This window comes from Eurypyga helias, unplaced genomic scaffold, assembly GCF_000690775.1.
Source record: "Eurypyga helias isolate BGI_N326 unplaced genomic scaffold, ASM69077v1 scaffold10450, whole genome shotgun sequence".
NCBI classification, from domain to species: Eukaryota; Metazoa; Chordata; class Aves; order Eurypygiformes; family Eurypygidae; genus Eurypyga; species Eurypyga helias.
In genome coordinates, this window is record NW_010223775.1 from 1 (window position 1) to 62,624 (window position 62,624).

At 41.7% G+C, this 62,624-nt stretch overlaps 1 protein-coding gene across 1 annotated transcript; it reads left to right on the forward strand.

Annotated features, from left to right (window-relative positions):
- The first annotated feature begins 19,181 nt into the window (after nt 1–19,181).
- Nucleotides 19,182–54,433, forward strand: FAM160A1 (family with sequence similarity 160, member A1). Its single transcript, XM_010152295.1, has 11 exons — nt 19,182–19,283; nt 20,689–21,315; nt 26,077–26,235; nt 28,486–28,572; nt 39,677–39,844; nt 43,331–43,410; nt 44,860–45,047; nt 45,479–46,489; nt 50,032–50,210; nt 50,500–50,638; nt 54,183–54,433. The coding sequence occupies exons 1-11, from the start codon at nt 19,182–19,184 to the stop codon at nt 54,431–54,433; spliced, it is 2,991 nt and encodes a 996-aa protein (XP_010150597.1).
- Nucleotides 54,434–62,624: the final 8,191 nt, after the last annotated feature.

A 62,624-nucleotide genomic window follows, 5' to 3' on the forward strand; every position in this document is an offset into this window, starting at 1 on the left:
CATTCTATGATTCTATGATTACCCAGAATACTGCACCTCTCTTCTAACTGTAAATGTGTTTTACTGTTGAAGAACTACAGTTTCTGGGAGTGTGTCATTGTTGCTCCTGAATATTTCATGTGCTCCAGCTCTTATAATCCCACAATGTGAAATACTATTTTGTGAACATAAGGTGTGTGTTAAATGACTTTAATGATTAACCCAAAAATGTAGTGTAGGAAACTAGTATCTCAGTTTGTTCTGGCCACAGGTTGGCTTTACATCCCATAAGTGGGATTATATTCTGTGCTGCTTTCCGCAGGGATGGGGATATGGACATGTTTTTTAAATGAAACTTCAAGGTGTGTTGTGCTGTAGACTGTAGCCGTCCTCTAGGCTTTTTTTTTTTTTTTTCAATACTGGTACTGTTGTTTTATTCATGGCAATAAATATAGCTGTCTAATGTTCAGTTTTTCAGCACATACTCTGTTCCTAATGAATGTGATCATTTACACAGTGTCACTGTAGTATTGGCATGCTAAATAATTTAGTGAGCTGTGGCAGGTAGATAGCTCTGTGGTGTCTATGTTACTATGGCAATACATTTGCTTAATGTAAATATTAGTCATTCTGACCGTATGAATCTCAGGGCTTCTGACATTATTAGCTGTGTTTGGGAGGTGGGATTCTGCGTATCTGAAAGAAAAGTTGTTCTGGAAATATTAATAGTTTAAAGATTACTTTCTTTTTTCATAATTCCTTCTGCTTTCTGAGTTACATAATCTATTGATTCTAATGAACCGAGCAGAACATTTCTCCCATTTCTTTATCATGGTTGCAATGCAGCTCTGTTATAAAGAAATATGTAACTGTATTCTGATCCTCTAAAAACTCAGCCAACTGAAATGAAAGGAAATAGGATCTTGAGGTCCATCAACTTTGCTCTCGGTCAGAGAGTCAAGGCAGCTCTAGAAGCACAAGAAATAAAATCAGGCTTCCTGGGGAATTACCTCTAGTTCCACGGCTTAAAAACAAAGCAAAATGTGAGAGGCTCTTCTGTCCCCTTTATGGGTACCACCAGATACAGAGTCACTTAAGCAAAGCCCTCATTTGTCGTAAAATGTATGTGTAAGCAATGTGTTAATGAAGCTTCTTTCTTAAATGTTTAAGCAGATGGTTTTCTTGTCCATTTTTGTGGACTATTTCCAGGGAAGAGAAACAACCTTCTACAAAGTCTTGCCTCAAAAGCCTACTTATTCCTGATTATATGAAATATTCTTTATCTGTTATGATCTGCCAGCATTTCTGAGGCAATAAATAAAAGTAATAAAAGAATTAGATCACTCACCTTTTCTAAGTGTGATACAACATCACAATTCATCGGTTGGTAGTCTATATAAAACTTTAGCCACTTCAAACGACAAACACTGGATGTACACCAGTATTATTCGCAACATTTGATGTACTGTTTTAAACCTTTACTTGTTAAACTGCTACTCAAGTTCAACACGGAAAAGACTTGGCTGGAATATGCCCCTCCCACCCCACCTCCCCGAGTTTAGAACTGACCCCAACCTTCCTGCCAAACATCTGTAATGCAAGAGAAAAATAGCCTAGTAAGCAATGAACAACTTCTTTACTTATTTGTAGGGTAGATGATACTGGAGGGTTCTGTGTGCTGCAGTCTGACATCAGTGCTCAGCACCTATCTGTGCTTGGCCCGTTAACTGTTGAAAAAGGAAATAATACAAAATATAGCAGTAGCCAAGCACAGACTTCTGACTTCTTTGTATTTCACCGAAGAGTCTTTGCTGGACTTGCATAAATGTTCTTTATTTTTCCTGTCTCTGAGATGATAAGCTTCTGCTGCCAGTGCTTGCATGTAACGTGAAGCTCCTTACTGGACAGGAATACAAACTAGAGTTGTTGCCTTTCCATGGCACCATTGCTCACAAATGCTAGTCTGGAATTCAAGTTAACCTAGGAAAACTAATTATTTACCGCTTATATCTTTTCCTGACAAGGCTGCCTATGGGAATACTGTGCTGCTGGCTGGCTGTCTTTTAAAAATATAATATGCTTTAGATGCATCTGTTGTTTATTGACGCAGCGAAGTATTGAAGCATTTAGATTCCGAATAGCTACCAAGTATTAGCATAGTTGAAAGAGTAATTGGAGCAGCTTCTCTGATTTTTCTTTTAGTAAACAAGCCATACACATAAAATGGCTTGGGAAAAGCCACATTTACTGCAGTGTATTGAAAGAAAAAGACTGCAGAGCCACTTTCTCCTCTGTGGGAAGAATCTGAGGAGAGAGAGGCACTCCTGTGGGATCAGGCTGGAAGGATTTTCCCTCAGGGAAAAAGGCTTGATGGTTCTGCTTTTCCAAAGTCACAAGTATCCATTTTCAAGACAGACGATTGGGGGATCCTCTGAGTACTCAACAAACACTCTTTTCCAGGTTTGGTTTCGGGACCCAATGCGCAGCATAGGAACCATGTGAAGAGCATAGGGAGTTCTTTTGACGTAACTTGCCTCACCAGTAGCTGAAAGGGTCTGTTGGAGCTCATCTGGCTCGGTGCTTTGGTGGCACTGGAACCTACCACTGGAGTGGACCGCTTTCTTTTTTGTGCCCAGCTACAGCATGGACTTGTGGATACCAGTGTATACCCACGGATTCCTACAACCAGCGATGCAGTGGAATGCTTCACAGCAAGCCATATACCTAAGCTTCTGTTTCTGAGCTCCACTGCATTTCTTTGCTTCTACTACTGAAATATGGCATGCTTGATTTTAAAGCTGGGCTGAAGAAAGTGGAATGGATTGTATTGCAAGCTGGATGTTTAAATTGGGTGATAAATTGAAAGGAACAAAAGTGCATTCCAAAAAGCAGTTGTATTTAATGCTTCACATATGATTTGCTCAGCTAGTTTCTTTTATTGTTGCACTGTAAGTGCCTTTTCACTTCTCCAGACAGAAGAAAAAATCTGCTAGTTCTGCAGTGCCTTTTTTACGTGCATAATGAATGTTTGCTTTTGAGTATTACCTTACAAGTAAGAAGTGCACTTGTTTTATCTATAGTGGTTTTATGCTTTTTGTTGTCATTTTTTGTGTATATTTTACTTTGAAAAGGTAACGATGGCTGCTGTGCAGTCCTGTACCTTCCATGGCTCTCATCATGGAAGGAAAACTGGTGTCACTCTTGTGTTGGGATGGGAAACTCTCAAAGAAACAGTGCATTTTAAGCTTGGGCTTGCCAGAAATTCTTCTTGGTCTGGCACATGTGAGTCTTGATACTGGTTATTGTTGATCCATGGAGAGCTGGCACTTGATTATCCCCTTTTTTGTTGTATTTCCATTTCTGTTGCAGGACAGCTACATCGCAGAGTTTAAAATGGAAAGAATGTTATGCACCTTGTCCTGTTAAGTTAACCTTAAAAATGGTCATTGTCCATTTAAGTACTTGCATTAGGTAGATGTGACATAAAAATATAGTCTAAGTGTATAGGATAGCATAAGGCCTAAATTGTATTTTCAGTATCCTTTTCAGTAAATGGTGTGTGTGTTTCATAGTAATATATGTAGTTTTGACAGAAGCTGATGAAAAGGTGCCTAAAACCCAATAAATACGCTCCCCAGGCTTTTGTAGTTAATTTTGTCAGTACCTCAGTGCTTTTTCTGTAAGGGATTAGAGAGTATATGCCAAGTGTAATGTAATATATTGTAGATACAAAAATATTTGTCATTCAGTTCTTACTGTTACTGCAATAAGACAGACAGGCACCGCTGAAATCATAGTAACGAGCAGTGTTTGCCTGCCTGTTGCATTGTTAGAACATGGCTTTGGGCTTTTGGAAGGGTCAGGAAAAAAGAGGAAAAAAGGGCAGGAGGAGAGTGTTTTCTCCCAGTATGAGCTCGACAGGTGTTTATTTCCAGATGTAGAGCACTTAACTTAAGAGCTACAGTAACACTAAAGGACGTGATTCTAACATGCTGTTTGGTTATTATAGTTTAATGCCACTCAGCATTATAATTAGCTTTACTAGACATTAATAAGTGGGTTTAATATTCAAACCATGGTGTTGGAGATAAGTGTGCCAATGAACCTTATCAGTGGAGCAAAATGTAAATTTTAACTCGTTTATCTCATTAGTCTTTAATAAGGCTGTGCTTTTGCAAATCATGGCTGCATCATCTGCTGCTGATATCCTCTGATCTGCTAAGCAAAATAGCACTCTAATAATAGCCATACATTGCGTGAAATCCTCCCACTGGTGTTCTGAAACAATGTAATTTTTTTTTCCTCATTTAGAGGGCCTTGATTGTGTCCTACTTTGTCTTTTCTGTGGAATGCCAAAATACAGAAATGAAGGTAAGATGAAAATTCATTACTTGTAGGCCCTGGGCTTAGAAACGTTTTGCCAAGCAGGAGTTTCTGATGGGGGCCGTAAGTCTAAGTGTGTTGTCTGAGTGTGGTGTGTATGAGAGTGTTTCTGGGCAGTTAAAACAGCCAGACTGTCAACTGAATAATGATGACTTGCTGCTTTAATAATAATCAGAGCTCTCCAAAAGGCTGTTGCTGTTGCCTGGTGGGAGAAACTGAGCTGCGTGTGAGCCTTAGGCTCACATAAATGACAGGAGAATCGGAGGAGAAAGTTAAGTTTCCTGGCTTGAACTCTTGCATGCAGGCAGTTAACCACTGTGGCTTGTGATGATCGTTGTGCCCCCAGCATACTATTCAGAGTGAGTAAGAGGGAATTTAACAGATTTGAGGGAATTCTAGCAAGTCCTGTTAATACTTTTTTCCACCAAATTGCTCATACAACCTTGTCTGAATCCGAAGCAACTTGTTCAGTCCATCTAGAAACTTTCAAGCTTTGACGTTTTCCTAATAAATGTTTGTAAGATTCAGTGACTGTGAGGGAACAAGGCCGGTTCTGGTGTCTGAGGCAACAGAACTCAGTCACTCCACTGCAAGCTGATTTAGTTCAGGTTTGCTTCCATGTGTTCTTTATTTTGAAAAATATGCACTAATCTTCTCAGCTTGAGTTCTTTAATGATTGCACCTCTTTCTAGAGCAACATTAAAATCATACTTCAGATACTTCTGAAACTATAATGAGATAATCTGTTGCTTAAATGGCTGCTAGAGGTGCAAGGTGAATCTCTTTTCTTACCATCCCATCTCAAATTGATACTTAAACCCCTTTGTAGTACTCTGAGGGATGTGAGATGGGACAGCTGCTGTAGCACTGTATTTTAATAGCAGTAGGTACAGCTCTCGTGGGTCCATAGAGCCCATTGACTGCTTCTGGTGGTAGGTTTACTATACTAGTAGTCATCCATCACTGTTCTGTGTTTTACTTTTTGCAATTATATTATTGATGTCTGAGTTGGCAGATAGATACACTGTCTCAGGAAAAACTCAGTTTTTCCCTTGTCAGAGAAAACTCTGGATCTTGGCTCCCAGTCCTGCTGAGTTAGAGGATGGAGAGGCACTGCCACAACCCCATCTGTACACGTTGAATCTAGTGGGTTTGAATTTTCAAGTGTTGGGAACTTCGGGGACTGGTTCTTTCCAATTAGGTTGATTGTTGTGGTGTGCATAATTGCCGGGCAGATGTGCTTTTGGTACTGGTACTCCTGAAAGAGGTTTTCTACCATCCTTCATTAATTTGTCATTAGCTGTATATGTTTGGTTTACTGCTGACTTACTAGTAACACCATTTATTTTCAGTTAGATTTTCAGCGCAGAAGCTTGATTATATGCAAATTCTCCCATAAAGTCAATGAAGGGTCTCCCGAGACATTCTGTGACTCTCGGCACTGGAGGTTAATGTCCTTCAGAGTACAAGTGTGCTTGAGAACAGCAGGGACATCTGAATGCTGACTAGCGGGGACACGACGTATTCTGAAACAGTGTGCAAGTGCTTTATTATTTGAGTGCCCATGGCATGAATTACGATGCAAGTAAAATGGTGTCTGTGGGGAGAGGTGGACTGGAAGATAGAACAGGGTGAAATGTGGAAAAACATAAAACATGTTACAGAGATGGCAATATATGTGGTGACAGTAGAAATACTGTGAGTTTTGTTGCAGCAGAGGGATGGCTGGTAAACGATGTAATAGTTTTGCATGTGCTGAAGTACTTTGATAACTGATACAACAAAACAGAAAGATTGATCTGACATGTTTTCTAAGTCTCATGGACTGTTTCCCCTTTTATATGTGCGGTTGGGGAAAAAAATCATAAATATAAAATTCCCTGTCAAGAACGATGTCCTCGGGAATAAAGTTGGAGGTCTTACTTCCAAACATACTGTGGTTACAATGAAGGATGTTCAAGGCCCGTGCACACAGACAGACTTTCTTGTGCCTCTTAAAAGTGCTCCCGCCTTCGGTTTGCGCTTCTCCTTTGGAGCTCTGTGAGGATTGGTGAATCGTATGGGACTTTGCTGAAGTTCAGTTTGGGTATCACATCTGTTACCAGTTTTATAAGACTGGAAAGGTGAATTGATTAATTTGGGAAGAGGGGGAAATGGGAGAGGAGAGGTGCTGGATTTCAGGCATAGGACATGAGAGTACACCCCACGTATCAGTTTACTGTAACTTCTGCAGCTCAGCCAGCCTCGGATGGGAACAAGAACAAGCTATTTATGGGTGGAACCTGTGCTTTCCCACGCCTGTGGAAGTCTCTGCAGGTGTTACAAAATCAGATGGGAGAGGTGTGGCTTGACTTTCGGTTATCTGTACTGAGAAGCAAAAATAGGGCTGAGGGCCAACTGTTGTCCCTAATAGGCTTTCAGTATTGATCATTCCGAGTATTAAAAAGTTTAAATAGTAATCGTGGGTTTAGTTTTTTTTTTTTTTAGTATCTTCTGATATTTACCCCACCTTTGAGTAGATACTGTTCTCCTGAAAAATGTTTTCCAGAGCACTCCCATTATAACATGTGTAGTCTTCATTTGCAATTCAGAAAGGGCTATTACGTACCTTCTGTTACCCTCTAGGGCGTAAAAGGTGCTAGTTTATCTTCATTCCTCCCTGGGCTAGAAAGACACCTGAATTTCTGTTCATGTTTTCCCAAAGGTTCAAAGGCAAGACTAAAAAAAAAAATTAGAGAAGTGTTGCGAAAGTGTCAGATTACCTGGATCTTTCTTTTTTAAATTGTTCCCTTGATTATTTAGCAGTTTCTTATTTGCATGCTGGTAACATGTCTGAGACACGTGTTGTGTAGACTATATATGTTCGTTTTTTGCCACTGCATTCATGTATCTTATTATCCAGGAAGTCACACTAATGCTGTAATGTCATTCGGTTTCCAGTTGCAGAAGACTAGTCAGTGTAAGAGTGTAAACATATCTTCATAGTAGAGCAGACTTGTGTTACAAGATCAGAGATGAAGAATTAATTTCTAATCTGCATAATAAACAACACTTTATATGACACAAATAATTTTTGTGTCATATAAAACATCTACCACCTGTATAAAATGCAATGAAACTAAATAGAAATGGAAATATAATTTCAATAGCATGGTGATTTTTCTTTGATTTGGTTTTTGATGCACTGAACATTATGAAAAATGCCAACAAGCCACTTTGCATTTTGCTGTTTACTACCCTGTGTATTGAATGCAAAAAATCTGCATACGTGTAGAAAGCCATGATCTGTCAAAGTCCACTCAACTTGCAGATCTGTGCTAGTATTTTTAAATAAGGCTGGGGCTGCAGGAGGAGAGGTTGGCTTGTCATGGATCTGTGCTCACAGATGGGGGAAGTGTTATTCTGTTGAGGTTCTTGACTTTGCAGTAGGAATTAATGTAAAATGACTCTTCAACTTCTGCTTCCCTGCTCTGTTTTGGAATAGAAAGAGAGAGGGAGAGCAATGTTCCTGTGCAGTTTTCTATGAGGGCAAATACATGGGGTTTTGGCTATTAGGGGAATGGGGAGCTGAAGCGATGGGATAGGATTTTTAAGGAATGCTTGTCTTGCCTTTTTCTCATGTTCTTCCTTATCCTTGTTCTTCAGGGAACAGTGTGCTATAGTGATTTGTGAGTATCATCTTAAACAGTAAAGTTTATTCAGTGGTTTTATGCAGATTTGGCAATTGATTGTCATAAAAAGGGAATGAAAAAGGATTTTGCAAGTGCTTTTCTCTTTGCTGAGCCTGGAATATAATTTGGGACAAAGGGAGTTCACTAGCTTCTGGAGCTTTATCCAAGCTAAATTGCATATGTCTGATGCAAACAGTGTTAGTTCACACTGTGTTCTGTTCTTTCTGTTCTTTTTATTTCTTAGAAGAAGGAAAAAAAAAAAAGAGCACATTTAGATTCAAAAGTGTCAATCCATTAAATATAGAATTTTATCACAACCCCCTAGTCATGCTCAGCAATACCTAGTACACAGGGTGAGATATGAAAATGACCTTTCAGTTTTTAGTAGCTCAGTAATTTTACTAGATTTGAGGAGTAATTTGTGATGGGCTGCTGCCATCCTACAGTGCAGTGGAGCAGTTGTCCTGAAGCTGTGTAACGATACGCTTTTGCGCGTTCCCTTCATTCATTAGTTCATCATGCCAGTAACAGGTTATCATTTCAGAGAATAGGAAATAATGTTGACTTGGTGGATAAGTATCTTGGGGTGGTAATTCTCTCTAAAATGAGTAGTTTCAGATAATCATGTACAGAAAGATAAGTGACATATTCAAGTTATTGAGTCAATTATTATAGTCCATGAAATATAATGAATATATTGAGATGTATGAGAGGGTTTTATGGTGTGATAGATACCTACCTAAATTTATATACAGTTAGGAAAACATTGGGTTTTTTCCAGGAAAACGCAAGTTTGTATTGTGAATGAAGCCCCGGGACGAGAAATAAATATGCTTCTAGGGTAAGTATTAGGTAACAACTACATGATATCCATTCTATACCCAACAATTTTGATTTTATAGAATATTCTGCCCTTTTCTGGAGCTTTTAATTTGAAAGAGACAGACAGAGAAATAACGTGCATGTGGACAAGAGAGAGGAGTTCCACCTGCAAAGCGGAAGTACTTTTCTCAGTGGCAACTTGGTGACAGTCCTCTGGGGAAGCTTGTTGTTTGGTTTGTTGGGTTTATTGATCAAGTAATCAGGATAAACTTGATGGTGTTTTACTACTGGTTCTTGTGCTTGAAGTAGGTTCAGAACCTGCAGAATCAACTGAGAGTTTGGAAATAAAAAAAGAAAAAGTTTATGGCTTCTTTATCATGAAACATGCAATGTTTAGAATATATGTATATTTGCATTTTATTGTGGATTAGTGCTGAAAGCGTACACGTTGTCTTTAATGTCACTTTGTAGACTTTAGAACATTATTCTTGGGCTTCTTACACTAATTATAACGAGTAGTTTGACATGTTATACAAATCACTTGAAAAATTGTCTTACATATTACTGCTGTAGCCATAAAACAAATAGCTTAATCTTGTTTTCTGTAATATACATATGATAATTACAGGTATATTGATAACATTTTTCTAGACCAACTTTCTCTTGGGAAGGTAGTATTTCCTATTCTGTATGCTAGCGCTCTGAAAACAGCATTAAATCTTCAGTCTATAGAGTCTTCTACTGCTTTGCTGGTCCCGTTCATCTTCCTGTCAGGAAGGTTTTCTAGATAGGCAACTTACTAATTTCCAATGAATCTATTTTATCCTTTTAGCTATAGATACTGTTTTACCTTTCTCAAAAAAACCCACAAAAATTTCAAAAAAGGGAAGAAGTTTCATTCACTTTAGCATCACAACTTCAAGCAGCATGTGGGTTTCCTAAATTATGAGCAAGTTTGTAGTTCACACAGTTGTCAGAATTATCTTGAAAACAAAATAGATGTTACAGATTGCATGGAGCATTTTTCTTTCTTTCTTGCATTAGTAAAACCAGAACATGAAGTAGGTTTTGTTAAATGTCTGCTTTCTGGTGTGTTGTTCCCTCCCACTCCTGGGTAGCGATAAATTTTGAAATAGACCCAGTACAAATTCTCAGTAGAGATGGGGGGGTTGGCAACAACTATTTTTTTCCCAATAATTCACTTCAATTATGACAAAACAAAATTACTAGTGTAGACACAGCAGCTGACATCTGCAATTCCCCTATAAATCAAGGAATGGAAGGTAGCTTTCATTCGGTGACGTGTGCTATGCCCTGTGGGGTTGTTCTTTCTCTTTGAAACTTACTATGAAAGCGTATGCACAGTCTAAAGTTTTAAACTGAATTTTGTTTTGTTGTAATGCAGGTCTTGCACAGTGCAACACTGAACACTTCATCTGTGAGCCTCGGTCACCAAACTGATGTGGTTTTCTATGGAAACATGCTGTTCTAGGTCAGCAATTTTGGTGATGATTTGGGAATGAACCAGCAAAGTTAAAGCCTTTGCATTGATTTCAGTTTGACATCTGCCTTCTTCAGTCTATACGTAGAAATGAACTTTTCTGAGCTGCTATTTTTTTTTTTTTTGTTTAGTTTAAGGTTTTAATACCCCTTGTGCAGCAGTTGTCTGCTAGTAGCAGACAAGATAGCACAGGCATACTGTGCCTGAGTGCTGCTACGAATAGAGACCTAACTTGTGTTTCAAGAACCCCAGCTGCTATTTTATTCTTAAATTTTTAACCACCATAATCTGTGTTTTAAAACACTGATCGTTACTGAATTGTTGCTTTTCTCTAGTAGGTCAAATGTGAGGAGATCAAATACAACAGAAGAACAGGTTTATTGTATTACTTATCTCTGTCTAAAAAGAACAAGTCGTACCACTAGAGGTGCAGCCTTATTTTTCCCCCCAAGTCAGACTTATGACCTAGGGATATGACTGTGTAGTTCATCCCTCCTGGGACTTTGCGAGAGTAACTTCAGTAATTGTGTGCTCTTGAGTTCCAGTGGAATTGCTGATGTGTGTGTGGTACATGAACACGCCCTGTGGCCTATCAGCTAAATAGAGCCCTCCTTGCAGAGGTCAAGGTCTCTGTCAAGTATTGTGCTTTGTTTAATTACTGTTTTCTTGAGCAGTCACTCCCACTTCTCTAGCTTTGGTAATGTGCCCTTTTAATGAACAGTCTTTACTGGCTAGCTGTATACCTTCCTAGCCCCACGGTGTATAACTTTAGCCCAACTTGTCAATCCATTTTGGACCATACTACCTAACTGGCCTCTCTGTTCTTTCATTTTGTCTGACCCGCACGGCAGAAGCCTCTGGAGGCTTGGGATTTGGCTTAGCCTGTGTCTCAGTGTATAGACAAGCCAGTGTGAGCCGATCCCATCGCTTGCCCTTAAAGCATGCACACTTACGCCATGGCAGCACTGCTGAACTGGGGCTGTCAGGTGGACCTCTTGCCTGTCACTGGGGTGGAATTGCCTGTGTGTATCATGAGAACCACGTATTTATTTATTGCTGTGACCTGGATCCACTAATGTATCATACTGTAGGTTTACTTAGATCACATGAAAAGGTAGCAGTACCCCAATAAGTTGAACTGATGAGAATCTACAGTGAATACGTGAGTAGCGTAGCACCCTGTCGTTTGAGAAAAGATGAATTGTGTTTAACGGCAGCAGCCTGCCTGTCGATGGGACAGTAAGATTTTTGTCTCATAAAACATACTGTGTGGAGTTTGTCTCATGAGATAGTGTTAGGCAGTGTCTGTGGGGACAAGTCACATGACATTCTTACTTTCACGTTAGCAGGTTGGATTAAATTGTGCTTGATGAGAACAGATTGATACTTTGATTAACTACATTGCTTTACAATTTGTGGTGACTTTTCTCTGTTAGGCTTTTAAGCAGATAGCTTTATCGGTGTAAAACATACCTTCTCCCACCCACACACAGAAGGCATAGAGTCTTTGCAGATACTGGGTAGAAAAGATAGATTGGAGAAAGCTAACAAAATGTGAAATGTCCTGACAAAGGACAGGACAATTGGTGGACTGCAGCATTGAAATGTGGAAGAACAAATGAAGGAAGAGGACGATTGTTCATGTAGTTTAAAATGTTCTTCCAGTCATGTATTGCGTCTTTCGTGTTAGCAGAGCTACTGAAGGTGAGTAGTACTTAACCAAAAAGAGGATCTTCTGATGGCTTTTAACCACTGACATTTTTAGTTGCCTACCACCGACCTACTGCTCTCCAGTGAGCAAGCTGTAATCCTTCTGCATTGTGGTGGTGAATGTACAGGATCATTAAGGGTGCTTCATAGGCTTTGCTTTTGTAGCAAAATTTACCACAAGGGGTATGATTTTTTTCCTTTGAAAGGGTTGATGCCTTCCTTTGAAACACTCTTGCTAATAAAATTTAAACCTTCTCCCTGATCACAGTCCCTAAAGAAAAGCCGACAAATTTATGCAGAAGACTTTCTTTTCAGTCAAAAATAAACAAACCCTGAACAAGGTCCCTTCTAAGCTGGAACTAAGTTGAGACATGCTAAAATTTGCCACTCATTTTTCTCTTACCCTCCCTCATCCACTTATTGGAGACTGCAGAGACATGATTGCATAGCTATGCATAAGACCATGTAATTTTCCTCTGCTTCTTTGAAGTTGTCTAATTTCAAGCCCCTTTATGCCACACTGATCCATGAAAATGTTTTGATACATGCTGTTTCCTTCACTGCCATTGAGGCTTCTTATCCATCTTTCTGTTGTCTCTTGCGTTAGCTGGACTGACAGGCTGAAAAGCTTTGGCCAGCAAACCAAAAGCATCCAGTATCTGGTAACAGAGGTACACTTGTGTTGGAGCATTGCTGGAGAACACAGCGTCTTAGTGTTGCAATAGAAGACAACCTTGATAATTACACTGCAGAGCCTTGCAGCGTATTTTGTGCCTACCTTACTGCATTAGGCAGTCTATCTTTTGTCTGTATGCTGTGCATTGCCTGGAAAGCCCCAATCCTGCAAACTTCTGTGCTACTTCTGTTACTACACTGTGCTACACTGTTAATTCAAAAGTGAAACTTTTCGGAAGAGACATTCCAGTGGGAGCAGACTTCACAAGGGATTCTCTGCTGGCTGTTCTTCCGGTGTAATTTGCAGTAAAATAAGTACTTCTGTTGACGGGGGAGCTCAGTCCTCTATAATCAGCTGTGGAAAACGGGTTGATGATTTACAGACTTCTGAAGGAAAACTGAAAGCAGATATCCTCTATGAGCTCAATGACTTGGTCTCAGTCTCATCATTAATCTAAAGCTACATGGTACAGTTGTAGACTACTGCTTTTTTTTTTTTTAAACTGGAAATGGGCTGATGTACTAGTTTTCTGCTCTCTTCCTCATGCACTTACCAGAGACTGCACAGACATGGTTATAGACCTGTGTACGTGACCATGTACCTGCTGCTTTGGGAGAGAGAGGTGCTTGTTAGCATATTTGTGTATGCAACAGTTGACCAGATTTGCAGGAAAAAAACCTAGCCAACTAACTGAGCCCACATTCATATTTAATATGAAACCAGCAAAGTTTATGTAGGTGCAAATTAGTTGCCTGATTTCCAAAGCAATTGTCCAGTTACACAGAGAATAGGAAAATCATAGGGGAGATAGTTTCTTCTCTTATCATAGTTAAGATAGTTACCTCGGTTCCTCATACGTGTGATGTGTAGTCTGGTGCTTCTTGTTCCACATAGGGATTGTTAAATGTATAAATCCTCGGTGGTAGGAGCAGGTACCTTGTGTAGGAGAGGGAGGGATTAGAGACAAAAGTGTTGTCAGTATAAGCATGTGAAATAGCTCTAGAAGGCATATGTAAGTGGAGTTGGCCTTAAAACCTAGAACCATTTAGGTTGGAAAAGATTTTGAAGATTGAGTCTAACTGCTAACCTAGCACTGCCAGGTCCACCACTAAACCATGTCCCTAAGCCCCTTGTAATAGGGTTAAATGACTGATAGGATACGGTTGAATTGCAGAAAGATTTACCTGCTGAGAAGGTTTTGTCATTGTGTGGCAGGGTCAAAGTATTAAACTGAGCAGTGGTTTTGGAAGTAGGATTTAGAATGGACTGTAAGAGAGGTTTATTTGTGCTCATCAGGACTGTCAAATGGTGGAATAATCAGGTTTTTGCTGAGAGAAAAGGCTAAATTATTGTAAAATTCCAACCATGGACTGATTAAAATAAACTTACTTTTGTTGTTAGTGGCCCCTAAATTTGCTCCTACCCCTTTCTCTTGGAATCTGTGTTTTATAAATTTATTTTCTCACCTTTGGACTCAATATAGTCTTGTCCTATTTGACTGGAGTTAACTTAAATTCACAAGGAATAATGTGATGCTGCAGTCGCTGTGGCACATCTGGCCTTGCAAAAATAATCAAGGAAACCTACTAATCTAGTAAGAAAATCTGCTTACACAAATATAACAAATATATTCTTTCTGCTACTGTTAGAACTGGAGCATACTAACTTTAGATTGCTACATATCTTAAAAGATAGGATCTCTTCTAATTCAATTACTTTCCTTTTTAAATAGTTATGCTGTTTGTAGGGCCTATTCTGTGACCACTTAGGTTGTCAAAAGCTTTGTATGCCTTTGGAAACCCTGTTACAATGTTTGAAGTCTTCGAAGCCTACACAATCTATTTGTGTTTTGTATTACTAAGGAAATCCCAGTATCCCAAGATGCTTTCCAAACTGGAAATATTTGCTTCCTTAAGCAAATTGATTTGATCCTAGAAACATTATTGCACACTGCACTCTGCTTGCTGCTGACTTGTTACTTTGGCTTTTTAATCATCTCTAATTTAAAAGTATTTGCCACTGTGAGGGTAATGTCTGTGTTCTCTCACTGCTCTTAGATTTCTGATCTGATAGCTGGGCTAGATGCAAGTGAACTTAGCCCTTGTCAACTTAATGTTTGTTGCAGGTATGTTGTTTTTCAGCTAATAATTTAAGTTTACTGTTTTTGTTCTTCATTTGATGCCTCATACACTCTGTTTATGATAACTTTGCGCAGTAGGAGTGAACGTGCAGAATGGATGAATTTTACTGAGATGTTATTGTTTGTCATTAGGGTTGGATGATCTTTTTTGTGACTCTGTTATTAAAGATGCAAATAGTTTTAATCTTGTGATTGTATGTATGTACAGTATACTGTTAGGTGCAGGTTTTAGTTAGAATATATCAATTTTTAGAGACGAATTTTCTGTTTTACAGTGGTTGTCAATCACATACTCCCAAAGATCTTTTTCAAGCAATGGGGTCATGGTTTTGCATGTCATAACAAATACAGTAAATAGACCAGTCAGCTTGGGGGAACCATCCTAAAAGTTTTCTGTGGTTGGTAGACATTTCTAGAGTTGGCAACACTGAAAGCCCTTCCTCTTCTGATCTAGTGTCATCTAACTCTGAAAAAGATTTGAGTCAACATGCTGCCAGTTGTTCGTGTCCCCGTGTATCTGAGAACTCCCAGTGTTGTAATTTGAGTGTGCCTAAATTGCAGGCAGGAGTGTTCTTATATCTTGGATAAGTAAGACCCTGGGGGACTTCATGCAGGAGATGAGGGGAAACACTGGCTTGTCTTGGAGGCTTCTTTCACAGAGGCTGTATCTGTTGCTTATGTATGGTGGCTAGACTTAGGATGCCCATATTACAAGTGCAGACTCTATCAGATAGTCAGTTGCTTAGGCAGTAAGCTGTTAACAGAGACAGTAACATAGTGGTAGCTATAAATTCTTCCATAAATGTCAATAACTAAGTAGCACTTCTGTGGAAAGTGAGCTTTCCTATTGTACACACGAACATAGGGTGTCGCTGGCTCTTCTGGCATCTTGCTGTATTTTGAATGTGTGATGATAGACACATCGTTTCTGTTCACCTTAGGTCTTCCCATAGCTGCAGAAAAGTAGGGCAAGATTCAGGAGTCTGTAATGACCAAAGCACCACTATGGAACCCCTACCCAAAAAAGTATCTTTAGAGAGCTGCCAAATAGAAGTAGTTATTTAAAGGAGTGCCTGATAGGGAAGGAATGAGTACTGTCTTGGAAGTTTGTGGAGTAGAGTCTGAGACTGAGATAGGAAAGACACATGAGGAAAAAAGAAAATTGCAAAGGCTAGGGAGGACAGAGGACTAGAAAAATTAGAGGAGAAGAGAGTGTAACAGGTTAAATAGTTTTGGATTGCCCATGTGTGGTACATCCTAGAGCTTTGCATGCATTTCAGGAGTTGTACATCACTGATCTTTGAATTTTTTTTTTTTTTAATTAGCATTCGTGAAAAAAGCCATAATCTCCCTTGTTGTTATTTACTGGTTAAATAGTGGAAGTTGATTTGTAGTTACCAATTCAATTTTTCAGATCATACTGCTATATTGCCAGCAGAATTTGTCATGGGATACCTAGATGTGTAGTATCAGTTTAACATGCAAAGTTTGCATTGAAACAACCTCTAAGTTTTAAGGTCAGGCAACTCGTAATTCCAGAATTGAGCTTGCCTCTGCTTTGTTAATTAAGTTCTCTTGCTACACCTTATGATACCATCTTTAATTACACGATCACATTATTTTTTCCAAAGCTGCTGGCTTCACTTCATGCACAGATCTGCTCAAAGGGTGAATCAGGGCTCTGCAGTGAAGGACACTTTTGCCTGGAGGAGCCTGGTGAACTTTTACAGAAATTGGAAGGTTTCTGTGGGAAGGAGAGGGCTGACAAATAGGGAACTGGCAGGAAATGGACAGGTGATCTGAAGAATGGATCAATTAAATATTCCTTTGGGTTATTAGGTATGGCATTAAGAAAACTACTTAGAGCTGTCTTTTTGTAAACGTTCTTTAAGCATGCATCTTGTTTTCTGAGTGTTTTTTGGTGGAAATGTTGAGCGCTCAGAGCTGCAAGCAAAAGCCACCAGAAGCTGTGCCTTAAACATCGTTACTTAAGTCAGTAACAGTAAAAAACCGGGAACTCAGTGATGCAGAAATAGTACTGTTCACTTGTACCGGACTGTTTATGAAGTAGCAGGATAGTGGTAGGTGCCTTCAAGAAAATAAGAATATGAACCAAAGCGCTTGAAAGCATTAAGGCTGGTGTGAGTATGGAAGAGGAAGATGAGAAGTGTGGGTGGCATAGGGGAGCAGGGAGACTTTGATAGTATTTATAAGGGATTACTTCTGTCCCTGGTATTGGCTGGTGCTCATGAGCTAGTTCTCACTGGTTTTCCACAATGCTCTCCTGTGTGTCTGCTTCCAGGCAGTTTACTCTCTGGGGAGTAGCTTGTATGGACTGCCAGCTTCCTTCTGGAAGCAGTGTTACCCAAACAGATAAACCATCCACAATTTATGCTGGCTTCTCCACATATGGAATGTTTTGTCTGCAAAAGGATGAACTAGATTGTGCTAATTGTAGTGCATGAGAATGTTTAGAAAATTCATAGGAAATGCATCTTATGTGCTGTAAGAAGCAAGGATTAGGTTGGGAGGGGGGAGACCCTGATTCTGCAGTTCAGTCTTGAACGTATGAATATGTGTATATAGATACAGGGGTAATCACATCCGTCTTTTTGCTTGCCCCAGAAATCTCAGTTGTACACTGTACATTTTTGGACATTTTGAGCAACCTGGTCTAGTGGAAGGTGTCCCTGGCAGAGGGGTTGGAACTAGATGGTCTTTAAGATCCCTTCCAACCCAAACTGTTCTGTGATTCTATGAAAACGTCCAAAACTGTTGCTACTTTTGACAAACACTGTACTTTGTCCTGTGATGACGGTTTCAAGAATATAAGCAGAGCACACATGCAGGGAGCTAAGATGTCCACTGTAGAGAAAAGATTATCTTTTAAGATACATCCAAAAATAACTATGTATACTGGCAAAGAATTGTGATATGGGCTGTGGCAACTTCATGGTACAAAAATTTCCTGATGTGTTTCACTAAGCCAGTGGATGCCCAGGGACCCTGGGATCCTAATGAAGACCGGAGGAGGGGAGTGCACTTCAAAATGCAATGTCTAATGAAAATAAAAATCTGCTATGATTTACATGAGCTGTAGGAACTTTTAGTGCATTTGTTGTCCTCCTAAAATCTTTGTATGTTGGTGTTGTGGAAGTTTGTTTTGGGTGGGTTTTTTTTTGGTGGTGAGTTTTGATTTCGGGGGTTTTTTTTGGTGTTTTGGGGTTTTTTTTAGTACTTCCCCCCCCTTATAGCCCAAAACTGAATTAAATGAAAAGTCTAGTTGGTTTGCAAAAAGGATAATGGAAATGTAAAGCTTAAGGAGGAAAAAAAACCAGAGGTGGGGGACACAACTGTGTGACTTAGATATTGGTGCTTGAGGGAATAGTATGTTCTCTTAAGCCTTTCAAATATCTGGAAGATATCTGTCTGTGTTTCATTTTAACTTTTCCCTGCAGGTGTGCAACTACTTTGATACTCAGATATCTAGGATATTAAATAATGGATGAAAAGAATGTTTCACTGTTTGGTCTTATTCTCATAGTCCTTTAGTATGACATCTCAATTTATTTGACTTAGGATAGATGAAAGTTTTAACTTTCATGTTGTTTGGTTTTGCTTACCTTGATATTGATACAGATGTGTCCTTCTATTTGTGTAGGTGTTCTACAGATGTTTTCAACTGTTTATGGTATGTTTTCTGACAGAAAACTTCAACTATTTGTGATTATTCATGGAAATATTATTAAAAAATGGAGAAATAACATGTACTGTACTTTTTCTTTATCTGTGTAGTCTATAAAACATTAGTTACTAAGCAACTCTGAAGAAAGACATGGTCAGATGGCAAAAATGTCAGAATGCAAACCTAAAAATGTAGTGACACTTGTATAAAATGTTCACTGCATGAGCTTCTGTTATGTTTATTTATTTCAGTAGGGCCTGAATTCAGCCACTGATCTCAGAAGTTTGAGAATTATAAACTGTTATCATGAGGAAAGGTTTGAGAAGATGGTCCCATATAGCATGCTTTAAAAAATTGTATCCTCAAACTGATTTTAAATGGTTTCAAGTGTTCTATTTAAATATGTTCTTTTTTTGTTATACAATATAATTTGATTTACGTAAGTATATGTGTGTTTTGGTTTCTCTTCTGTTTTTTAAACAGATTTCTGTGGACCACAAACCTCAAAACCCAATATCAGTCTCATTATGATGCCTGAACATCTGTAGCTAACTACAGGATTTTAAAAAGAAATCCAGCATGGCCTAGTTGGCTTGACCTTTGGAAAATTTATAATGTCCTCTGGAACCAGTATCAGCAAAAATCGGCAGGCTCCGAGCCTGCAGGGTGTTGACCCAGAAACATGCATGATAGTATTTAGAACACACTGGGCACAGGTAATGTTAATTAGTTTTATTGATTTGAAGTAGGCTGCATTAATAGCAATTTGCTTCATTCATTCTTTTGGGATAATCCTGAATTGCTCAGGAACGTGCAGAATGTAGTAGATGACACTAAAACGTTTTTAAAATGCAAAGCTAATTGACTTTTCAAGGTGTGGTTAGGCTGTACTAATCACACTTTGAACTCCAGATTTGCATCTACATGGGAAGTGATAGGACGTGCTGATCTTACAGCCTAGATCTTACTGGCTTTCCGGTGATTCACTGTGACTTGTACCCTCTTGCAACCTTCTGTGCTTCCTTTCCTTGTGCTGGGTAAGGCTTGCCTGTCTTCTGTGAAGTGTATTAGATGCTTGAGCGCCAAACTGTATGCGGTGGTGTTTATTGTGGACAGATGTAGATTATGCACTTCATAGTGTAAAAAGTTTTTGCATGTCATCAGGATTATAATTGCTTTTAGGCAAAGCTATTTTGCTCCGAGCACCATAATATAAGGTCCTATTTTGTGCAGCAATATGAATAACTAATGGTTTATGTAAAATGGATTTCTGTGCTGCTGCTTTTGCTGGCTTTTGGCTAGCCCAAGAAGCAAGCCAGATGAATGATGGTGTTTGAGATGTTCCCAGAGTCAAAGGAACCTTCGTTCAAGAGTCATCTTCTCCCATTTAACTCCAGTGATGCTGTCGTCTTAGGGGAGCTGCTGTTCATTTTTTCATTTGTGGCAATTATCCTCCCCAAAAAGGTTAGACAGTGGTGGTTTCACAGACAATGAGCTTCATTGGTTGCATGCAGAACAGGATTTAATCCAGGGGTATAAGTGCTGGAATGACAATTGGTACTCAATCCTAAATCTGTACTGAATGTTGCCAAGAGTATGTGGGCATCAGTGGCCATTCGGTATCATGTAAGGTGTGGCAAGGGAAGATCTGCTCTGTGGGCTTTTGCCACTCTTACTACTGCCAATCATCTCATGATACTGATGCTCCTGAGCACAGTTGCTCTGGCTGAAGAGCAGGCCCTTTGATTTCAGTCCTTGTTTCAAACATCATTGAAACTCAGTTTCTGAAGGTGAAGGGAACCTAGTTTATCCATACTTCAGAGAACTCCGAGTTTTCAGCGGTAGGACAAGTGGCAAATTTAGGTGCTTATTAAAAAAAGGCCAACAAAAACATTACATTTTAGTATTATATGTGCCAAATGTGAAACTTTGAAATTTAGGAAGTTTGACAGACAAAACCTAAAAGCATAAAAAGGGTTTGTGCTTTTTGTGTGAAGAATTTTAATGTGTGGGGTTTTTTGTGGGTGTGGGGTTTTTTTTTCCCCCTCCTTACAGGACTAAGGGCATATTTAAAAAAAAAAAAGCATTCAAATAACTGATCTGCCTTTGGTTTGCCTTTAGGTTCTGAAAATCTTAGAGAAGCACGATCCTTTGAAAAACACCCAGGCAAAGTACGGGGCTATTTCACCTGATGAGGCCAGCACTGTTCAGAATTATGTGGAGCACATGCTTTTCTTATTAATTGAAGAGCAAGCAAAGGGTGCCTCGATGGGGCCTATTCTGGAGTTTGTGGTATCAGAAAACATCATGGAGAAGCTTTTTCTTTGGAGCCTGCGGCGAGAGTTCACCGATGAGACAAAAATTGAGCAACTCAAAATGTATGAAATGCTAGTAACCCAGTCTCATCAGCCTTTGCTGCATCACAAGCCCATCCTGAAGCCTTTGATGATGTTGCTGAGTTCCTGCTCAGGAACAGCCACTCCAACAGTGGAAACAGAGCTGGTCATCCTCTTAAACCAGCTCTGCTCTATAATAGCCAAAGATCCCTCCATTTTAGAACTGTTTTTCCACACCAGTGAGGACCAAGGAGCTGCCAATTTCCTCATATTTTCCCTGCTGATTCCCTTCATCCATCGAGAAGGAACAGTAGGCCAACAGGCCCGTGATGCGCTGTTCTTCATAATGTCTCTGTCTGCAGAAAACAACGTTGTTGCAAACCACATAGCAGAAAACACCTACTTTTGCCCAGTAAGTTGTGCTTGTTTTGCTTGATCTTCACTGCCAAACTGTCTCCCCTGTATTTTGCTCACCTTTTTCTGTCATTTTTGCAAAAGATGTGCTCCAACACATTTGTTTCTGCTAACAGCTCTTTCACAAGTAGTAGTGCCATTCAAGCCAGCCTTACTGTCAAACTCAGTCTTGCTCCTTGTTTTCGTACGTGTGTTTTGTGCTTTTGGGACAGCACAAGTAGTTTTGCAGTCGCACAGTGAATCGAGTTGGGAAACTGATTGAAGTTCTAGACCTTTGTGGGAGGTAAATCTGTTGTGCCTCACTGTGAGGCCCTGTAAGATTCTGGGAGTGAAGTGAGTGAGAAATGGGCTGTTTCTCTGTTCCGAGGCTGCTGTTTCTGCTGGCAGTGCTGGCTTAAGCAGGATGTGCTTGCCACACTATAGCATCAGTTCAACAGTTCAAAAACATAAGTGTGAAAATAATGTGAGTGTTACAGTAATGTAATATTTTTGCAAGATGTAAGGGAGACTTGCTCTTTGTCACAGAATTGGACACTTCTATGGCCCCCTCAGGCAAACCACCGTCTTGCTATGTTGTGTTCTGTTACAAAACTTGGTAGTAGTGTTGCGTTGTTAGGTCTGGCAAATCAGTCTTACTACATGAATAGAAAATGTTTGCTGTTAAACGAGTTACTCTAATTTAATAATCAAAGCTGCCCAACTGCAGTGTTAAAGCTAAAGCAGAATGGACATCACAACAAAAATCAGTTTGAGATCTGCAACGCATGGGTTCAAAACCGGTTGCTCTTTTGTGCCAGCTTTTGAACGGATTCATTTATCTTCTGCATGGCTTGTGTTTTAGTTTAAAAATGGAGGGGAGCCATACTTAGCTACAAAGTAGAGAATACTAGAATCCCTCCCTTAAGAATTCGTGCACGACAGCTATTCCAGCCCTACGTTTCCACTTAGTCTGACATTGCTATGTCCTTTGAGCAGTAGGGCAGAGCCAGGTTTGCAGGCTGGAGGAGACCTCCAAGTTCTGAAACAAAACTTCTAAATGGTTTCCTTTGGCAGTTGTAAATATCCCATCAAATTCTTGGTGCTGAAAGACTCCAGGTGACCTTGTTTAATAGATGCTGCTAAAGAATATGAACTTGATTCTCAAACTGTCTCCGAGACAGATACCATTATTGGATCCATGCTATAACTTCTACAATTACATCTTCCAATTAATTAAAAAAAAAAAAGGCAGCCTTTTTACACTGAAGATAAAAGCCAGCTATATTAACCTTCGAACAGCAGGGAGCCGTGATTGACAATCATTCTAATTAGGAAGGCTTCTTGTCAAAATGTGCTAAAATCAGACTTTTCTGAACAGTAATGAGACTAGCCTAAGTCTGTAATAAAACTTTAATGCAATGCCATAGAATTAGCTCAAAATTAGCACAAAATCTCTTCTGAATTTGAGTCTGAGCTGAAGGAACAGGTTTTGTTCTGGTAGAAGACTGTAGCTGTCAGTGGCATTGCTGTGTATCAATCAAATCAGTGCAGATGTGGCCTCACCTATGCTGCAAAACAGCTAGCACAATCCTGTGCTGATAGGAGTGGAATTTGGGTGGCACCGTGGTGATGCTATTTCTGGTTCTGGGGCCAAGTTGGTTAGGAACCTATAGGGTTTTCTTTACCATACCTAAGTGCATAGTATAGGCATGCCCTGAGATGGGGTCTGGCCATAAATCTCTGCTGCCTCACATACCTGAATCGGTGTTAGATCGGTGCCAGGATGAACCTGAAGACTTGCATGATACTGTGTTTTTGAGCTAACTTTGATTAGCAGGTTTTTAAAACTAGATTACCCATGGTATACAGACCTCTAAGAGAATAAACTATAGAGAAGGAAGGGGAAAGGCTGCAGTAAAATACATCACTAGCAAAGGTTTTAACACAGAATGTGTAGACCAGCTATTGGGCAAAATTTTCTGATTTGGCAGAGATTTTTCTGCCATATCATTTTCATCATGCTCTGACGTGAAAGTTTTTTCTGAATCTGATTGAGATATTGTCTGTTCAGCATTATAGTAAGCAAACAGTGTTTCTAGAGAATTTTGAGCAGGATAGCATCTCAAAGTCTCTCTGTAAAACTTTCTATTAGTAAATACCTCACAGCTTAGGAAAGCAAGTACTAAAGCAGGAGGAGGTATGGCTCTGCAGCATCCTTGAAAAGTTGAGGCTGCACAGAGATAGAGACTATGGATGTGAAGGAAAGGGAATTACTAAAGGGAAGGAATTGGCCAGATAGCAACTGATTGTATATTAACAACACCTTTTAATCATATAATGTGTCTGAAATTACAAATCGCCAAGTCAGTGTCTTCTGTGAGTCAAGAGAAAGTAAATAAATCAAGAAGACTGGTTGGCAGAGACTCATGACTTGATGGTGAGAAAAAAGAAAACAGCAGGAGATGCTTAAAAGTAGATGAGCATGTAGGGTTGTCTTGACAAATGTTGGGAGAAGTTTAAAAAGACACTGCTCTGGGTAAAACAAAAATAAAAACAAATCTTGCCCTTCCAGATGTGAACTTATTAATTTCTTTCCCTTTCAGATTTTTTTTGTTGATATTTCTCTTTTTACTGATTAAAACTCCATGATGTAGTCTATATATGTGTATTATTTTATATGCCTGCTTATAGAATGTGAAGAGTTTTGTTAGTCCTTACAAATAGCAATCCTGTTCATACCATATACTTCTATGGACATTTTCAAGTTCATATCTAAAGATATGAAATTGCTTCCAGTGGCTACTCTGTCTCACTGCTTTAGAAACATCATTTCACCCATTTGTGTCATACTTCACAGCAAAATAAGAGCCTTTTGAACTTAAGAGATTTTAGCAGCTACATCTGTCACTTCTTTCTTCAGTAAGTCAGAAAAACTATAGAATTCTTCATGTCAAGACGTTGACTGATTGTGAGTTCACTCACTCCTTTTAGTGGGGAGTCATGTGTTTCACTCAAGGTCAGTTTCTTTTGCTTAAGGAGTAAACTTCCATATGGAGGAGAAGCGTAGATAGTACACAGCTCTGAAAATCAGATTGTCTACTGAAAGGGTAAGTATGTGTTTATGAATAGCAATTAAATTTTAAAATGACAATGGAAAATCAAGTGTGTGTGAATTAACAGGTTACAACACAAAAGAAAGTCAAGTTCTCTCTTCAGAATTTTTTCCTTCCTAGAATGCTCTGAAGCTTTGTGTGTGTGTGTGTGTTACATATAGGTGGTTCTGTAGGCCTACTAATATCTTCCTAACTTTTTGCTTCTTCTACCGTGAGAGAGAAAAAGCAAAAAGATTCTAGTTATAGAAGAATGTGTTTGTACAAATAGCAGCTTTGCTTAATGGCTTTAGCTTCTTAGTTTTCTAACATATCTCCAGCATCTTTCTTTATATATCTATATGTGTATAAAAAAGTAGCATAGTCTGCTAAAGCAGTGAATTTTCCACAGTATTTCACCCACCTTGTAGTATTTGGCTTAATTATGTACACCAGAATAAATCCATCTTAGAAACAATGTGATTTAGGAATGGAAAACATTCAAAAAGACAGCCTTTGTCTGACTGGGTGGGTTAGCAATTGTAACTGGTTATCCTTGTGTATGATCAAAACCTGAATCCTCGTCCATGAACCCTTGGTCTTTGACTTTCACGTTGTCAGCTGTTTATTTTCTAATGGGTACAGCAGTTGTGTTTCTTCTGAGCTTTGGCTGTCAGCCCTGTAGATGCCAAGCAGCCCTTTGCAGAAAGAGGAAAAATTCATAGGCTGTTGAATGAAAACTAAAAAGATTTCCATCAGGCTGAGTCTTAATGTTCCCATTAAAATGAGGATCATCGTAAAAAATTGTGCTGAAGTTGTATAAAATCATGTCAGAAGGATAAGAGTTGTGCAATATTTAGAAAATTTGCAGCTTTTATTAATAAAAATCTTGGTCTGAAGCTATCGATACTGTAGATATATTCAGTAACATTTAAAAAACCTTATTGGAAGTAGACTTTTAAATTGTAACTAAAAATACAATCTTATGCTTCAGTGATGCATTCTACATAAATCATCTGTAAGCCTTAGTATCACTGGAAACTGTCTATATAGCAACTAATTTCAGATTTTTTATCTCTTCCCTTTCTTCTTTAAAATACATTAGAAAGGAAAATGAGAAATTATGAACAGTCCAAATTTTTTTTTGAAGTGGATTCAGCTGAGTTCAAGTGCCTAGGAATGAAAATGAACATATGTCTGTGGTCTACGTGATGCTGAACTTCATCGTTGTTGATGGGGCACTTTCCCACTCTGTTTCTGATGTTTCATCTTTCCGAGTGAAATCACTTCATGTAGGTGCGTGTAAGCAGTAACATACAAATCACCAACGGAAGACAAGCTGTAGATAAATGACAGCAGTGGCTGCTTCTGGAATGGACGGGAAGTACAAAATGATTTTACAAGTATTTAAAAAGAAATTATAACTTCAGATCTGAAAAAAAAGTATAAGACCACCTGCTTTTCCCCATCACTTTCTCCTAAATACCATTGGAAGAAGGATGTTAGATGGAAGGCTCTTTAAAATATTCATGTCTTTCTGCCACAGGACTCTTCTTGAAAAGGAAATGAAATTAATCACAAACCTCTTTTATGCTACTAAAACTAGTACGATAAACTCTTTGTGACATTGCCATTCAAGCAGATGGACCATTGGAAAGTCAACTTATTTCACTTCTGGTTTTGAAATACAGGTGTTAGCAACTGGACTAAGCGGCCTCTACTCATCTTTGCCTACGAAGCTGGAAGAAAATGGAGAGGAGTGGCACTGTCTGCTCAAAGATGACTGGCTCTTGTCACCAGCCCTTGTACAGTTCATGAATTCCCTTGAATTCTGCAATGCTGTGATACAGGTAATGGAGCAGAGTTGGCCTGTCCTTTTGAAGTAGTAGTGGTTTATATATTCTGCAGAAGCTTGTAAATGATAACGTTTGTTTACTTTTATTAATGACATGGGTGTTTTAAGTTACACTAAAATAAGTTGCTTATAAAATGAAAGCTTTGTGCTGTTTGTCCTGGTTATAAAGATGAATTAATGTGGTTTTGTTTTTCAGGTGACAGATGCTAGGGATGAAAGCAGTAGATTTTTGTAGCAACTTGGCATGTCATTAAGTAATTGGGAGGATTTTCTGGTGTGGGGTAGTTTGTGGGGTTTTTTTTGGTTTTTGTTCTTTCTTTTTAAAGAAGTTTTATTGCCTTTTAATAGCACTGACATTAAAATGAAATTGAATGCCTTTACATGTGGGAAAGTGTAGTCTTAATATATTTAAGCACTGAAAAACATTCTGTGTTTGTCTAAGCTCTTATAATAGCGTACAAAAAAAAATAGTGTGTTTTGCCTGTTGGTGAGTACTGCATAAAGAAAGCTTTCCAAGCAGAATTTAAGTATCTTCCTAGAAATATAAATTAATTTTAGATTGGCCTGATTTGAATCCACTCTCTGTTCTTAATGATTATTTCTTGATTACATTTTTTTCTTTTTTCTGGCTTTGATCCTTTAATATCTTTTTCCTCTCATCTAAATGTAAAATGAGATTTTTGGTGGCTTATATTGTTATTAAGGGTAGAAAACCCTATAGAACCCCTGTCCAGTATTTTGTTGAAACATAGTATAAATGCTACAGAAACTGGATTTATGTGTTACTTGAAGACACGTGCTGAATAAGATTGAAAATTTAGTCACACTTCTGTTAAATAAAAGATACGTTTTAGTGAGACGCGTGAAATGCAATAGAGCAACTGATTGACTATGAAAGCATTGAACAAGCAAAAATAATAGTAGCTGTCATTCGTTAAATGCAATATACAAGATTTTTAACATGCACGTTTAAACGTGAAGAGGAGACAATATTCATTTTGGTGTCTAAGCTGAATTTTTCTACAGATCTACATTTGCAGAAGGTCATATTTAATACCTTTTTAAAAAATTGATGTAAAGGTTATGGCAGATAAATGAAAGAGGAGCATATTATTTTAAAACCACTTTTCAAATAAACTCAAAATGGTTAAGGATCTTCAGCTGACATGCAGAAAGAGCATCTTCTGACTGCTGCTTGATTGTGTCTTTACAGCCTTTCTTCAGCTGAATTGAAAGCTCAGTTACTGCAGGCATTTTTGCTCTGTGCATGGAATGGTCTTTGTGGTGTGGCTTGTTCCGTGTTGACCCAGAAGCTTTGGCCAGAGATTAAAAAGGGATAGTGTAGCCAAGACATCTTGCCATTTACTACTTTTTTCCTAGATCACAGCATGGGAAGGGCAACCTTTCCCCTTTCCAAAGTAAGGCTTTTAATTACAGAAAGTCTGGGAAGAATTGCAAGTGGGAGATGTATTTTTGGTCACATGTGGGCTGTGACATTCCAGTCTCTATGTGAACTTCAAACAGAATATATTAACTTAGAATGCTTCTGAATGGATTTTTTTTTTTAATCAAATTTCTCTTAAATGCATGAATTGATAATATGTTTTCTTTGTAAAAATAAAATGAATGCTTCATTATAAAAGTAAACTTCTGGCTTGTAATAACAGTTCATTTTGTAAAGCTCCTAACCAACCTATTGAATGAATAATGTAGGGTTTGTTTCCATTTCTGTTTGTTTCACAGTGGCTGGGAGAAGGGCATGTGAGCTGTACGTTCTTACCCCATAGCTAGAGAGTGCTTTGGTTTACCAGCTCTTGAACCATAGGAAAGCAGCTGTTCTGCTTTTTCTTGTACAAGGACAAGTTAACAATGGCAAATCCACCTTCAAGTGACCCTGACGAGGTTGCAGGAGCTAAATTTAGAAGCTCAAATCTTCCTTTGATGCATGGGTTTACACATTTTTCTGTCCATCCATTCATCTTTTGTCAGCATGCAGGGAGATTGAAAAGCCCTGTTCTCTAAATTTGGCAGGCTTACTGTAATTAAACATAGCTTGTGTATTTGTTTGAAGAAGGAAAAATCTATAAGAACCTGGTGAGATTCTTAAATCTGCTGATGAGAAGGACAAATGAACATGTCTTGTTAAACAGGAAAGGGTTTGGGTAGTGGATAATAGTAGTTTGTGCACCGTCTTGTTTTGGATCTCACTGTAACTGTTCTGTGTGTCTCTTCCCCATCCTCTTAGGTGGCACATCCCTTGATACGTAACCAGCTTGTGAATTACATTTACAATGGATTTTTGGTGCCGGTAATGGCTCCTGCGCTCCATAAGGTCAGTGGTGTATGCAAGCAGGACAGGAAATAATAACGGATAAAAGCATTATGGATGATCTCTGTGTGAAAGATACTATTAAATGTACTGTCAGTAGTGACTTCCATATAACTGAGTAGGTTTCCATCTTTTCATTCCATACTTTCTATTTACACTATACAGCAAGCAAGATATAGGTATTTCTGAAAATGTTTAAAATTAAGTGAAATGAAGAACCAAAATCTTCTTGCTGCACTAGGCTGACATATCAAAAAAGCAGTGATCTTTTAGACAAACATTTCATCATGGCAGACGTGTTTCCTTAAGGATTTTTTTTTTTCCAAAAGGAAAATGCCCACAAGGAGAATATTCAGTCAAGATACATTATGCTAATTTTAGCACAGTTGCTATTGTTTTGAACTTCCTTATCACAGTTGGTAGAGCTGTTTTCATAAAGTGGAGAAGTGCAGTTTGGTATCAATTTTCTAATGTATTAGGTTGCAATTTATCTTGCTTTGAAGAAAAATATAAATCCATTTTTCTGAGCATTTTTGGAGTTACCCTTTGCCAAATATGTCACTGATGTTGGTGAATAACTTAATTTTGAGGGATTTTTTTTGTTAGACTGCAGAAACCCACATTTCCAAGTCTTGCAGAATGTGTCAATTAACTGCTTTGTAAGAAGAACACCTTGTTTTAGGAGGAAAAGTAGGAATTGCTGAGAGTAAAAATCCACCAAAAACTGCTAGGAGATGACGAATAAATTACCTTTTGAAGATCTACTAATTTTTACTTAGTCTGCCAAGCAGAAAACACAGCACCTGTTCCATTTTCTGAGAGGCCAGTGAAACACTGTACCCTGGTTTCTAGTCTAGGTTTTGGCAGTGCACACAATTCTTCATGGTAAGTAGTCACTTACCAAGAAAGTAATAAGCAGTATAGAATTTTCTTCAATGATTCAACAGACCTCAAATGTTTGGAACTTGGCGAGGGCTGAAATAAAATTTGGCTGTGATCCAGATCAAGGCTGTAATCTGTCACTGAGATAGTTCATCTCCTTACCTGCCAGTAATTTTTTCTATTTCTGTATCTTGACTTAATCCCTTACCAAGACCAGGAATTAGAATCAGAAGTGAAAAGCTAACCAGCTTCAGGTCAAGGTTATGGATAACAAGGGAGATATCAGAATGTAGCTGTGGGATTCTATTCTTAGGAACTGTTTTTACCTCTGAAGACAAATTTTAGGTTGTTTTGAATACTACCACACTGCTGAATGCCATTCCTATTGGTCAGTGAATCTGCTAACCCCATATTGGCTTGATTATTTCCCTGCTGATGTTACTTAAATAATTTAAAGCATGCTGTTCTGATGATTTTTTTTTTCATGTGATGCAAATTTTGTTGAATCTCATTCATCTACTCTGAAATTGGGTAAAATGTTATTTCTCTTGAAAATGGAGATGATTGCTGCTAATGTATGTGAGTTTTAAGCCTAGATCTTTCTTGAACCCTGACATTCTGCTTGGTGCCTTGTTCTTCCAGTAATAAGGAAGATAATTAAGATAATAAGTAATGATAATCAAGAACTTTCCTTGATTATCATTAAGTTTGACTTTTTCTTCTTTAAAATTTAACTTCTTACATGTATAAACTTCAAACACATTTAATGGAGAAGATGGATTGCACCATCTAGTGGATCTGATACAAGGCGCTGGCATATATGAGACCAAAACTCCATAGCAAAAGGAAACCAGTAGAGAGGCTCATTCGACCTCTTCAGTCTTTCTTGTGCTGTGCTCCATATTAATTTAACAGAAAATAAACTTTTAACACCCTTGCTTTTGGGACAGATGTCTATGTGCTAAGACATAATTATGCTGTAGCATCTCTTTCATACATTAGAGTAATTTCTACTTGCCATTGAAAACATTCATGCTTAGTTGAGGAGTAGGCTTTAAAAACTGTATCATCCATTTAGGGGCTTAAGTGTTGTAATTAACCTTCAGTTTAAGAAAAAATTGTGAAGGGCCAAAATGAGAGAGAGGCCAGATGCACCAAGGTGTTTGTTTAAAACAGAAGTTCTTTCATTGAACACAGTACTAAATGGATCTTGGTTTTTTGACTCTTTTAAACAATGAAGCTGGTGTGGTATCCCAAAATCTCCTTGTGGCTGAAGACTTTAGATTATATTCAGTTGTTCAGTTCAGGTTGTTCTGACTCATTCTGACTTAGGAGTTCAAATACAATGAATAGCAGAGCATGGTATAAATACCTGATTAGGAAGACAGAGCTATGGAAGATTAGAGGGAGGGATGGTAAGAAGAGATGATAATTATTGGTACATTTAGGCTTTGACTTGCCTGATCCTTTCCCCACACACTCAGGCAGTTTTGCCATATTCCTCCTGGCTCTCCTGTCCCTGTTTCCACCTCTTCCTTTTTATGTTTCAGTTTTGTTAGGAGCTCCTAGTTCATCTATGCAGGCCTTCAGTCTCTTTGCTTGACTTCCTTTTCTTCTCCCAACTTAAAACATCGGACTATCAAGCAAGACTTTTGGTAAAAGTAGCATCAGTAAGGAGAATTTTGGTAACAGTAGTTCAGAATTTCAGTAAGTGCTACAAAGCTTTGAGATATGCATATGTGTGAACTTGAAACGTCTGTAACATCTATAGAACTATGGAGTAAGCTCTGCCTTTTTTCAATTTTTGCAGATTGTCTCCCTATACATACTTACTGTGTACACAGTTCACTCTGTGAATGAAACAGTACAAGAGTGTTGAGGACAGAGATGGGTTTCTATGAGTAAGTCGGGGTGGGGAGGCCAACATATTTTACTTGGAGTGATTTTTATGGTTTTATCTTGGGAAGCCAGTATGAAGTTGAAAAAAGAGTTAGCTAGTTCAGGCTCTTTTTTTCCAGTTAAGGAAGTTTCAAATTCATCAGACTAGCTAGCTTGAAATAATCTGGTTTTCACAGTGAACTCTGTAAGGGTTATTTATGTAGCAGATTAACTACAATGTGCTTAAATAACACAAACATTCTCAAGTTTATGACTCCCAAACGTCATTCTCAAAGATAAGGATCCTAAATATAGCATGTTCTTGTAACCTAATTTATATGGTCTATACTAATCTTGTCACTTCGTGTGGGTTATCCCACCCACACGTGTAATGAGCGATTGCCAAATATGTTCATATCTTAGAAGCTGCAAATTGCTGAAGGGGTAGATGGAACTCAGCTTTGTACTATGTAGCTAGGGATATGCTTTAACTGGCTGTGCTGCATAGCCCTGGCTTGACCTTTTGGTTGTCTGGATTTTATTGTACATTTTATAAAAGCATTCATTCTCTTACTTCTGATACCTGAGTTTCTTGAGACATTGAAGAAAGTGATTCAGTGACTTGTTCAGGTGGGTTTGCCTTTGTGCAAGGTCACAAATTCCTTATTTCTGTACAAATTCAGTTAAAACCAGAAGGAATAAAATACTTTGTCCACAAAGACATGGAGCTGAAGAAAAGGTTAATTTGGTAGATTTATTTTGTAGTAGCAATCCATGACTTAAATTCTTGCGCAAACCATCTTTTGTTCTTCCTGGTGTGTCTGGGATTTAAGAAAATTAAGACTATCTGGCAAAATCTGTTCTTAATTAGAGACTGGTATTTTTTGATGGCATGCCAGTTACAACCTGAAATTATGCAGTTCTGTACCTTCTTCCCTAGGTTTTGATACTTAGGAGAAAAATCTTTTCAAGAAGATATGCTTTGAGCAACCTGGTCTAGTGGAGGGTGTCCCTGCCCATGGCAGGGGGGTTGAAACTAGATGGTCTTTAAGGTCCCTTCCCACCCAAACCATTCTATGATTCTATGATATAATTCTGCTCAGGTGCAGAGCCATAGCTTTCAATTTCTATGATGTATCTCATTGCTATTTCTTGCTTCACTTTCAAAACTAACTTTTTGGAGTTCTATCAAAAAAAAAAAAAAAAAGTCTTCAGGGGCCAAATTGTGCAAGGGTCCAAGTAATCAAATCAGGCTAATTTTTCCTTCAGTCAAAACCTACTGGAAATCCCAGGGTGAATCCAGAATAACCCCATCTAAGTCTAAGTTTTACTGGTTCTGTTAGAGGCCATATTGCCTTAGTTTAGTCTTTATGTATTTGGTAGTAGCAATTGCTTATGTACCTTATTCTTTTAGGAAGTTGTAATAATCTTGCAGAAATCTGATCAATGAAATCCTTTTCAGAAGGTCTTTAAGTATATATTTTCCAGTCTTACCCATGTGCTAAATATTTAGGAGCAACACTATGGTACATATAAGTATTATGCTACCTTTGATACAAATCAGATTGGTTATATACATCTCTTCCCTGTAAGTGCATTTTGATTTAATTGTAATTTGGCATTCAGAGAATTTGGGTGGCAAAGATAGCTATTTGCAATGTCTTGAGTGTTTATATAATTTGGATTATTTCAGTCTATTGAAGATAGTGCTAAAAATTTGATAAATTACATGATAAAAGCACATCTTTAATGTCTTTGCATTTACTGCTATACTACATGGCATTTAATTGCTAACTATGATATAATTATTTTTCTACTTGGAAGGCTTGGTTTAATCTGAATAATGGAAAACTGTACCAGCGTTTCAACCTAAAACATTGCTGTTGGCCAAGTGAACAGAACCACGTGAAGCACTGGCGAAGTCCTGTCAAATAAGCTCAGTCAATGGACCTCAATTCTATTGAGCACTAACCCATCTAAACGAAAACCTCTAACACGATATGCTACTGTGATAATTCAATAATGCTTGCTTGGTGATTACACAGCTCAGCTAGGGGGAAATGACCTGTAAATTATACTGTACAGATTAGAAGGAGCATCTTTATCCTACAAGACCGTCAGTTCTCATTTAGAAATAATACCATCTTTCACCTTACTGAAAAGTGTTTGGACAGCTGCTGTAAGAAGGTGTAAAGCTAAACGTTACTGGAAAACTTTGAATAGTCCCATGCTTTGTAGCTACTGACGAGCTTCTCCAAAACTTAATTTTACTGGATACAGGGTGGGTATATGTTAAAGATGCCTTTCTTTTTTTGCATCCAACACTGCAGTTGACTTGAATTTTAACCTGGTATAGACTGAACCAGTTTATAAATGTAAGCTGAGGGAAGTTGAAGCAGTTCTGCTATTTTGGTTCCCACAGTGTGAGAACTTCTGTCCTTGATCCTGCTTGTCCCCCTTCTCTTTTGCCAAGATGAAGAGAGGGGGGACATATGGGAAACTGATTGAGGTTAAAACTCACCTTTATTTCCAGCACAGTTTTAACCTGAATCAATTCCCTGAGCCAATTCACCGTGCAGTGAAGTGAAGGATGAACCCTTCTGCAAGTATAAGCAGGGGACAAGAAGCTGAAAATTAATAGAAAGGAGAGAAGACGGTGGGAACGGTTGGAATTTTTTGTGAGGTGGGCTTACTCAGATTTAAACTGCTTGTAGACCTAGAGGATAAGTTCTACTAAGAACATTCATGGCCTCTTCATAGGCAATCTGAAATCCTTGTAAGGAAAGGAAATGTGAAGGGAGGGAGGAATCATGATAGCCATATTCCTGTAAGAGGGCATGAAGCTGTAAATTAGAAAATATATTGTGTGGATCTCAAGGGAAAATAGCCAGTAATAAAGAATCAGTGCAATTGGTCTAACACAGTGAGTGTAATATATTAAACTGAGCTCGCAATGACAGTAATTTCTGGCTCTTTGCTATTACTTGGCACAGCGACTTGTAAAAGCTGGATCTCTACAGTGTTCTGCCTCACCGTCTAATCAGTCATCAGAGGAGGCAAGAAAAATTTTGCTAAAAAATATTACATAATTAGAGAAGGGTATTACAAGGCTAAAAGTGGCTTTCTGTTTTCAGTAATCTGTAATCAACTATCTGTCTGGCTATGAAGAATCTCAGGTAGCCCCTTTTGTAGCAGACTACATCTTAATTATCTATAACAACTGACTGTTGTAAAGAAAAACGTAGTTGAGGTTTAAATGATACTGTTAGACACTTAGAATCTATATGTATATTAAAAAAAAGGCAGTAACTTGTAGTTGTTACAACTATTGATAATGAAAATAGAAATGGTAGAATACTCATCTGATTAATGCAATGGATATGGGTTTTCCTCATTTTTCATTTTCAATTCTACAATTTGATCTTGGGAGCAGAGATATTGCTAGTCTTTACCATTAGTAGGAAGGATCTAATGCAAGGGATGCTGCTGGTGGGTTTTTATTTTTACTATTGTGGTCATGGTGTGTTTTAAAATTGCTGAAATATCTTTATAAAAACATAGCTTGAAATTTACTCACTTAGAAAAGGGCTATTTTAGAAAACTACCACGTCTTAATTTTATTCATCCCTTTGATATGGTATTTTTCTTGATACTTAAATATCAAATCTGTGCATGCTTGAAAGTTTTGGCTTGGTTTTAATCATCCTTTCCCAGATGTTCACTTGGTTGGAGCGATTCCAGAGGAGGCCATGAAGATGCTCAGAGGGCTGGAGCAGCTCTGCTATGGGGACAGGCTGAGAGAGTTGGGCTTGTTCAGCCTGGAGAAGAGAAGGCTCCAGGGAGACCTTATTGCAGCCTTCCAGTACCTGAAGGGGCTACAAGGAAGCTGGGGGCGACTTTTTACAAGGGCCTGTAGTGACAGGACAAGGGGTAACGGGGTTAAACTGAAAGTGGGGAGGGTTAGATTAGATATCAGGAAGAAGTTCTTCACGGAGAGGGTGGTGAGGCACTGGAACAGGTTGCCCAGAGAAGCTGTGGATGCCCCATCCCTGGAAGTGTTCAAGGCCAGGCTGGATGAGGCTTTGAGCAACCTGGTCTAGTGGAAGGTGTCCCTGCCCATGGCAGGGGGGGTGGAACTAGATGATCTTTAAGGTCCCTTCCCACCCAAACCATTCTGTGATTCTATGATTCACTTCAGTTCTGAGAGCTAGCTAGAAGCTTATCTGGACAAATTATACTGTAATCAATGTCTACAATAATATAAAATTTTTGTAAGCTGCCTCAGGATTTGACTGTAGTGGATGTGCTTGAAGTGGGTAGTGAATGTTTTGTTCACCAGGAGCATTAGTTCTTCTGTTATTTACCTAAGTACTGATTTGAATTTGTTAGGAAGGATTTCCCTACTTTCCCCAGATCTGTCTCATGAGATCTTAGTTTAAGGAAAGACAACCAGCAGGTAGTGTGAATGAAGCTTAACAGCTTTGGTATCTGGGAAAACAGATATCTTCAGTAATAACTGCACGAATTGAATGCATCTCAGCACTCAATGTATTATGTATAATGCCATCTGTAGAAAAGGTTTACAGAGTTAAAAGGGTTTTTGCCAAGGCTGGATTTTGCCTAGTGTAACTGATTTCTCCTACATTCTTCTCAAGTTAATTGCACAAAAAGTGAGTTCTCTAGAGGCTCATTCAGTGCAGGCTAATGTATCCCCACTGAGTAAAAAGAAATTTAACCTCATGGAGCTAAAATTAGCCTTTTCGAACACTTCTCTAGGTGCTTCAAGTCTTTAGGAGTTACACTTAGTGTCAGATATAGTAAAAGGGAGGAGCAAACCCAGAATGTAAGGTGGCAAAATAAGATATAATTGTAAAAGCACAGATGTCTGCTTGTCAAGTTAATTGATCTTTTTCCTAAGATGCATACGTGGCTTTCATTTCAAATGCTGAAGAGCAATATTTTTGTTTAATTTGCTCTTGTGAGGAAGCAGAAGGATGGTCTCTCTGCTGGTTCATGTGGACAAAGGCGTGCTCGCTGAGAGCGCGCTGGAACTTCGGTAACACAATAGCATTAAAATCGCTGGTACACAGTTAACTTGCCTGCTTTGAGCGTTGCACAGTCAGCTGCAGAATAGATCCCAGGTTTGTTTATTGCAAAAGTTTGAAGGAGTGTTGTGGATAAGGCAGTGTGTTTTCATTGAAAAATGAAAAAAGATTCTTACAAATCCATTTAAATCTTGACAAAACTGAGTCATTTTCCCTCTTTCTGAGAAAATGGTTAAGCAGATTCAGCAATTTCTTTCCCAAGAAGAACTGAAAATTAAGTGTAATGTGGCACCCTGCACAGCAAACCTCAATTCAAACAATTAAGATTTAACAAGGTTGTAAGTAACTCCTCTGTGAACTATTTGGGCTTCATTAATCACTGGTTCTAGGTCTGTTTAGTGATGTCGGGGAAGTGCTGGCTACAGTAAACATGATTCCTTTTTTTGTCTAGGCCCCAAGCTGTTAGAAGCACTGAACACGCTCTCAGAATTGAACATCCCTAAGTGGTCTCTAGCTGGCTTTCCTCTGCTCTTTGTTTCTTTTGTGATACTCTCTCTGAAAAGCGCATGGGTTTCTCTCGCCGATACAGATGTGGATGAGTTGTCCAAAGAGCGACACTTGCAGAAGAAGGTCACTGCCCTTGTGAATCTGCTGGCTTTTCTTGCTTTCATTCACAGCTTCAGTATTTTAGACATATACATAGGCCTGTTCCTCGGCTGTCAGCGAACATCTGTGAAATCTGCAGGCCAAGAATGTGCTTCCTTGTCTCCATAAAGGGTGAAGAAGTGACACAGAGACATGGCAATGTATTACTTCTGTCTGGCCTTTCCTTGGCAGAGGGTTTAAACTCCTCCATGAACTGTATGCTCTCATAATGATGTCACATGATGGATTTCTTGGGCTTTGCTTTTTATAGTTTGCTGCTATGAAGAAAACAAAACAAACCCAGCCAGTTCTCAGGGCAACAGTCAACAGGTTTCATCAGAAAGCCATTGTTTTCTACCCCACAAGTCCCCACGCCTTTTGACTATTGCAAAAAAAACCAGTAATCTTGGCTAGTTTCTTTGGTTTCACAAGCCTGGCTCATTTCCTGAGTGGGTTTTTGGTGGTTGAAAGTGGCAGTAGTCCTAAGGAAAAGCGTGTGTACGTGCATAAGCACATTTGTTTTATCATATTTACAGTAATACAGAATTTGAGTTAGGACTGTAGCCGCAGTGCTATTTCAGGCTATCTGTAACTTTGGGGTGCTTAACCCCAAACTTAATTATTTCCCCCCCCCACCCCCCCCTTGACACTTGGGAGAGAAGGAGGAGAAATGAATTAATAAGCTGTTATGAGTTGGAGTATATGTTAATAGATATTGTTCTGTGAAAGAACTATATTCTCATTTCTGGTTTTGGTAGCCCCAAAGGTACAACTACAGAGCTAGAAAATATGTCTAGCTGTTGCTTACTTAGCTTTACAGAGTTCACAGATCCTGTGAAAGTGTGCCTCTTTCTCCTTTTTCCTTTCTCCTTTTTTCTTTTCCTTTCTCTGATGTATTTTAATGCTTGATTTTGACAAACCTTACTGAATAAACCAAGAACCTGAACTTATTTCTCATTCGGGTGAAAAATTCAACCACTGTTACTTCTCCAGTGGTTTGTTTCCAATGTCCAGATGAGCTGGTAGCCCAGTGTAAAGATAGTGTTAGAGAAAAGCCTCAGAATGAGAGTGAATTATGACCTTAACTTTCAAGCTTCTCCCTGCTGTCCCCATCGGTGCTGTCTCTCCATAAGGTCTGCATGCTGCATACAGCATTCCTATGTTCTGTGTAACCAGCCAGAAGCAGCTTGTGATCTTAAATGCTTTAAAGAGAACGTTTGCAGCGTGACATTACTGTGTACGTGGCTAACATGCAGCATAATGGAACAGGGATTTTAATATTTACAGCATGTTACGTAAATGCTGCCCTTCTGAGTATTTTCTAAATCCTCTTAGCTCTTAAGTGACAGCTTTGATTCTTTTTTTTAATAAAATCAGTCTTTTCACTTATCCAGCTAAGTTTGGTAAACAAAAGATGTTTAATACTTCCTTTCATATAGGCAGATTCTTGTATTCAAGGGTTTATCTTTGTGCACTTAAGCTTATTAGGTTCCTGGGTACCTATTTTTAAAAAGCTGACTTCGCAACAGCAGTTCATGGTGCAGAGGTTGCCTTTGGAATATTCTGTGCTTTGCCAGTGCATACTGTGAATAGATAAGCTCCGCAGGATTGCCATAAGTGGAGCAGCGTGGGGTATGGTATGCAACTGCCACGTGGGTATTTGAATTGTGTTTTGCTAGACAAATAGTAGGGAAGACTTTTTGAGTTTTGGTCTGTGTGTATGTAGGTATATACGTACTGCTTTTAAAAATTGAGTGAGATAAGGATTGTGCTGTAGGAAAATAAAAAGAAGGAAAATTGTGGCAAAATTCTGGATAACTATGGGGATTTTTTTCTTTAAAGCTCTACAGCCATAAGTTTTTACTGTGCTTTGATTGTGCTCTGTCATTTATTTTTCATAAAGTGGTAGACGCAGGTATTCACAAGAACTGCAAAGGCTTTAGAAGGATGACAGAAGGTGATGCAAAAGACCTGACACGGGCAAAAAGGTGGTGGGGAGCTTCTAGTATGATTGGGCTCTTTATACTTCAGTATGTGTGAGATTCAGGGTGTCAGTTCAGGGGAGGCTTTTTTTTTGTCCTGGGGAAGCAAGACAGATAAGAAGTGGGTTCAAAATACTTGCGAGCCATGCAGAAGCATGCTCTGTGCAAATTTTAAATCAAAGACTTCAATGTTTTTCTGGCAGTGTTATGCTTCAAGAGCTGGAGAGGAGGAGGCTCCAGGGAGACCTTATTGCAGCCTTCCAGGACCTGAAGGGGCTACAAGGAAGCTGGGGGGGACTTTTTACAAGGGCCTGTAGTGACAGGACAAGGGGGAATGGGTTTAAATTGAAAGCGGGGAGGTTTAGATTAGGTATCAGGAAGAGTTTCTTCACGAAGAGGGTGGTGAGGCACTGGCACAGGTTGCCCAGAGAAGCTGTGGATGCCCCATCCCTGGAAGTGTTCAAGGCCAGGCTGGATGAGGCTTTGAGCAACCTGGTCTAGTGGAAGGTGTCCCTGCCCATGGCAGGGGGGTTGGAACTGGATGGTCTTTAAGGTCCCTTCCAACCCAAACCAGTGTGTGATTCTATGATTCTATTTGCCAGTTACACTGTTGCAGAGGATGGATGATGTTTTGTGCACACACTATGTTTGCATTTGCATTCTTTTTGCCTGTAGGTGACTGTGGAAGAAGTGATGACTACTACTGCATACCTGGATCTCTTCTTGCGAAGTGTTTCGGAGCCAGCCCTCCTCAAGATTTTCCTCCGTTTCATTTTGCTGCACCGACACGAGAACGTGCATATCCTAGACACACTGACTAGCCGAATCAACACACCGTTCCGGGTAAGGCAAGCAGGAAGGAAGTTCAAGTACTCAGTGTGGATGTAGGTTAAATAGTTAAAAGGGAGATTCCCTATATTCTCTGGGTTTCTGTTTAACTAGGAATTTTCTCCCCACCCCCAAATGTCCTTCTGGAAGTCTGGATTCTGTTAGAAGATTAAAGGTAAATTTGGGAGCATTTTTATTCTGGATACTGCTGAATTAGTGCTGCCATAGGTAACTCATGCTGGGACTTATAAATACACTTGTGGTGAGGAGCATTTTTGATCCCTGGAGTTTTGGCAAGCAACAAGGATTTTCAAATAGTCCTTCTGGGTGTGATGAGAGCCCTATAAGGATATCTCCAAATCATGAACTACAGTATTGCCAATAGATTTTTCAGGAATCAAGTCTGTATTGTTGTAGCATGTTTGCTTAACCTGCTTTCTACTTTGGTTGAAAGAAGGTGTTTTCTTGCTCAAGTGACCAGATTGCTGCTTCCTTTTCTTTACCTTCGCTCACCTGTGTAGTAAGGGTTATCACAGATTTGCAGGGAGCTCCTTTCGGCCTAAGCACCACACACCACAGTGGCTGGAGGGTGAGCAGACAGAGATGATAGTCACCTTTGCTAACAGTTGGATCTTCTGGCAGAGAAAACTGCCTCTTGTTGCGCTGGACTACCCTTCTGAGCCTTGCTTGGCTGGTGGTCTTGGCTGAATCTAGTGTGATGCTCAGCTTCACAGATGAAATAAAGACTATTGTTCTAGTGCAGGTGCAAGAGAAGCCAGAACACCAGCATGTGCATTAAACTTGAAGTTACTGTCCCTAGTGCGCATCTGAAATTTGTTTTGAAATGTGAGTGCTTGTGAATACGGATGTATGCTGATGTTACTGCATCTCTAAGATGGATTAACTCTGAAAACTGAAACATCTTCTCTTGACAAAAATGCAAATGCTGTTGTCTCTGCTAATCATTAATTACTGTTCCATAGGCAAACAAGATGGGAATTGTAAAGAATTCTGCAGCCCTGAGCAACTCAGGATCTGGGCCAAAATGGTTCTGTGATGCTGAGTTTTCTGCAGCATGGCTTGGCCAAGTGCAACAGCCAGAACTGCAGCCTTCTGTGTTTCCATAGCACAAAAACTCCATACGTTGTTACTGGTGAAAACACTTATTAATAATTCACAGGGTTAAACTTATGTACAGACAGGTGGCCACAAGGACTTGTAAAAATACTATCCTCTTTGTCTCCTGGGCATATATTAACTCTTTTCCTGTACAAAATACAAAAATAGACTAGCTTTACTTAGATGATTCCGGATTTGCAATACGGTTGCAAAGACGAACGAGAAAGGTTTCCCTATAAATGGAAATTTCCTAAATACAGGAAAATTTAGGGCAGGTGTTTTTGAACTTTCAAGGTATAAAGAAAAGTTAGACTTGGCTCTCAGTAAATTTGACAGAGGAGATTAGAATTTCTCTCCATCCCTCAGCTAAAACAAACCTTTCATGCAAGGATCTGGCTTCTTCCAAAAGCTTGTTTTGAAGCCCTTCAACTCCTGTTTCTATCAAGAACTCCAGTTCTGGTTATTTCTTCTTCTCTTGTCCCTTTACTTACTCCACCTATTTCTGTAGACATGAGGTCTTGGACTAACTAGCACCTTCCTGTTGTCTCCTAGTATAAGCAGTGGACAGTGGTGGCAGGACAAGTTTGAGCTCCACGTTGCTTCACTGCAGGCCAGCTCATGAGCGTTCCCTGGTTCACTTCTCGCTGCTTTTTCTCTTTCTCTTGCTCTTCTCTGGGCGTTAATTCAGTGACCAAACTAGGAAGGCAATCAAGGAGACTTGCTTTTCGGAGGCTATCAAGTGAGATTCATGTGAACTTTGTTCTGTTCCACAGATAGAGCTACCAAGTAAGGGAAAATAAACGTATGCGTGTATATATATATGAAACGTGTGTTGATGTGGTCCTGGTCACCGTAGGCAGCCAGTCTTATTGTAGGGGAGCTGCGTCATTCGTCTGAAAGAACAGGAAACAGTGAAACAAAGAGTCTTTGACACTTGTGAGAAAGCATGGGTTGGAGAGAGGAATATTGCAATGTGCCGCTCGCTGCAGAGCTGGAGTAGAGCATTTGAAGAGTGGGAGTGAGGGAAGTGACTGCAGAGAAGAGGAGGAAGTTCCATAGTGTGGAAGAGATGCCATGCCCAGGCAGGATGCTGGATTTAATCTTGAATGAATTATGAAGGATGTTCAGTGACTGAAAAAAGTACAGAAATATCTGTAGCTTTTTCCTTATTTGGTCCTAATCTGTTTCTTTTGTGAGCTACTGAAAAGTGCAATTAATTTCACATATTAATTATTTGAGTGCATATAATTAATATAGGGAGAGGCAAGATTTAAACACCAACTTGAAACTCTAGTGAAGGGTCAACCTCTGCTACATAATTCTTGCAGTTAACCTGGTCCTGAAGTTGAAGCCAGCAGTGAGAGACTGTTTCTAGGAGAGAGCAGTGTAGGAGAATGTGCCTGAGGAATTAAGAAGCAGGGAGGTGATTGTGCTGTGGTCCATGTGCTTCACAATGCTGGACATATCTGGGCAGTCTAGCAAGCATCTGGCAGGTAGAAATGTACTGTAGGATAGCTTTGAAAGTGTGGGGTGTCTAATTGGTGACCAAAAATCCTCTAGAAATCTGCATTTCTAGTCTGTCCTAAAGCCAGCGTGGAAGTGGGATGTCTGTCCCAGAATGGGTATGATTTTTTTTACCTCTGAGTGTGACTACTGAAATACCTAGTTATGGGTATGTTTGATCACGCCTTTGCCAAAAAGGCGAGCATGCAATTCCAATAAGGAATCCCATTTTTCATTGCTACCACCTGGTCTCACAGAAAGGGTTTTCATGCCTGGCTGTAGTTCCCAGCTGTTCCAGTGACCTGTAGTGGAGGGTCTGTGAACACTCCATATGGAGTAGATTCTCACAAAAATGACTTGTTTAGCCCTGGCCTATGTCAATACATCAAGCTATCTGTAGAGAAGCGTTCAGCTTCTTAACATGTAGAACACTAATTGTTCCTTATACGTAAAGCAACAGAAATTTGAGGTGGTTTGTAACTTTTCTTTCAAGAAGACTTTTAGTTGGTTCAAGCTCTGTGTTAGAGGTAAAAAGTAACACACCAGCCTGGAAGTTACAGGGTTCACTTCATGCTGAGTTAAATTAAATTAATGCATTTGAATAACATTAAAGAGTGGTAAATTACTACCTCTTCCAATAGCTTGTTTGAAGGAAAATCCTAGATTTTATTTTGAAAATGTAACAAGTTATGTGTATAGCTCTAGACAACTTAAAAAAAAAAAAGAATCCCATGGGATGCTGACAAAATGAAATATCATACTAGCAGTGTCTTATAAAGCATGATGTTCTGGTAGAGCCATTTTGTAATGTAGTATGCAGGGAAGATTGGAAAAGTACAATTTCCAGAGGAAAAACTGACAACATTTATCATTTTCCAGCTCTGTGTGGTCTCCTTGGCATTGTTCAGAACGCTCATTGGTTTGCACTGTGAAGATGTGATGTTACAGCTAGTTTTAAGGTAAAGCCCTAACTCCTTTTTCACTCTTCAGCCTAATTCTGGGACACACAGTCTCTGCCTGTAGATGCAGAGCTGGATGAGAGCTCTCCAAGACAGCAGAAATCCAAGCAACTAGAGAGATAAGAATATTTATGATCCTGACAGAAGTCTACCAGACCTGAAGAAGTGTGATTTACGTCCTGTGATCTTCAGGAGCAAGAGATTTTTCTTGTGATTTATTTCTATAAAAGTGAGAGGAGAGAAGCTAAGAATATATTTATCACCTCCAAACTACTTATTCCCTGCTTCTAAATGTATAATTCTCTCCTGCCTGTTTTCTCTAGTGTATTATACACTGTGATACAGAGCTATATACTTGTTTGCAGCTTCCACCTTCTTTCTTGTTGTTTTCCACCTCTTTGGCTCCTCTCTTACTGAGAATACTGCAGGTTCCCAGACTGCTGTAGGTAGATTGTTATGTAAGGCACCAAATGCGTGGACCATTTTTGCTTTTAATTGATGGTTCTGTGCATTGCTTCAGAATACTGGCTTAGAATTTTGGTGCGTTATTAAAGGATAATTGATTATTTGTTTGAAAATATTGGTGTAACTAAATAGGGCTTTTGGCACCATAGATCACATGAACATTTGAGGTACTCTCTGTCCCTCCCCCCACAGGCGTTAGGGAGAAATTCCCTGCAGGTCCGAGTGCTGTGCCTGGGAATGCTGTTAGGACCTCTGTGAACTCAAGTATGTTGCCACTCTAACAGCAGTAGAGTGCTGTATTTAATCTTCTGTTTGTTTATTTAGGGAATCCTTTAGAATTTGTTTGTGTTTTAAGTGGCAGAACATCAGTCCAGTTAACACTGGGGCTCTTAATAAAGCGCTCTTTAAAAGCTGAAGTGCTCTAAAGAAGGACTGTGCTTTCTCTGTTTCTTGTGCTCCCCATAGCTTATTCTGTCCTCTGCCTGAGTGCTGCCTTGATCTAGTGCATTGAAGCACCTTGATGACCCTTCCCTCCTTTTTGCTGGCTGCTTGCCTGTAATATGTAAACTATCTCTCTCTGGATTTCCCAGGACAACAAATATATTAAGGATTCCGAGACAGAACTTATTCATAGTGGGACCAAACCACCCTGCTAGCCTTTGGCATCTGCCCATCCCACACTTCCTCAATCCTTTCTTACAGCAAGCTTGCTCTGACCACCAAAGGATTGTTGACTTCGCCGTTACGATGCACCTGATCTCCTGTCTCTATTTGTCTTGAGAGTTCCTCATCAAACAGTAGCTTCGCAGTATAGAGTCGGGGTTTCATGCTCTGGAGAGGTTTAGAGTGTGGATCACTGTCAAGATTATTATCGCTGTTTCTTTTGATTTGGAGAGGGCAGGAAGATGGGAAGGGAATTTTGTGTGTTGTTACTGTCTCTGACATGGAAGGAGGATGAAGTAATGCTAGACGCTGCTGTTTCAGGTATCTGATCCCTTGTAACCACATGATGTTGAGCCAGCGGTGGGCTGTGAAAGAGAGAGACTGTTACTCTGTGTCTGCTTCAAAACTGCTTGCCCTGACGCCAGTCTGCTGCTCCACTGGGATCACCTTGACACTTGAAAGCCAAGGAAAAGATTATATTCTGTGGACAAAAGCAGCACAAACTAAAGGTAATTGGTGCTCGGGGAAGGCCAGATCATGAACCGAGTTTGATTTGGTAGCAGCTCATGTGAGGAGGTGGGTAGGGGAAGGAAATGTGGTAACATTTAACAGCTACCCAGCGTGAATATGCATTCATGAAATTAATGTGCTCCTACACGACTGTAGCTCTCGCTGCTTCAGTGGTCTCTGTCGTGTTAGGGTTTGGATGTGGGCCGGTCTCTTGGAAGTCTTGAGTTGCAGCTCTGTCTTGGCAGTAGGAACAAGTCGTGCATCGTTATGAGCAAAACTGTTATTAGTCTTTATGCTTTGCTCTTCCTGCCTGATTGGATGGTTGGGACTAAAGACTCTACCTGCCCTGCCTTAGAGGCTGCCTTGCTCAAGAACTTTGAGGTTGTTTTATTATGTCACAGTATGAGTCACCAAACTTCTTTACTTTCAGATTCTGGCGAATGTGGAAGAGCTGTGGACATCAGCTACTTGCAGTACTTGGGGGAAGCGCAAGAAGCCATCCTCCAGTGTCTGAAAGACTGTAAGGTTTGGTCTGCCTTGTATGATGGAGTAAACCCCGATCCAGACACCTTTATCCAAACACTTGCTGAGGAGAACAGTGCGGATGTGGAACACCCTATGTTTCGGCTCCAGCAAAGGACACCCAGCACATGTAGCTCGTCTCAAGTCACTCCATTCAGTGAGAAGATGCAGTTGGAGCTAGAATGGGATGATAGCTATGACACAGGGATTTCTCCTGGTTCTGATGTGAGCTCACCGCAACCATATGATGACCTGGGAAACACAGAGATGCAGCCACCTGTAGAGCCACCAAAACACATTCAAGAAATGAAAAAAAATGCCATCATGCTCATCAAAGGATCTTACATAGAGGAATCAGACTTTCAGGATGATGTTATGGTTTACAGGTTATGTGCCCAGAAGGATACTCAGGATGATGACAACTCCAGGGAGAAACCTGTAAATGTAGCCAGAGAACATGACGGCCAAAGCCAGACTGTAGTCAATGGTCCTCTTCTGAAGAGCCAGCTGGAAATGGACTCGGATGAGCACAGTAAGAGAAATTCAAGCTTGACTCAAGGTGCAATGAAAGAACAAATAAACCAGAAAATGATTGAGATTGATCCACAGCCAGACTTAGCGTTGAAGCTTTCTCCTCAGGAGGCAGATCGTAACTTAAGTGTAAGACTGCTGAGCACAGATGGTGAGGATTTCATTGCACAGTATGACAAAATTATTAAGGAGCTGGATGCAAACGGTGCAAGCTTGGAGGAGCAGAAGTGGGATGCTCCTGACCCTGCGTCTCCTGCAGAAGAGGAGGAGGACTTTGAGAATTTCTCAGCAGACACCCCTTCTGCAGAGAGCATGTCATCTCCCTTTGGACCAAAGGAGGATGTGTCTCCCAAGCACGCTGCAAGGAGCCAGGGTGCTCCGTTTACAGGTGGAATGTCCTGTTAATTACATACATAATGAATACAGGAAGGCGTGGTGGTTAAAGGGGGCCAAATGAGATCACACTGCGTGGCCCACGGCACAAGCACAGAGCAAGGAACACAGTGCTGGCACTAAAGAGTGTGTAGCCCAAATAGCTGAGGCTGGTCCCGGGGGAGAGAGAGAGCCAACGTGAAAGCAGAGCAGAGCAGTCAGAGTGGTGACAGCAAATGGTGGTGCTGAGGGGTGTTTCTGGCTGCTTTTTTTGGTAACTGTTTAAAATCTTGAGCAGAGGTTATGTTATTTGCATGGGAGAGCTCCATCATTACAGGGGAAGCTTTTGCAGTTGAAAGGGGATTGGAGTAACTGATCAAATGTACAGAGCCCAGGTAAATAATTTGTTTTTCTGGTGGCTTTCACCTCTGATGCTATGGATGTGGTATCTCATCGCCATATTTTTCCTCTGCTGCTTCACATTTTAGCACGAGGTGGCAGCACTGGTGCCATGCCTGTGCATGCCTGTCTCCGTGCTCGGCCCTGGCATCCTCTGCCTCCCATGCCAGGCCTGCCCTCGCCGCTGGTACCCTCTTCTGCCTTCTGCCGGGCAGCAGTTTAAGCTTGGTCTCTGCAGACTGTCCAAGCTGTTCAGGAATAGACAGTGCTCTCGGACGTTGGAATGGACTTTCGGTCTGTGTTCGTACAGCTCCTTGCACTGCAGGCTCCTGATCTCTAATTAGGTCTCCTAGACACCACAGTAATGCAAATAATAAAAAATAATAATGAACCTAGGTTTCCTCATCCCAAACACAACCTCCATATGATGGCATCTCATTCATTTGAAAGGAGGAGGAAAACATTCATTTGTGTCCATTGAAATGCAGCCCATTTTCTGGTCAGCTGTGGCCAATATGCCTGGCACTGTTTCTTAATTGAAAAATTCAGCCTGTTTTTCAATCAATCTGCTAATTTTGCTGTGGTGATGATTTCCTTGTACCAGAAGCTAATCACATTCAAACCTTTGTTTCCCATGATGTGCTGTCAAATGTAGCTCAAAAATGTTGTCCCTGTTTCTCTTCTAGTCCCTCCCTCCAGTTGTTCCTTTTCAAAACACCCACATCCACGCCCCTCCCCAACAAATAAAACACCACCAAAAACTCCAAACAAACAAAATAACCCAATAAAACCCCCCAAAAGCCTTGCTGTCTGCTCCCCATCCACAACATATTTTACTCTTGGGCTGCTTACCTTGCTTTAATGGAGATCTTGGTGGACTCCAAGTAAGGAGGTGCTCGTAACAGTACCTCAGACATGCTGAGAATGCAGTGTCTCTCAAATATAACAACATATTTATATGGAATGCTGTACAGGGGGGTTGGAACTAGCTGATCTTTAAGGTCCCTTCCAAGCCAAACCATTCTGTGATTCTGTGATTCTATGATTCTATTATTATGTTTGTAGATGTTTGTGATAAGGATTTTTGGGATGTTCTTGTGGGATGGGGCTTCTCTCTGCAGAATCAAATAACCAGAGAGAGGTTCCCACACCCGGTAAGTGTCAGCAGTGTGAAAATGCTCTCTTCAGGCCTATGGATCTGTGAAGAAAATGTCCTGTTGGAGTCTCTGTCCAATTTAAAAGCATTAAACACTACATCCCTATTTTCCCCTGAGCAAGAAAGAACATGGTGTCCAGGAACAGGAATTTTTATGCTGTGCTCCTCCCCCACCCCCATCAGTTCTTGCTTTCTTGGCCACATACAGGTGTACAGTTGGAGAAGGAATAATTTTTGACTTCTCATCTGTTTACCCTGTTTCTTACGAGGCTTGCAAACTCTGCTTGGTTCCTCTGATTCTCATCTCAATAATTTCTTGGGAGAAAAAGTCACTCTACCACTGAGACATATTTTAATATAACCTCTCTTGCTGTGGTGTACTGCACTTGTAACAAGTTCTAGCTCAGCTTTACCTACTTAGCTTTGACCCCTGACCTAGAGGAGGGAAACAGTGGTAGATCTAAAGTCTTTCTCTTGCATTTCCCCCTTGATACAGTAGAGCTCCTGTTGCACTGCTGTCCTCAGCAACTCCCCGGAAACTTCTCCACCAACATGAGGGGGGGAAGCAGTAGGTTACGTTGGGACAGGAGAAACTCTCAACAAAAGGTTTTGGGGTTGGTTGTTGGGTGCGCAGGCAGGGAAGGTTGCTGCTGGATGTGCTACCGACCTTCACTGATGGCTGAGGTGCTGGTTGAAAGGGAGCAGCCACGTGAGGTCTTGTCAGTGCTGGCCCCCCTGCCTTTCCTCTTGTGAGTGGAGCTGTGCTGGCAGGGACGGCTTGCGCTGTACTTCCGGTCGCTATAAAACACGATCGACTCCAACCTTTGGTGTTGCTCTGTTAGGTGATGTGGCAACGCAGGCACTTCTGATCAGATCCCTACTATTGTGCTGGCCAGAATTGCTTTAGGCTCTGCCAGTTGACAGCAGGCAAGTTAAACTGGGCTAAACTATGCCCAGGTAGCTTGAACGGCATCCACTTGCTAGCTGAGCGGAGCTGGAACGGGGTCGGATTATGGCTACCTGCTTGACCCTCAAAAATGCTCGTGACATGCATCTTGTGCTGGAGACTAGGGCTGGATGTTCGAAGTTAGCAGTGCTGGTATCGTGTCACCCAGGAAGCCTTCTGCGTGGTTTCCCTGGCTTTTACACAGCCAGAATCGTGGGGTGGGACTGGCTGTGGAACGAGGAAGGAACTGTACTGTCTAATGATACATATCACTTGGTTGAAGTCATGCCTCAGCTTTGCAAAGGTTTCTTAAGCTTGAACACTAAGGGTTTATGTACTTCCATGGCAAATGCTTCTGTGGTTATCCTGCAGCATGAATACACAAACTAAAGCTATTATTTATTCGTGACGCTTGTATGACAGAGCCTACGTCTACCAATAATTTTGCTTATAAATCTATTTTAATGCGTTCCCTGTGTTATGTGACTGTTTGCAGTACGGAAAATGCCTTTTCTTGTCATGTGAACTGTCACAGGTCTTGATTTCTGTGTTTAGAGTAGCATTTGCATATTTTCATTAGAACAACACAGTGGTTTGATAAGACAAAGGTAGCTATAATTTACGCTGCCTAGCTCTTATGTAGACATGAGACAGCAAGTGTAAAAAGGGGCAGGTTCTGTTTGCATGGAAACCCGTGGTACCATTCTGACTGACTTCAAGGGGAGTAGAACAGCAGCCCATCATGTATGAGCCCCAGTCCTTATTGGCACGCGTACAGTAGAGCAGTTACACGCGTTGAATGTGCTGTTAATGTAAATTCGTGGGCTCGCTACCCAAAGTGCTTCTACTCACGAAAGCTTTTAACACCTCCGTTAAGTCTATTTTGTCTGCTCAGATACAGTTTGGTTTTTCTCCCTGCTGGCTTTAATTAGTGTGTGGAAGGTCTGGTTTGGTTGGTTACCATGATCAAAATTCCTTTTAAACGCCCGTTTCCTAGATCTTAGGATTTTTCTTCTGTGACAAGAAAAGCATTGGTTCCTCCTTCTTTTTTTTGCAGGACCGTTCATCAGCGTAGTGTTGTCAAAGCTGGAGAACATGCTGGAGAATTCCTTGCATGTGAATTTGCTGCTTATTGGGATTATTACTCAGCTGGCAAGTTACCCACAGCCTCTTCTTCGCTCCTTTCTGCTCAACACCAACATGGTGTTTCAGCCCAGTGTGCGGTCGCTCTATCAGGTATTTGATCACAAGCGTTACTCGTGCCGACTTGAACAGTATTTTTGGTGTCCCATTAACCCTCACACTAGTTCTTCTCAGTTCCACCAGTTGCCTTCCCACCTGTCTGAGCACCTCTAACCTCATTTTGAGGTTTTAATTACATTTGCGGGAAGAACTGGAAATGCTGTACGACCGTAACTTTTGTTGTACTTCCAGTGTAAGGCAGCTAGAGAAAGGCAGAGTGTTCAGTCTGTGGCTGTGCTGGGAGCAAGGCAGGAAGAAGTAATTGGTACTGTTGTTTTGGCAGGTGCTGGCATCTGTGAAAAATAAAATTGAACACTTTGCTTCCATTGAAAAAGACTTCCCAGGGCTTCTCCTGGAGGCCCAACAGTACTTGCTGTTTCGTGTGGACACGTCTGATGCCACGGAAGAATTGCTAACCACAGGTAAACGTTAACCACAGTCCAAGGGGGCTGGGTGGAAAGACTCGCCAGTTACCCCTCTCTCATCTTCCTGCCACACCATTAGAAGTAGGTGTGGTGCATTGTGAATATCATTTAACCTGAGGTACCCTTCTGACTTTAAACTGATGATGCTCCATATGCCACAGTGTATGGATCTATTTGGATATTCATTGCTCTTTAACAGCTCTTATTTACTACAGAAAATGTCTGTTTAAAGAAGTAACAAAATCAGTTCTTGGCTCACTGTCAGTTGGGCCGTAAACAAACTTGCTTTCAAGGCATGAGGCGAGGTGGCATATGTGCATGATTTCATTTTATTTTTAGCCTGACCTTCAGCTAGTCACTGGTTCTTTTTTGATTAATGTTAGGGAGGACAGAAGTCCAGAATGAATTGGTGCCTGCAACATTTGAATAAGGCTTCATATCATGGTTTGGGCTACTACCGAAGGAGATGGATATTACCCAGAAAACTTTGAATGTGCATTCTTGAATGAAAAACAAACCAACAACACAACAAAGGGGGGTGGGGGGGGTGGGATGTGTGTGTGTGTGAAAGCCAGGACACTTGGAGAGCAGTGGGGAGTTTAAACAGGTTTCATCCCAACAAGCCAGCTTTCCAGGGGACTTCTGTATCATCTGCTGCTTCTCAAGCACACTGGATGCTCTGCCTGTCTACACAGTTACTAGCACTTACACTGCCATGGGGGAAGCTCGTAAAAATAAGCAAAACGAAGAAGCTTACGTTCTAACCAAGAACTAGCCAGACACAGCTAGGCAACCTGTAGAATTGTGGCCCTGCCCTGGAGACGTGCTTGTTCTCAGCTTGCTGCTGAGCAGGCTGTGCTGGGTGCTGCTTTCCCTTAAAAGCCAACTTCCCGCACACTGGGGATGTGTCGAGTTTGGTGAGAGCAGGTGACCGCGGTGACTTAGAGCGGACTTGGCTGCAGGGTTGAGGAGAGGCTGCGTTTACAGGTGTGCTTACTCATCCCTGCGAGTCATTAATAGTCACATACTCTGCACATACCTGTCTGAAGACATTGGTACGTTTCTTGGAGTTCCAGAAGTATGGAAAGCAGGAGTTTTTATGTGCTGTTTGAATCGTGTTTTCATTTTTTGAGGCTTTGAATAGTAATTCACCGAGTTTCTAGTCAGCGTGTTATTTTTTCTGAGGTTTGCAGTACATCTAGTGTGTAAAACTATGATCTCGCTAAGGCTGCCTGTGGAAGGTGCCTGCTGTAGAGGAACTGTGCATTGCATGTGTTTTAGGCTCTACATTCTGGTGCCATAGATTAGAAAGCCTTACAATTAGATGGTATTGTACCTAGCATGTGGGGGATGACATTTGGAGGCAACATTTAGCGCCCTTTTTTCAGGTGCTGGCAACCAGAACACTTTTATAAGGCATTCCCAATGACAGTTATTTATACATCCCATTCTATGCCGGTTTTCTTCTGCGGGCATCAGAAATTGCCAGGTTGACTCATGCTGGTCATTATTTAGGAGTTTGAAACATGGCTGCTTAGTCACCCTGTTGGTACATTTTCTTCTGTGTTGTGGAAGGTCTTGACAGATAGACGGGGCGTAAATAAGTGCCTGGATGGCTGTGGACTTGGTTCCCAACGAGACTGGTGACGCAAGTAATCAAAGTGTAATCCTAGGGGCAGGTGGCTCACTAGTCCATCAACCCACAGCAGTTCATTATAATGATTAAGGCGTGCAAGGTAGGAACTGCTGCAGTAATGGCAGAATTCAATAACCTGGTCAAACAAAACAAAAAAAAAAAAATCAAATCTCTTGTCCCTAGACCAGTTTTCTGTGCCCCTACACCCCCAATGAAGCAGTTAAAATCAAAATGTTTTTAGGAAAATGTATCAATTTTGATCCTTTCTGAAGGGAAGAGTTTAAAAAAAAAAAAACCAAACCACTTTGAGTGTCCCAGCATTCTGGTTATATTGGCTGAACTGTCTTAACAACTGAAAATATTAATTATAAAGCATTCTGATGTTAGAAAATGTAAAAAAAATAAAAATCTCTTCAAGGGAATCTCAACTTTAGCTTTTCATTGTAATTCATAATTTAAGTTGTTTTTCCTTCCCCAGTGAGAATTTTCCACAGAACTGAAGTTCCTGTACTCTGTCTCTAGCAGATAAAAATTTGCAGCATAACAATATGAATGATTGATAAGTCTGGAGTTGGAAAGGTTTTGTGAAACTCGAGACAAGTACAGCTCTGTCAGATGATTAAGGTGAAAATTCCTTGGGAGTGTTTGGAAGCGTACGGTAATTCCACAGTGCCTTGAGAGCACTAGAGGAACGGAGGAAGAGCGCAGAGCTGCTGCACAAGAAAAAGAGGGATTGCCCTGCTGCACGAGGCAGGGGATTTACCTACGGGCTTTGCGTTAGCTGTGCTCGTAGGGGTGTCAGAAAAAGGGTGACGTCACCTGAGCCGAGTTGTTTTAACATCAGCTGCGTGTGCGTTAAGGGAAACCTCTTCCTCCTGCAGCGATGTTGGGTTTGGCTTATCTGCAGTGTGGGAGTTACTATGGCAGTCCTTTGGGTTTTTTAGGAATGCTTTACTTGTACAGCCCATGCAAACACCCGCTTGTGAGTCAGGCGGGACTCTATCTGTCTCCGCTCTGGCCTCGATGACATCTTGTGGCAGGGAGTTCTGCTGGCTGATTTTACTTTGTAAAGTATTTATTTCCATCAGTGTTCCATTTTGTCACCTTTTTAGTTTCACTAAATTAATTATCATCTAATTAAAGTGCAGTTCTGCTTCAGGTTGAAACAAGGAGCGATTGATTGAAATCTAAGTGCCGCTGTCACTGTAATTCCATGCGTTCTGATGCTCGAGCCCTGATCTCTGGCAGCAGAGATCAGGTAGCAGAGCATGCGGTGGGTTTTGCTTGCTCTTTTTCTTTAGTGTTTACTTGCTTTGCAGGGAGTTAAAGGTACGTGTAGTTAGTTCTGCAGCTGTAGAAAAATCAAATGTTCAAATGTAAATATTTTTTCCCTCAGTTTTGAGCTTTCTCCAAACTCCCATGGCAGTGTGATAGCTCGGCCTCAAACCTGTTCACATGGTGATTTACGGGGTGAGAATAGAGAAAGAGAAGTGAAGTCCAAAGTGTATTCTGATCTGGGGGAGGGCTAGAGCAGGGTATAATTTCGACTGAGACAACCATGCTGGGTCTAGATGGGTAGATTTTATCTGCTGTTTCATAAGGCAAATCCATATTACTCCTTCCCTTGACTCCTCTTCTGCCCACATATTTCTCTCATCAGAGCTAGAACTGAATAATATATAACCTGGGGAAAGACAGCTAATAAGAAATGCAATAGAATTGGGCCATGTAGAACTTTAAAATGTTGGATTAGAGGAGTGTCTCCCTGCACAGTCTGGGTACTGCAAACTACAGCTCTGAGCACAGCCCTTGTAAATGGTCCCCATTTACACCACAGCACCAATACTCTGCCCCTAATGCACCAAGTCAGTTTTTTCCTTTCCTCTTCTCTCCTCCTGGCTTTAGGTAACGTCCAGCACAGCAGCAGCGGAGGGAAAGGAAGGAACCTCTCTGACGCCTACCCGGCTCTGCTCCAGCCTTTCCTGGGACAGAAAGAAAAGAAAGGCCTGGCTCATCCCGGTCTTCCTGCACACGTGAGGAATGCTGTACTCGCAGCTGCCCTTTTCCCGGAGTTCCTGAAGGAGCTGGCAGCTCTTGCCCAGGAACACTCCATTTTATGTTACAAAATACTGGGGGATTTTGAGGATTATTATTGATGGTTGTTTTAAAAAAAAATGTTTTGGAGCTTAAACAGGTTTTTAATGCAAAGCTGCTTACAAAAGAAGGTTGTACTTCAATATTTCCTGAAAATACTTGATTTGGAGGGGCAAGAAGGAGGCAAAATGTTATTCCATAGTACCTTATATTAGGCCTTATAACTTCCCTCTGTGCTACATAACTTTAATGGAGAGATTTCTGACACTGCTCTTGCTGCAGCTTCCTACTTCATCTCCTCCTCTTTGTGCAGCCACCCTACTAGCGTCGCTGATTCCCGATGAATTTCTGCAGTGGACGCTTGTGGGTTGGCTACGATAGGCGAACGCTTTAGCCTTTTCTGTTCCAGAGGTACTCTTCCGGGTAACTTGTTAGAAGACAGTTTGTTTGGAAAAACATTGCCCTGCGAGAACAGTTCCGAGTATAAAAATACAGGCAAAACCCGCACAAGGTTTGCGTGAAGGGTTGTGCTGCTTCATGTCTTTGTCCTCTTCCCCCTTCCTTTTCCCTGGAATGGGTTCTTGCCAACCCAGGTCTGAAGCCCTCTCTTAAGCAGTGGCTCAGTGTTTTTGAATTCAAGTGATCTTATGTGTGCTAAACCCCCGAGTAGCCGAAAGCAGGTGCCAGGCCCTACGCATACCGTATTGCCTTATGTCGCAGACAGAGCTGCAGCTATCAGCTGTTGGTCTTTGAAGTCAACCGAACTGCGTGAGTGGATGTGGATCGCAGACCGCCTGGAATTTTCCTCGCGGTTTCTCAGCGTCCTTTGCTAACTGCTGCATTGCTACCGAAACTCTCAAGCACGCCTTAGGAAGATTTGCACAAAGTCCGAACCAGAACGTTTCTATGCAAGCTGTAATTAGTAGGTAGTGTGGGTTTATGCTTGCTTCGATAAGCTAAAGAAAGGTATTCAGTACCTTTCAGTAGTATTAACAGGACAGCAAGCTGCTTTTGTCTTTTTTTTGATGAAAAAAGGTTGGCTTGCTGTTCTATTGTTATTTCTTTTTTGGTTAAGGGAAAGTTAAATACTGTTTGTTTACTTTAAATTTAGGTGTTGACTTTTCCTAATATTGCACTTTTGGGATGGTGAGAGGAGGAACAAACTATCCACCAGCTATAGAAAAGGAAGGAGTAACGGGGAGAGCTGTCTGCTGGTGACTAACTGCTTGAGAAAATTCTCTTCTGTGAGTAATGGGCTTCCTTGGAAGAACCCAAACATGATAAATTGGTGCATCACCACTGCATTTCGTCTTATCTTAGTAGCATAATTGTGCTTCCAGTGTGCTGTAGTTGGCTACATAAAGAGGGGCTGAAAGCCTTAAACCCCTTTGTCCAGGAAGGAAGCTGACAGTGACTCCAGGATATCAGAAATAAGTTGCATACATTAGTTCTCGCGCTCACTGTAATTCCGTAACGTGGGATGCTGCGGTTAATCACACCCTGATTTCAAAACAGGCTTTCTCAGAGATCGCAAGGGAAGAGGGCACTATAAAAACAAAAGAAACAACACTCTCCAGAAGAGTCTAATTAATTACAGGTCAAATTCCTGTGGAATGTGCAGTGCAGTTTAAGCTCCTAAATCCTTCAGAAGCTTCTGAGAAGTTGTACCTTTAATCAAGAAGCTGTGAGGCGCATTCCTTGTGTCAGACAGCTGTAGGCTATTCCAAGGGAAAAAAAAACCAGAACTCCCAAGTGTACCTCTAACAAAATCACCTCAAGAAATTCCCTGGGTCCATCCTCCCTTGTTTGCTGTACAGTCTTCACTTCCACACTGGCTGGGGGTCATGTTGCTTCCTAGCTGGCTCCCTGGCCTGCTTTCACTTCCAACTTGTTTAGTTTTTTTAGGCTAGGAAGGCACCCCCAGGCATCCTTGGAAGCTGGAGCCAGCTGGGTTTTTCTTAAACCTTAGTTATCCAGGTTTAAGAGAGCTCTTTCCTTTTTTCCCCTGCGTTGTTGTTGTAAATGGGTGATGAGCAGGTTTGGGGGTGGTTTTAAGCTTGTGCTAGGATGGGTGAGTTCCCTCCCCGCTCCCGCTATTACCGTCACGCTGTACTAGCCGGCCTGGCCCGAAGGCGTTTGGTAGTGCCGTGTGTGGGAAGTGCTGCAGCACTGGGGGTGCAGGGGCAGCGCTTGCCCCGCTCCTCACCTCTTCCGGTAGGAACTGTATGTGAGCGAAAGCAAAGGTACCCAGTGAGAGTAACCAGCTAACTTGTAGTGGTTCAGAAACACATGCTGAATTGCAGAAGCAGCCCGATCCTAATTCTGAAGGCCTTTTGGAAAAAAAGGAATGAAAAATAATGTTTATTTTTTTAAATACTCTGCAGACCAGTGCTCAAGGCAGTAACATTACTGTGTGAAGGTTCCCCTCCCTTATATTTATTCTAAAATAATCATCTTCACTTCTTTCTTTCCTCTTTTTTTGAGTGTGTTAATTTTAACTGGTGTTTTCAACAATCGTACAAAGTCACGGCCGCTTTGCCTCGGCAGATCTGCTCAGCTGCATGGGGATTTCAGAATGCAGACTGCTCAAAAAAGCATCCGTAAATTTAAGGAAGGGGAGGATTTACCTCATAAGCTGTAGCAGAGCTTATGCTGTACATCTAGTAGGATAAACTCAGCCTTTGAAACCTGGAGTCACGTGGAAGACTCCTTGCCAAAAGGTCAGAGCTGTGTTTGTGCACAGTGTCCCCTGCAAATGGGAAAACTGTCTGTTGGCCCCCAAAAAGGAGGAAGTGGAGAGGTATAGTGACCCCGGCCCAGGGCTGTGGAATGGCCATCATATGTATAACGTGCTGTTTCGTGGCTCCTAAGCAGGATCAGACTTGCAGCTACATCCGAGCTGCGCTGCCCAGCACCCTGCAAAAAAACCTGGCAGGAATTGCATCTTCCTGTCTTCGAAACGCAGAACCTGTGACTGAGCTGGGAAACGCTGATCCGCTGGGATGCATCACCTCTGCGCGCCGAAGTTCTTCAGCCAGGCACCTGTTTAATAAGCTGCTTCCCTCTGGGTAGACAAGGTGTTATCCTCTCTCTCACCCACCACGCCTCTTTTTCCAAAAAAGCGCCCAGATGCTTGTGGTCCAGCTGGTAGGCCCGGGAGGACACAGCATCATGCCTCTCTGCGGGCTGGGTTTCCCCGTGCTCCCGTGCCTGTGTGACTACAGCGGTCCCTCTTCGGCACGTTGTCTCGGTGTCAGTCACGAGTGAAGTGTCTCGAGGTTGGCAGATCTGTTCCGAAGCCTGCAGGTGGTGGCTCAGTGAGACCACAGTTAATTTCCAGTCACCTGCTAGATGTTCCAGTCCGCGAACGGCATTTTTCCAACAAGGTAGCCTTGGAGCGTGTGTTTAAGCTGTTCTGCCATAGCAAGGATTCTTCCCGGCGCTTTCAACCTGCTGTTTTTTGGTAGCCTGCAGCAAACTCTTTGTCTTAAACCAGTTGCAGCCATTCTCTAACTTCGGGCGTGTTTGGGCACCGTGTGGGTTAGTCTCCGCGCGCGTGCACAGGCGGTTTGTACTGACCGGGCTGAGGCACCTGGCAACTGTTATTCAGGACCACCTCGCCCTCTGCACCTGCTGATCCTGGGCCACGTACAGTCACTTGCAATCCATGTGCTGCGGCCCAAGTTGGCCCGATTTACTGCCTTTTCATTGTCGTATTCTAGGTGTTTATCTTAAATTTGCTCTTTTCCATGTGTGCCCTGGAAAAAAAAAAGAAGGGATTTCAAATGAGATCAAGTTGTTGGTGTTGCAGTTGCAGATGTGGAATTGCCTTTGTTTGTCCTGGTAACTTCTGGCCTTGGTTTGGAAGAACAAGAAATGAGAACTGCTGTTCTCAGCTGTATCCCCTGGAGATGAGAAAATTCCCAGCAGCAGGCATGGGCTGTCCTTCCCACTGTCTATCCTTTCCAGATCCATCCCTCAGAGTATCCAGTTCCTAAATGACTTCCTACTTCTTTCACTGGGGTTAGTCACCTTGTAAAAGGTCCGATGGTGTTGCGTGGCGTCGTGCTGCCGTCCCCACTGAGTGCATTTGCCTTTCAGATGCAATTTCATCTTTTTAGTGAGATGGGTGCATTTCCTGGAATGGGAGAAACCACAGTGGGGTCGGGGCAGACCCTGTGATTTTGGAAGGGGCATGGGACCAGAGGGACAGTAAGCCCGAAGAGCGTTCCTGCCGCCGGCACCAGTCTGATCGCTCTGCAGCCCAGGCACCATGCCCAAGTGCTCTGTTCACCCCTTCGGAGAAGAACGTGTGCAGACAGACTTACTGCATCCCACGGAGTCCAGGGGTTGAAGTTCACGAGGTCAAGTTCTACTTACCACCAGAAGCCTACTGTCTAGCACCGCGCCTACGCGCTCGCTGCCCGTCCATGCACTCTGCTTAGGCCTCGCAGAAGGCTTCATGCGCCAGGAAGGGTTTTTAGCTCCTCTAAGCAGCTCTAAAATCTTGGGGTTGGGAAGAGAAGGATGGGAGCGGTGTGATTTGGTGCAGTTAGATTATGTCGCCGTATCATTTGAATTTGCAGCCACAGCTCCTGTTCGAGGGCAGCTTGATTTAATAAGCAATTTACTATGCTGTATTTACTGAAATTGCTGTGTCATGCCTGCGGAGTTTACGGCGGCTCCTATCGCATTTGTAACATTTAAACTGCGTCTGCGGTTGCTAGTAGAATACTGGGCTTTGCCTCTTGCTTCCCTTGTAGCTCGCCTAGCTCTGGCACAGAGCAGTAACGCTGCTACCGCGGCCAGAGCCGAGTCAGACAATGACAGCATGCTCTGCCTTGCACCTTCGGAGCGCTGTCGGCAGACACGGAGTGTGCGTGACCCTCGGGCCGCTCACGTTAACGAGCAGGCCGAAGGTGAACCGCCGCAGGTTAGCCGGGGCCACTCGCCCCTCTCTGAAATGCAGCAAGAATTTACCTGTGGTGCTCTGCTTTACTGGGACCGGGAGGAAAAAGGTCAGCGCAAGGTTGAAGACGGAGCGTGACAGTGTGCGATGGTTGCTGGGCAGGCGGGTAGCGCTGCTGGGTAGTGTTGGGGGCCAGAACTGTGCAAAGGAGGGCAAAAATTGCTCCTTGCTGCAGTGGTGTCAGGTTTGCACAAATAGGTGTTAAGACCACGAGAGGGTGGTGCCAGCTGCCCCACCGCAGCTGGCCACAGGCTGCAACATGGTTTCAGTGACTTTGTTGGCGGTGAAAACCCAGCTCTGACTAACTGTGCTGTTTTCTACGGGCCCCCAGCTTTCCTAAGCACGTGGTGGCCCAGCATCCGTGCATTTCATTTGTTACATGCTCGGCTGGAAGCCTCTTACTTATGAATAGGAGCATTACTTGGATTCTCAAATATGCAGGTACTTAAAGCGGCGTCTTGTTGCTGACTGTGCAAATCTTCCCTTTGTTCATTGATTATAATGGTTCTCGTGTGGCAGCTGGATTAAATTAAGACTGAAGTCTCTGGGCTAAGAGCCCTGATGGAACTTTTGTGCACAGGCTGCATTTCTCAACCCAGTGACTTCGGCGCTGCGGCAGGCTGCCCGCATGCCGTTACATACTGCGGGCTGAATACCTGCAAACCTGTGTTCCTGACGAAGCCAGTTCCACAGCACCTTACTGCAGCCCGCTTTAAAAATAACTACCTTGGATTTAGACCATCAAATAACGTGGATGAGTCAAATCCCAGACAGCTAGCCTGTGTCCAGCTCGGTGCTGCAGTGTCAGCGGGGCCAGCGCTCCAACGAAATGCCATCTCGTCCTCAAAGGAGAGGGAGCGGCTCCGGGTCTCAGCGTCCCTGGCTGCAGCATGAGCCACGGACTCCTGTCCCTCGAGGTGCGTCTTGGTGTCCAAGCGCAGCTTGGTGTTGGCAGCTGACCAGCGTCTGGCGTAAAACTCCAGACGTTGGGTCTTGAGCCTCAGCGTGGAAAATGAGAGGCCTCAAAACCAGCCTGAAAATGTGCTCCCTGGAGCTTTGGAAACGAGAAGGTGAAACCTAACGCAGTGGGTTATGCCTGCTTAGTTGGATGTAAATGCTTTTGGTAGCGGCAGCTGTGGCTGATGCCACCCTGCGTCAGACCGTTTGCCGTGTGCTTACACAAAATGCCTGCGCGTGGAGGGAGCGTTCCCTGCAGTGAAACTGTTGGCCTTCCAGCACTCAGTAGGGTTAGTGCGTGGTAGCACAGCCTCTGCAGCTCTGAATCCAGCTCTGAGCCTTTCTCTGAAGGCTGCCACGCCCATGTGTGGCTGCGTTGCTCACTGAACTGGACCTTCTTTCGCCTCTTCGCTGCCTCGCGGCAATGCCTGAGCTTTTCCTGCAGCTAAAATCTGGCTGCGCAGCCCGATGTGGGGGGTGTGTTGGAGCACCGTCAGAGGAGAGGGCGCGTTCTTGGTGGGTTTGTGTTCCCATTGCTGTGATCCGCAGTTACTCACCCAGGGCTCTTCCACGTGGAGTTTAAATGTGCCATCACCACAGGCAGAAAAAGGAGCAGCAAATCACAGGTCACGACAACGTAGGATACTTCATTGCCTTCCTCACCCTGTTACGCAACAGAATTCTCTCCATATACATGTGTTAACGGAAAGCTTGCAGCTTCTGAGGTGCTCTGTCCCCTGCACTTCCGAGCCAACCCAGTGCAGGTGGGCCTCCAAGCTTCTTGACCTACCTGCTGTCACCTGGTTTTACCTGGCCGTTCCGTGAAGCAGAATCTAATGAACTTTGGAGTATTTGTAAACAGCACTGCAAGGAAGACGCAGGCACCGAGGGCAAAACAGCGCCCAGTGTGCTGTTCTATCTCCTCTTCCCAAACTGCATGAGGCAGAGTTGAGTCAGAGCCCCGTTGGAGTGGGTTTTTACGTGGGAAAAAAAACCAAACTGAAAGCTTTACCTGTGGAGTGTACACACGGGGCTGTAAGTCACCGAGAAGGGGCTGCCACGGTCGGTGGTTGTGAAAGCGTGCAGGTAGAGGGGAGCCCAGAGCGGCAGCGAAAGCAGCGCGGTAGGCTGAGGGCACGCGGCAGGGCTGGGGCGGAAGGGGCCGCAGTGAAATCGCGGCGTGAATGCTCTAGCTGTACTTTTTATTTTTTTTTTTTTTTTGGTTAAGGTTCCTATCATACGTTTCTATCTTTAACACAGTTAAAATTAAACTCTGCAGCCAAGGCTGAGGGCTAGAAATTCTTCCTTCACTACTTCAGCATTGCCAGCACCTTTCTCAACAACTTTCTCCTCCTCTGCGACCTCGGCTATGGGATACTTCAGCAGCAGAGGATAGTGAGTATCATCTCTCCGCCCCCAGGAGTGACCCCCTGAAGGCCTTCCCGCACCGAGCAGATGAGATTGTCGCGGTGGTGTCTGGTGTCAGCTCCTCATCTGTGAACATTTTCCTTGGCCTTCTCTCCCTGGATGGTTACCACTGAAAATCCGCACGCAACTGTCCTTAGCTCACCCTGCCTGGCGCTGCGGCACAGATGGCATCTGCAAGCGGGGGATTGGGGGGCGGTGTGGGAGCTAAATAAGCCTTGGGAGTTGGGGTCAAAGCCTCAATCTTCATTCTTGAGTTCCCGGCCTTGATACAACAGCCTCCTGCTCCGCAGAACATGCTGCCATCCAACACGTCCTTGTTGGGCCCCGCCTCTTACCTTGTGGACCCACCTGTCCTGGGGCTTCTTTTGGCTCTCTTTACAATAGCAGACATGGAATTCCTGGAGGCTGCTGCTTCCGTCTCTTGAAGAGCCCCATCCACTGCTGTGATAAACACCCCCCGAAGCCGTTCTGTGCAGTGCAGAGTTCACTTGGGGGTGGCATTTAGGATTTGCCTTTAGCTCCCTCTTGGACACAGAGGAAGGTGGTGGTTGTGTCCAGGCTGCTGCATCAGGCCCTCGGCAGGCAGAAAAGGGTCCGGTGTTCAGGTCGGATCGGTTCAGTCGTAGCGGTGTCACGCGACTGGTGAGCCCGTGAGCGGGAGCAGCTCAGCCTCCCGGTCTCTGGGCCGGAGCGCTGCCGGCTACCCCTGCTTTGGCGCTGGCAGCTGCCATCTCCGCAGATGTTAAAATTCATCGTCGTGAGCTCATTTGCCTCAAACGGCTTTTTTGCAGCAGCAGGAGATTTACATTCTGTGTGCGTTGGCGGAAGACGGCTTAAAAAATTTTAGGAGCAATTGTTTGGTAAGACAGTGTGAAATGTTGAGACTATAGCTGCTCTTT

What these genes read in the sequence shown, in the direction of transcription:
- FAM160A1 (XM_010152295.1), top strand. Translation starts at nt 19,182, where the DNA reads ATGTCCTCTGGAACCAGTATCAGCAAAAATCGGCAGGCTCCGAGCCTG. An exon ending in TTAGAACACACTGGGCACAG is followed by an intron (nt 19,284 to 20,688) that starts GTAATGTTAATT and finishes GTTTGCCTTTAG; the next exon opens with GTTCTGAAAATCTTAGAGAA. An exon ending in GAATCAACACACCGTTCCGG is followed by an intron (nt 39,845 to 43,330) that starts GTAAGGCAAGCA and finishes ATCATTTTCCAG; the next exon opens with CTCTGTGTGGTCTCCTTGGC.